The 56,012-nt window shown below is 42.0% G+C and overlaps 6 protein-coding genes across 6 annotated transcripts; 3 read left to right on the top strand and 3 right to left on the bottom strand.

Annotated features, from left to right (window-relative positions):
* Positions 1-4,155: 4,155 nt before the first annotated feature.
* Positions 4,156-5,109, top strand: LOC101680882 (olfactory receptor 51Q1-like). The gene has a single exon (XM_004779017.2). It carries the CDS (start codon positions 4,156-4,158, stop codon positions 5,107-5,109), a length of 954 nt encoding a protein of 317 aa, XP_004779074.2.
* A 9,401-nt stretch (positions 5,110-14,510) lies between these two features.
* On the bottom strand, positions 14,511-15,461 carry LOC101670027 (olfactory receptor 51I2-like). Its single transcript, XM_004779059.2, has one exon. The coding sequence runs from the start codon at positions 15,459-15,461 to the stop codon at positions 14,511-14,513; it is 951 nt and encodes a 316-aa protein (XP_004779116.1).
* Positions 15,462-22,406: 6,945 nt separating this feature from the next.
* Positions 22,407-23,351, bottom strand: LOC101680582 (olfactory receptor 51I1). The gene has a single exon (XM_004779016.2). It carries the CDS (start codon positions 23,349-23,351, stop codon positions 22,407-22,409), a length of 945 nt encoding a protein of 314 aa, XP_004779073.2.
* A 10,778-nt stretch (positions 23,352-34,129) lies between these two features.
* Positions 34,130-35,068, top strand: LOC101680277 (olfactory receptor 51I2). Its single transcript, XM_004779015.2, has one exon. The coding sequence runs from the start codon at positions 34,130-34,132 to the stop codon at positions 35,066-35,068; it is 939 nt and encodes a 312-aa protein (XP_004779072.1).
* Positions 35,069-44,634: 9,566 nt separating this feature from the next.
* LOC101679967 (olfactory receptor 51I2-like) lies at positions 44,635-45,573 on the top strand. Its single transcript, XM_004779014.1, has one exon. It carries the CDS (start codon positions 44,635-44,637, stop codon positions 45,571-45,573), a length of 939 nt encoding a protein of 312 aa, XP_004779071.1.
* A 6,178-nt stretch (positions 45,574-51,751) lies between these two features.
* On the bottom strand, positions 51,752-52,696 carry LOC101679667 (olfactory receptor 51I1-like). Its single transcript, XM_004779013.2, has one exon. The coding sequence runs from the start codon at positions 52,694-52,696 to the stop codon at positions 51,752-51,754; it is 945 nt and encodes a 314-aa protein (XP_004779070.2).
* Between the last annotated feature and the right edge of the window lie 3,316 nt (positions 52,697-56,012).

Genomic DNA, 56,012 nt, shown 5'->3' with positions numbered 1-56,012 from the left:
TATTATAGAAAATAATTGAGGGGCGCCTGGGTGGCTCTGAAGGACCAGGAGGCTGGCTGAGGACAAAGCAAAGGCTGGCGCCTTGCACCCCCCCCTTCACCCGACTCCCCTCCATATGTGTGGCATTCCTCAGGCACCCCTGACTGCCATGAAATGATAAATAGTTAACTTGCTGAGATCACAATCCTGCAAGACAGGAGTCTCCCTTGGTTTGCAAATGTTCTTGAGATTTACAAACAAAGAAGTTACCTTATCAATAGCCCAATTTCCAGGGACACAGAACTCAGTTCCTCAAGCCCTAATGTCACCCTCCCCTCCATGAAAAATGGAAGGAGGCAGAGGTAGAAGGAAAAGTGAATAAAGTTAAATTTCTTTTAAACCTAAATCTCATTAACAGGGATGCTTGATAGCAGGAATGTAACATTCCACCAGGAGACTCCCAATTGTCTTTACTTGATAGTAACCAGGCCTTCAATATCCTGATAGTGCTTTTTTCGCATGCGTGGGCTAACCGGCCAGTTCTGCTTCTATAAGTTTGCTTTGTCTGCTTTCGCGCGGGGTCCCCTGACCCAATTCACTGATGCCAAGTATGCCTGTTCAAACTATCAATCAATCAGCTCAGCCCCACCCGAAACTTGTTTGTATCTGTCTATAAAAATCCTGCACCAACCCAGCTCTGGACCTCTCGGCGTTATGGGCAACGAGCGCCGCAGAGGTCCAGGTTCAAACCTGCAATAAACGACCCTTGCTGATTGGCTTTGACTCACGTCTCTGGTGGTCTTTTAAAGTGGGGGTAATACTCTATTGGCATTTCAGCTCAGTGGGTTGAGCTGCTGCCTTCGGCTCAGGTCATGATCTCAGGGTCCTGGGATCGAGTCCCGCATCGGGCTCTCTGCTCAGCAGGGAGCCTGCTTCCTCCTCTCTCTCTCTGCCCGCCTCTCTGCCAACTTGTGATCTCTGTCTGTCAAATAAATAAATAAAATATTTTTAAAAAATTTTTTAAAAAAAGAAAATAATTGAAATCAGGGGCACCTGGTGGCTCAGTGGGTTAAGCCTCTAGCCACTTAGGCAGAGGTCTAACCCACTGAGCCACAAAAGTGCCCCCCCAACACTATATGTTAACTACACTGGAATTAAAATAAAATACAAAAAATAAAAAATAATTTTAAATGGTGTTCTTGCATTGCATTGCAAAGGTACCAAAAAAACAAACAAATATATTTTTGTAAAAGTTAATTCTGTTACTTTAACTCCAGGTTTCCAGACTCGCATGTTTCTGTAGATTCTGATCTAGGGATCTTAAGCTGCCTCTAGCTATGCCCTAGATCCATAGCCCACTGATAGGTGACTGCATTCTGCTGTCAGCTGTGACTTAGAATTATCAAATGAAACCAAACAGGCAAAGCATAGGAAGGGCCATCCCATACATGATCAGAGAAATGAGAGTGGCAGTTCCTTGGGAGAAAGGAGAAGAGGTAATTTTAGAGTGTCTGGAGAAAGGCATCCTATAGCTGGAGAAGTACAGGAAGGAATGATAAGAACAGATTGTCAGGAAGCTTGACATAAAATGAGAATTTTAGGTCTCACTTTCATTCTCTTTCTGAAATTTCTGATGAACCCTTAGGCTCAGGCCTTAGGTCAATTATCTCTAGATGACACTCATCATAGCCCCTTCTTGCCTGAGAAGAGAGTCAGACTCCCTGGGGAAGAAGGAAAGTACGATGTTGAGGCTAGCATCTGTAAGACACAGAAAGAAGAAATTCCATTTTGCCTTTCTGACTTTGAATCTATCAAGAGATAAAGGATACCTTCCCCCAAATCTTCAAGCTGTATCAAATCTGAGTTTGACCATATTCAAGGTGACAATAACAAAGGGTAATCCTGCCAACAAGTAGTCCCTCTTAAAACCACATAGTTATGGCAGTAAGCAGAAGGGAACTAATAATCATTGAGGAAAAAATCTGCCAGGATATGGAGTGTGTCTTTCACATGTCACCTAACAACATCTTCACATTTCTGTAAGTCGGCTAGCTCAGTTGTTGGCACGTGCTGAGCACTAAGTAAATGTTAGAAACTATTATATTCATCATTACTGTTATTTTTCCTGGTTCTGTCCCTTAGGGCCTCAGGTCTCAGGGCACAATATTCACTTTCATGTAAGATCTCTCCAGGGGTTTCCCTACCCTCCTCCTGCAGTCCAGCCTGGATCTTCATGAGCATATAACCACACTCAGCCACAGGGCAGAGAACAGATGCCCCAGAGAGCCCTGAAGAAACAGGAAGCACAAAGGTGAGGCTGGAATGCTCCATGGGTAGTCAGTGGTAAGATCACCTCTCATTGGCTTCTGCAATTTCTTTACAGTTTAGCTCTCTCATTACATTTCATTTCTAAATATTTTCCTATGTTTCTTATTCTTGGTCAGACTTGCCAAAAGGTTTCCAATTATATTGATCCTTTCAAAAAAACAATTTTTGAATGTTCTATATCCTTTTTAATTTTTATAATTCAAAAAATCCCATATCTATATCCATTTTCTTTTTTCCCATTTTCCCTAATTTTTTTTCTTGCATTATTTTCTAAAGTCTTAGGTTTAATGTTTTTCTGGGGATTCTTCATTTGGCATTTATAGACACTTTAGGAGGAATATAGTTAGACACCATGAATACTAGGAACCCAGTAACTTATGTGTGTATTTCCTCAAAAGAAAGTTCACAGCTTTCCATCTCAAAGCACTTCAAAAATTAGTAAGTATTCATTTACTCTCATTATATAAATTATTTTATTTAAAAAAATACAAGTCGTATTCACCCCCTAGGGAGCAGTATAGCTCCCCATTTGGAACACATGGTCCTCAGAAACTGTCAAATTTTTCTGTTCGCTCCTCAGGCCACTTTAATTCAGTTGTTTCTCCCATCATTCTATTGAAATGTCTTTTCAAAAGCTTACTATTGACATTTACATCCTTAAACAAAATAGGTGTTTTCCAGCACTGCTTTTACTGAGTGGCTGAGCAGCACTGAACTGCAGTGACCACACCCTTTACCCTCTCTGCCTCTGTGACTCCCATTTCCTCTGTTTTCCACCCACTTCTCCAAGCAGTACTTCATTGTTTCCTTTGCCTTTTCTTCCCCGTCTACGCAATTGCTAAGTTTTACACTTCCTTAAAGGGATGGGTCCTCCACCTTCTTCCTTTCTCACCCTAATTCTTGCCTAGATTATCACATTAACTTCCAGATTAACAGTTTCCCTGAATGTGCTAGAGACTCCACTACCCCTAGTAGATTTCTCCTCTGTCCCGCTGGGCCTCATATCTGTCTGTCCAATCATCGTTTCTCTTGGATAGCTCCTACAAACATCAAACTCAACACGCACAAACCAAACTGTAGTCCTTCCTCTCCAGGTGCCTGATTCTCTACTGCCCAGAATAAAATTGTCACTATCATCCATACTGTTGCTCAAAGACGACCCCTGGACATCACCATACTTCTGTCTGAATAAAAGGAGGTGGTCTCCAGAATCTTATTTGCCTGCGTGTCAAATTTAAGGTGAACTTAAAAAAAAAGAAAAAAGAAAAGTCTCTTGATTTCGTTACTAGAAGGTTTTTTTGAAATATTGATGACCAATGATTCAGTTAGTAAACGAGCATCTGTAAGTTTATGTGTACAAGAGCTGGTAGGAAGTGTATTATGAGGCTTGCAGAAAGCTAAGATTTAGTACATAGTGTTAGAAAGTTGGAAAAATAAGATAATTTAAAATACAAATTAATTTCAATAGAATACATAATTATGTGCTACCAATTTGGTTAGCATATTGCTCAATGGTTTTATGAAAAACAATTCCAGGGGTACCTGGATGGCTCAGTCAGTTGAATGTCTGACTCTTGATTTTGGCTCAGGTCATGATCTCGAAGTTGTGGGATAGAGCCCCATTAGGGGAATATGCTCGGATTCTCCCTCTCCCTTTTCCCCATCCCCCCCCACAAATAAATAAATATATAAACCTTAAAAGAAAAAGAAAAACTAAAAAAAAAAATCAATTCCAGACACCTATTTCAGTCCTAGATTAAAGACTAGATAATGATCCTGTGGCAGTAGCATACTGATGAAATCTCTTATTGTGAAACACACAGATTTTGGTTTTGCATTCAACAAGGCATGGCCAAAGTAACTAATACCACCCAAGCCTCCTTCTACTTCATCCTCACGGGCATCCCTGGATTTGAGGTCTCTCACATCTGGATCTCCATTCCCTTCTGCTGCCTCTATACCATCTCCATTGTGGGTAACACCACCATTCTCGCTGTCATCCGCACAGAGCCATCCCTCCACCAGCCCATGTACCTATTTCTCTCCATGCTGGCCCTGACTGACCTGGGCCTCACCCTCACCACCCTGCCCACAGTCATGCAGCTCCTCTGGCTCAATATTCGTAAGATCAGCTTTGAAGCTTGCTTTACACAGTTCTTCTTCCTCCATGGATTCTCCTTCATGGAATCTTCAGTACTGTTGGCCATGTCCTTTGATCGCTATGTGGCCATCTGCCGCCCCCTCCATTATGCCACCATCCTCACCAGTAAAGTCATTGGCAGGATTGCTTTAGCCATCATTTGCCGCTGCATTCTGGCTGTTCTCCCCTCCCTTTTTCTACTCAAGCGCCTGCCCTTCTGCCACTCCCACCTTCTCACTCACTCCTACTGCCTCCACCAGGATATGATCCGCCTGGTCTGTGCTGATATCCGGGTCAACAGCTGGTATGGATTTGCTCTGGTTTTGCTCATTATAGTGATGGACCCTCTGCTCATTGTGCTCTCCTACACATTCATCCTGAAGAGTATCTTGGGCACAGCCTCCTGGACTGAGCGGTTCCGGGCCCTCAATAACTGTCTATCCCACATTTTAGCTGTTCTGGTCCTTTATGTCCCCATGGTTGGAGTATCTATGACTCATCGATTTGCCAGACATGCCTCTCCACTGGTCCATGTCATCATGGCCAATATCTACCTGCTGGCACCTCCTGTGATGAACCCCATCATTTACAGTGTAAAGACGAAGCAGATCCGCCAGGGAATCAACAACCTCCTTTTCAAAAGAAATATGTGTTTGAGATGAAAGAAGGAATTTATTTAGATTACTCAGGAGATGAGAGTCACAGGCTTATGGGGACAGTATAGCCACAATGAAAAATGGTGACTGTACAGTAATATACCATCATATTTTTAAGGCAGTATGACGTCATCCTGGCTTTTCTCAAAGTTTTATCTGGGAGGACCTACCACCAAATGTTCTGTCCAAAAGAGATGTGGGCCTGAGTTGATTAAATTCTAGCACATTTACCAATAGTGGGATGAGCTTCATTAATTGAATAAAGATTTAAGTTTCGTCTTCCTTTCTGGAAGGAAGGAAGGGCTTTTCTCCTACGGGCTTGGTTAAATAAGTTTGAAGAAATCCCTTACTTGTTGCCCCAACCACCCATTCTCATAGGCAGCTTCACTCAGACATCCAGGTAAACTCGAGGTCCACTGTACTGGCTCACCTTCCTGCAAAGATATACTTCTATTTTCTCTTGCAAAAAAAAAAAAAAAAAAAAGTGGCAAATCTTCCAGGAAGGATGGATACAGTTCAAGTTTCTTGGCTATTCCAGTTTACCTAAAGAATATGATTTCAGCAGACCAAATGAACACATGTAATCTGAAGATTGGGGTGGAATGGTTAGTTAGATCCCCCACCATTAGAATTAAGGCTCTTGTCATGCTAGAGTTCCTTTAGTGTTTAGAATTAAAGCTTTAAGTGAGTTTACATATAATATTTGTGGGAATAAGAACTCAATTTTCTGACCAGAGCAGACTCTTTTGCTTTGTTTTTAAACCTTAATATCTTTGATGTGGCTCAAATTCTTAGGGGCAATTTCCCTTTGTCATCATGAATTCTTATACCAGAAAAGGTTCAGATAGAAGGAATATGGCCTTCCTGATCATTATTTTGTAGGAATGAGATTGGATCTCAGACATATCAGTTTGAAAGGCAGCTATATATATAGTTATGGTCACAACTTCTGATTCCTGAACCCATAATGCAGGTGGCCAGTAGGAAGACTGACTTAGATTTGAATCAAAATAGGCAGGACTTCAGTGAGAGTGTAGTGGGGCAGGGGATGCTTAGGAGGCAAAAGGCAGAGAACAAGGGGGGAAAGGATGTCTTTCTCCACTGATACTCTTTTCTCCCTTATTTTCTCCCTTCTTAACCAGAGCCTAGAAGTTACCAGGTTTCTCCAGAGAACCATGGGCCAGGTGGTATAAGGAAACAAATTGCAGAATGGGAAGCATGTGCAATCTCAGAAGAGGGGAAATCAGGACCAGGAAACCCAATTTTTTTTTAAGTCAATAAATGTGTTAGGAATATGTCAAATGAGCACTGGGTGTTATGTGTAAGTGATGAGTCACCGAATTCTACTCCAGAAACCAATATTGCATTAAATGTTAACTAACTAAAATTTAAAGAAGAAGAAAAAGGAGAAGGAAGAGAAGAAGACTTTTTTCTTTCCCCCCAGTGGATAGTACAGGCTTGAGAATCTCCTAAAACATCATGAGGGGAAAGTAAGTCTTAGGATTATGACAGATTTTCAAGTGGAGCACCTGACACCATTAATAATCACTCTTTTTTTTCCCCGTTACTAATTGTATGAATTTTTGACCAGCTAATAAAACTTTGAGTTTACTTTTTGGATTTCTAAAACTGAGATAATAATACCCATCTCATAAGGCTGAGTTTTCAATGAATCACAGTATGCAGAAGACACAGGTGTGCAAACCGAGGTACTCAGTTTATGTGAATTCTTTTCTTCAACTCCCTTCCAAAAAATTACACTGTGGATTATGGATGGGAACATCTATGGAAACATCTATGGTTCCATCATCACGAGAATAGGAACTGGGGTAGCTAGATGGTACCTGTCCACACACACAGATACTTCCACTACCCTCTAAAGACTTCTCCGATGGGAGGATGGGTTTCTGAGGTGGAGATGACAGAATAAAATTCAACTTAGGACAATGAGAACTACCAGTGTCATGGGGACTGAATTGTGTCCCCTGCAAATTCATATGTAGAAATTTTAATTCCCCGTATCTTTGCATATTTAGAGATAGGGTTTTTAAAGAGGTAATTAAGTTAAAATGAGTTCACTAGGATGGGCTCTACTCCAATATGACTGGTTTCCCATGGAGAATGGGTGTTTAGACACAGATGAACACAACCACAGCTGGAAGACTATGTGGTGACATAGGGAGAAGACAGCCAATTGTAAGCCAAGGGAGGAAGGCCTCAAAGAAAACCAGCATGGTGAGAAATTGTGCAAGGCCTTCAAAGTTGTGAGAAAATAAGTTGTTTCAGCCACCCAGTCTGTGGTACCTTTTTTTGGCAGCACTGGCAGACTATTCGAATCCATGGCCTAAGTTTCTGTAACTGTAAAACTAAAGTCAGCTATAGAAGAGAGTAGAAAGGGAATGGTCCAATTTCATTTTTCTGCATGTGGCTGTCCAATTTTCCCAGCACCATTTATTGAAAAGGCTGTCTTTTTTCCATTGGACATTCTTTCCTGCTTTGTCGAAGATTAGTTGACCATAGATTTGAGGGTCTATTTCTGGGCTCTCTATTCTGTTCCATTGATCTATGTGTCTGTTTTTGTGCCAGTACCATGCTGTCTTGATGATGACAGCTTTGTAATAGAGCCTGAAGTCCAGAATTGTGATGCCACCAACGTTGGCTTTCTTTTTCAATATCCCTTTGGCTATTCGAGGTCTTTTCTGGTTCCATATAAATTTTAGCATTATTTGTTCCATTTCTTTGAAAAAGATGGATGGTACTTTGATAGGAATTGCATTAAATGTGTAGATTGCTTTAGGTAGCATGCAGAAAAATGAAATTGGACCATTCCCTTACACCACACACAAAAATAGACTCAAAATGGTTGAAGGACCTCAATGTACGAAAGGAATCCATCAAAATCCTTGAGGAGAACACGGGCAGCAACCTCTTCGACCTCTGCCGCAGCAACATCTTCCTAGGAACAACGCAAAAGGCAAGGGAAGCAAGGGAAAAAATGAACTACTGGGATTTCATCAAGATCAAAAGCTTTTGCACAGCAAAGGAAACAGTTAACAAAATCAAAAGACAACTGACAGAATGGGAGAAGATATTTGCAAACGACATATCAGATAAAGGACTAGTGTCCAGAATCTATAAAGAACTTAGCAAACTCAACACCCAAAGAACAAATAATCCAATCAAGAAATGGGCAGAGGACATGAACAGACATTTCTGCAAAGAAGACATCCAGATGGCCAACAGACACATGAAAAAGTGCTCCATATCACTCGGAATCAGGGAAATACAAATCAAAACCACAATGAAATATCACCTCACACCAGTCAGAATGGCTAAAATCAACAAGTCAGCAAATGACAGATGCTGGCGAGGATGCGGAGAAAGGGGAACCCTCCTACACTGTTGGTGGGAATGCAAGCTGGTGCAGCCACTCTGGAAAACAGCATGGAGGTTCCTCAAAATGTTGAAAATAGAACTGCCCTATGACCCAGCAATTGCACTATTGGGTATTTACCCTAAAGATACAAATGTAGTGAACCAAAGGGGCACATGCACCCAAATGTTTATAGCAGCAATGTCCACAATAGCCAAACTATGGAAAGAACCTAGATGCCCATCAACAGATGAATGGATCAAGAAGATGTGGTATATATACATAATGGAATACTATGCATCCATCAAAAGAAATGAAATCTTGCCATTTGCAACAACATGGATGGAACTAGAGCGTATCATGCTTAGCGAAATAAGTCAAGCAGAGAAAGACAACTATCATATGATCTCCCTGATATGAGGAAGTGGTGATACAACATGGAGGCTTAAGTGGGTAGAAGAAGAATAAATGAAACAAGATGGGATTGGGAGGGAGACAAACCATAAGTGACTCTTAATCTCACAAAACAAACTGAGGGTTGCCGGGGGGAGGGGGTTTGGGAGAAGGGGGTGGGATTATGCACATTGGGGAGGGTATGTGATTTGGTGAGTGCTGTGAAGTGTGTAAACCTGGTGATTCACAGACCTGTACCCCTGGGGATAAAAATATATGTTTATAAAAAATAAAAAATTAAAAAAAAAAAAAGAAGAGAGTAGAAATATTTTGGTTACACTAAAAAGGCTAGAGTTTGGAAACACAAAGAGGAATTATTGGGCAAAGTAGGTTGTTCAATGACTGGTGAATGGTCTGGCTGACTGTCCGTATATAAAATATAGTCTAAGTAATGGAAGACAAGGCACCCATAGACTCTAAGCCCATAGGCTTGCATGGGTCATGTCTCGGTGTGCTGCCTTTCCAGCAGCTATTAAGAATGAAATAATCTCTTAGTGAGAGCTTTCTATCAACTGAATGTTATAGTCACCAAACTCCCAGACATCTGCCAATATTTAAGTGGAAACTAAATGAAGATTAAATGAAGAAGTCTGCCCTAATTCTTTGTTCCGTCTTTCCGTTTCCTTTTCCTGGACAAAACTCTTCTTTCCTCTGTGTACTTGTGCATGTGTGTATGTGTGTAGCCTTCACAAAGTAAGAAATGACATGATATGTTTAGATTTCAAAATAGATTTGCATTTTGGAATTTTTTTTTAACTATTGTGAAATGTTTCTACATAAGTTACTCAGTGCCCAGAAAGTAAATGACTCTATTAGTCCCATGTCAATATGGAAATGTGCTCGTATCTCATAAAATTTAGAAGGTGGTCTTCTTAACCCTTTTAAAATTATTTTAAATGAGGTATATAAGAGGAAGTAGGATTGAATATTGATTTTTTAAAAATGTGAAGTGGATTGTATTATTTCAAGCAGAAGAGAGCTCAGGTTGCTGCTACAGAAAAAGGGATCTAATTCTAACTGGGCACCTAAGAATTTTCTTGCAAATAATTAGCAAAAAAGCAAAGACAGAGAAAAAAATTGAAGCAACGAATTTGCCCTTCATCAGGTAAAAAGATTAAAAAATGTGGTATATCCAGATGATGGGATATTATTCAGAAATTTAAAAAAGGAATGGAATACCAAGATACATAAAGGCATAGATGAACCCTAAATGTGTACTAAATGAGAGAAGCTAGTTTTAAAAACCTACATGTTTGCTTTCATTTATATGAAATTCTGAAAAAGGCAATACTAGAAAAAGAATAAACTAATCAGTCATCACCAAGGATTTGGGAGAGTAGGGTGCTGAATTGGTGAAGCACAGAGGACTTTCTAGAGGGATAAAATCATTCTATAATACTGGAATGGTACATACATGACACCATGCATTTGCCACATCCCTTAGCACTTTATAGCAGTACAGAAAGAACTATAATGTACGTTAATTTTTTATAAATACTTATGATATCAGGGATTCCCAGGATGGAATGCAGAATATGGCAAAAAAAAGAATTCTATTACAAAATATGAAACAACTACATTGAAGGAGATGGGTATTGCATTGAAGGATGTGTGTGCTGGATGGGTGTGGGGTGGAGTTGCTGCACTGAGCTTGCAAACTGGCTGGAGTCTGTAAGAGTAGAGACAGGAAGAACAATAAATGCCGTACTCTACTTGATGAAGTAATTTCTCATGGCAGTGTAATCAGCATTTCTACCAACACTCTACATGTGTGCTGGAATCGAACACCTAAGTGAATGGATGGCAGATGGAGGCAGCCAGGTTCTCACTATCCAAGTGGGAGGTTACAGAAAAACAAGAGGAGATGGCTTGAGTGATCCATGCAACAGAGCTGGAGACGTCAATATGAAGTCATGGTTTAGCTCAATGTGGTTGCCTATGGTTAAATGCAGACATTGTTGTACAGACCCAGGTGAGTACATGGACACAGATTTCCTGGCTCTGCCAGCTAAGAGGGCCTAGAAACAATGATAAACTAGTAGCCACAATCACACTCATTAACAGAAACAAATATTTTTAGAAGAAATTTTAATTTATCTGACAAATCAGTATAAGAAATATGGAAGCTAAAAATTATTAGATTTTCAATGAGAAAATTAATTCAATTAATATATTAAAATTTTATTCCAACTTTATATTCCATACTGGAAAAATAACAGGGAAAAATATTTAAACATTTTTTAATAAAAATGCTAAACTCATCTAATTTGTCCAACAATCCACTCTTACCAGGACTAAATATGAATGTACATGCTTGTACAATCCTTCTGCATTTGTTCGCAAAGGATAAAACATTTGACATGTTGTTTATGTCCTAATATGAGCATTTTTATTGGTGGATTTTTATGATTATGGATTTCTAGCCTGGTATCTATTTGTATTTCTTTGCCTCTCACCTTGGGATCAAGAGTCTAGTCATAGCTTGAATGTAAATATATGCACATACGTGTGTGTGTGTGTGTGTGTGTGTGTGTGTGTGTTGTTACTGAAGGTGGTGTCTGCATGGTCTATTGAACAGCAGGTAATACATGCAAAACACAGGACTCCAGCAATAACGTTTAACCTGTGAATTAGCAGGAAAAAAGTAGTGGCATTATATGTATTAAAAATTGGCTAATATTACATTACTATAGATATCACATTCATTATGCTATCACATTCATTCGTACTGCACATGTTTTTCTTAAAAGTTATCTATCTGCATATCACTATTTGGTTTTTTGGGGGAGAGGGTGGATTTTTTTTTTTTTTTAGATATATTTATCTGAGAGAGAGAGAGAGAGACACATGTAAGGAAGGGCAGAGGGAGAGAGGAGAGAAGCAGACTCCATTAAGCACGGACCCCCACAAGGGTCTCCATCTCATGACCTTGAGATCATAGACCTCAGCAGAAATCAGAAGTCAAATGCTTAACAACTGAGCCACCCAGGCACCCAGCTGTGCCTATCAACTTGTTACTAACACATTGTCACATGAGAAATGTTGCTGGGGAAATAGATCAGTCCTTTTTCTTTTTTTAGTGAGCATACAGAAACTCTAATAGCAGGTTGTAGAGTATTTTTGTATGTGTTGAATCTAAGACACAATATAATCTTGTGTTTTGTCTTTTAAAAATCAACCTTAACATTAATTTACATAAAATTAAATGCACACATTATCAGGGTACAGTTTAATGATGTAGACAAATACTTATACCCACCACCCAATCAAAATATGAAATTTTTCCATCACCCCCAAAACTTCCCTCTTAACCACTTCCAGTCGATCCCCTCCCCTGCACCCAGCCCGAGGCAACCACCGATCTACCTTCTGTCATGATAGATCAGTTTTTGCCTTTTCTAGAATTTCATATAAATGAAATTATCATGTGTAGTCTTTGTGTCTTTCTTGTTTTGCAAACCATGTTTCTGAGGTTCGTTCATGTCTTTGTGTGTATGATAGTTTGTTCCTTTTTATTGCTCAGCGATATTCCACTATATGGATATTCACATTTCGCTTATCCATTCACCTACCAGTGGTTACTTCAGTTGTTTCCATATTGTGGCTATTATTAAAAAGCACCCCTGCATTAAGCTTTTTTGTGAATACATGTTTTCATTTCTCTTGTGCCTGCCATGCATTTTTCCAAAGCACTCATACTATTTTTACATTTCCACCAGCAATGTGTAACATTTTCGTTACGTCTTTTCAATGTTAGTCATGTTAACTTGTTAAGTCCTAGCTCACTGTGGTTTTAATTGCATTGTATTTTATCATATTATAAAAGATCTTTATATACTCTGTATGCAAGTCTTTTGTAAGATGCATGTACTGTAAATAATTTCCCTGTCTTTAACTTGTTTTTTCATTTCCTTAATAACGTGTTATGAAGAGCAGACATTCTAAAATTCTGAGGAATTGTATGCCTGTTAAATCTAATAAAATTTGGGTTTGTATTTCTCATGTCCTTTTAAAAAAATTAAACTTTTAAAAAAAGATTTTCTTTAATTATTTTGGGGGGTGCGGAGAGAGTCTTTAAACAGACATGGGGTCCAACTCAAGCCTTTATCTCATGACCCTGAGATCATAACCTGAGCCAAAAACAAGAGTCTGAGGCTTAACAAACTAGGTCACCCAGGAGCCCCTAAAAAGTAAATCTTACGAAAAAAAAAAAAGTAAATCTTTTGTTTGGGGATAATTGCAGGTGCACATGCAGTTTTAAGAAATAATCAGTCACCCTGACTTTATAGAAACTGTTATTAGTGGGCATGTAATCTAGTACTTAGTGACAAAAAAGTAATAATCACCTAATGAGCTGTACAAAGTCAGGAAGAACTGTATATAGTGAGGAAAACATTTGCATTGTCATTGGAGGCCCTGAAGTAAGAAAGGCTGAAAACCTGAGACCAGTTACTGGTCAACCAGCCCAGTCCTATCAATGCACTTTACACAAAGCCCTGTCTGTGTTCCTTAAGAGGTATAAGAATGGCCTTTCCCATAGGACTAAAGGTTTCCAGGAAACCCTAGAAAGGCATAGGTAGATACAAACAACCCCATGCTGACAGGGCTGAAGGCAGGGTAAGGTCAAGAAAAATATAAAAATATACCCATCATACCATAAGCTGAGGTTACTGTAGGCTGAAGGGAGGGGAGGAAAGAAAAACAGGAATATTCAGGCACAGTGACACCAGACCTACTTGGCCCTGCAAATAGGGTCTGAGAGTGTACTGGAGCAGAATTTGGGGCTTTTGGTAGAATTCTTAGGATCTGAAACCTGGACAATCTGAGATTGTCTGTATTTTATTTTGTGCCTAAACTGAGGTAATTTAATCAGCTGTTCCTCAACCTCAGAGTCTCCAAGTACGTAAATTCTAAGTGTAGAGATCATTGAATGTGGATTGTACAGAGTCTGGTTCCTTACATACCAGGAAGGAGGCTGCTTCGTAAGTAGGTTCCCATACAAGTTATCGTTTAAACAAGGACATTCTGGGGAGGGAAAGAGAGTGCTGTATAAATAATGATGCTGAGGAAAATAAGTGTAAACCATGATTATCTTGGGCAAGCCAAAAAGTATGCTCACCTTACTCAGAGGCACATTCCTAGGACAATCTCTTTCTTGGGGGATATTCTTAATCCCTGCCTAACCTCTCTAAAACAGCAATTTGTTTTGTTTCAATTCAAACATCAAGACCCCAGCCTTAATGTTAACTTACTAACTTTACTGCTAACTTATTATTTATTGGGCTTTTTTGTTTAGGACGTTTGGGGGTAAATAAAAAAGTGAAATTCACGATCTCTGCCCTCAAGACGATCACATCTGGTGAGAGAAGACATTCACATACATACATACAGAGACACACGGATGTTGACAGGATGTGAAATAAAAGGGGCCAGAGTCATGATCCAGAGTCAAGCCTTTGACAATGCTTAGAATTCCTCATTCTTATTCCTCCACAAAATGCCTGGTGTCCAGCTTTGCTCACAGCAGTAACACCATCAGAGTTTATGGAGTGGCTTGAAGTCTTTGCCCTGTTAGAAGGATTCAGAGCCATTTCCTCTTGCAGGAGAACAAGTTGAAAATTCCCTGTCGGATTGGCTTGGTCTTGACACTGTAGATGATGGGGTTGAGGACAGGAGGCACAAAGAGGTAGATGCTAGACATGAGTGTGTGGACCAGGGGTGAGGCATGCTTGGCAGCTCGATGCATCACAGACACACCAATCATGGGCACATAGTACAAAAGCACTGCACAGATATGAGACACACATGTGTTGAGGGCCTTCCGCCGTCCCTCTCCAGAGGCAATGCCTAGCACTGTGTAAAGAATCAGCACATAAGAGACCACGATGAGCAGTGAGTCCAGCCCAAAAGTGGCCAGGACAATGGACAAACCCAGGATGCTATTGAGCTTAGTATCAGCACAAGGCAGCTGGATCAGGTCTGAGTGGAGACAGTAGGAATGGGAGAGGACATTAACATGGCAATAGGGCAGTTGCTTCAAAAGGATTGGAAGTGGGGCCATGAACATCACACTCTTCAGTGTGATTCCCAGACCCATGCAGATGATACGGGACAGGGTTAGGATGGCTGTATATCGCAGTGGATTGTAGATGGCTACAAAGCGGTCATAACTCATGGCCAAAAGGACCCCTGACTCCATGCCTGAGAAGGCGTGGATGAAGAACATCTGAGCCAGGCAGCCATCAAAGTCAATCTGGCGAGCATCAAACCAAAGAATACCCATAACAGTGGGCAATGTAGACACAGATACACCCACCTCAGTCACAGCCAGCATGGAGAGAAACAGGTACATGGGCTCATGTAGAGCAGTGTCCACATGCACTGCTGCCATGATTAGGCTGTTACCCACAATGGCCACAACATACATGGTGAAGAAGGGGATAGAAAGCCAGCCATGTTGAGCCTCCAATCCTGGGATGCCAGTTAGGAAGACAGACAGGACATCAAGACTTTCATTGCTTTCAGCTCGCATGTCACCAAAAGCAGAGATGTCTTCACCTGACATCTGGAACAAAAAAATGAAATTAGCTTCCTCCTGAAGGTCTTCTGCCTTAGCAGCTCACCTCAAAGGCTGAAGGAGGCAGATGGAAGGAAGTGAGGGAAGTTGCAGCCATCTACATCATTTTGGATAAAAATATAACAGACACTTTCTTCTCACCTCCTCTTTCTCTGACCTCTAAAACCCTAAAACTTTACATGTAAAGGAAATATTTGAAACTGCCCAATCTTAGGAGAGACCGCATAGCTTAAAAATTGAGGGCACCTGGGTGGCTCAGTGGGTTAAGCCGCTGCCTTCGGCTCAGGTCATGATCTCAGGGTCCTGGGATCGAGTCCCATGTCGGGCTCTCTGCTGAGCGGGGAGCCTGCTTCCCTCTCTCTCTCTCTCTCTCTCTGCCTGCCTCTCCATCTGCTTGTGATATCTCTCTGTCAAATAAATAAATAAAATCTTAAAAAAAAAAATTGAAAGCAGAAACAGAATAAATCAGACCTGTCAAAATCCACACTCAGCCGATTACTAGATGTGATGTGGGCAACTTACTTATACTCTAATACAAAGGGGGTTTTGTTTGTTTGTTTTCAGTTTTTTACTTGTAATGTGGAATAAGAATAGTATTTTAAAAAAAGCCACCTAAGGAAGAAGAATGAGGTGATGCTGGAGAAGTTGGTCTTCATTTTCACAGGCGGTGAAAAGGACAGAGTATCAGATGCACATTTTTTTTTCCTGCCTTCTCTGCAGACGATGGGGAGGGGGGAGGCAGGTGGAAGAGGTCTAGAAAACTTCTAAAGTGGCCCCTCTCAGATGTCCATTGATTCAGTTGCCAACAGTCTCTCTAGGACCTGAAACCAGATTCCAGTTTTGCACCTATTGATAGATTCCCCTCCACTGCATCCTTATTGAACTGTCACCCACACTCAGCTGGACCACTCCCGATGATGGGGAGCTCACTGCACCTAACGCCACTATCCTGGTTAGATGCACTGACTTCTGAAGTGCTTTCTTACCTGGGGCTTAAAGATGCTTCCTCCATATTGGTGTAATTGCTGCAGACACAGAGAAACAATCTCTTTCAGGTTTCACCTGAATATTATTCTTCCTGGTATCTGCTTGCAAAATATGTCTGAACTCACAAACATGTATTTACTTGTGTAGTTATTTATTTAAGAGTCAAAGCTGCACAGAAGGGTGATAATCTTCTGGTCAGCAGAGGTGTTCAAGCAAAGACTGAATAGTCTTTGCTGGGAATATTGGCAGGACAATCCCAGTACCTGCTGCATTGGGACTAAAGGCCCTTTCTGCCTTTTCAACTGTTTTTCTGCCCTCAGGCCTGATGTCCAGCCTGCCAAGATCTCTCTCTCATCCTGTGACACTGAGAATATCAGGGCTGTGGATCTGTGTGGGGCCCAAGAGAGGCCGGTTCTCAATGCGTGTCATGGGTTCATGCGTCTTTCCTTAAACCACTTTCTAGCACCCTATCTGAAAGTGTGGGAGGACCAGGAACATTTGAATAAATATTACTCTATTCGTAGGAAACCTACATGAAAATAAGATCTGGGGATTTTTTTTTTTAAACCTCTCCATCACAGACCAAACAAATCACAGCAAATACACAGCCCATATGTTCCCTAATGGAGACTCACTCAAAGATACAAAGATGTGAGAGACTGGGAGAACCTCAGAGGCCCAAATGGAATTAGAGACCAAAATATACTCTTGCACACATGCCTTGGAGAGGCAAACAGTCTCAGACTCACCTGAGAGAGCTTTGTGAAATGGCAGTGAGATTGAAAGAGCATAGGCCAGAGCTCATGAAGGCATGGAAAAAAGCCTTAGACAGGCAGGAGTAAGAGGGGAGGAGCACTCTGTATGTCTCTGAGTGAGAGTCTCCAGGGGCCAGGACCCTGGGGCCCTGGTGTGCCTGAGGGTGATGCTGAGCTGGTGATAGGAAAAGGAGGGGGATTATATCTCCCCTTGGGAAGAGAATGGAAAGAAAAATACATCCCCTAAATATACTTCCCTCTCTCCACACAGAAAATAAAAATCTCAGCAGCTTCCCTGTGATGCAGAGGATGAAGACAAATCCCCCAGTCTCCATGGCAACATCTTCTTGGCCCCCAATAATCCAGTCTCGAAACTGGAACTCGCAGCCCAGAACCAGGAATCTACATCCTCAAATTCTGGACTTAAAGCCTGTATCGCAGGCAGAACCTAAAATTTAGACCCCAGTGGGCAAACTCCGGGACTCAGAGCTCAGAAGAAGAGAGCTTGGAGCCCAGGATTTAACCAATAAGGGATATGAGTGAGCTTCCTTCACCCACTCATCGTAGTTGTTCCCTACTCAATACTCACTCCCATCCCTTACATTCAACCCCTCACCACATTCAGAGGTCTAGTTCAGGAGAGACATCCTAGAATGCTGAAAGACTGTAGGGTTCACAATCACACAGAGGTAGGTTTGAGTCCTAGTTTTACCATCTACCAGCTTCATGATTTCAAGAGATTAGCATTTCTTGAACTTGGAACTCAATTCATAAGGGGTTAGTAACTATCTATAGGGGTAGATGTTCAAATGAAAAGAAGAAAGTAACAGTTTTTAATGTGCTTGTACCTCACATGATAATTATCCTTATCATAGATTCTGCTGGAGTCCCCGATTTCAAATACCCCTAATAAATCCTTTCCTAAATATTTAATCTTCCCACTAAGTGTTTCAGTTGGCCTCATCCTTGTTTCAGTTTCAAATAGGATAAAGATATATTTGAAGAAGGCATAACAGGAAAACAAAATAAGTCAATCTGAGAAAGAATTATCATATGATCTCTCTGATATGAGGAATTTGAGAGGTAGGCAGGGGATTGTTGGGGGTAGGGAAGGAAAAAAATGAAACAAGATGGGATCAGGAGGGAGACAAACCATAAGAGACTCTTAATCTCACAAAACAAGCTGAGGGTTGTTGGGGGGTGGTGGGTAGGGATAGGGTGGCTGCGTTATGGACATTGGGGAGGGTATGGGTTATGGTGAGTGCTTTGAAGTGTGTAAGCCTGATGATTCACAGACCTGTATCCCTGGGGCAAATAATACATTATATGTTAATTTAAAAAAATAAAATAAAATAAAAAAGAAGGCATAGCAGGAGAGCTCTCTCTCCTTTATAGACTGAAGAGTGGGATACTTAGGGAAAGCAAACAGAAGATAAATATAGAGAAAATTTCCCCTTCCCTATGAGGAACTTCGAAATATCTCCAAGAGAAATATCTCCAAAGAGCATTTTTTGCTTTCCATTATTGTAGAATTTCTCGTATCAGATGAATGAGTTGGGACCCCAGAGATGGAATTCAAGAGAATGCAGATGACAACCTTGTGAATGAAGTCAGAGAATCAGAGGAGAAAAAAACAGAGACCAAAACAATGCAGACTAGGCATAAGCCCCTGGTGAGAAGGGGCAAGACTTTGAGAAGTAATAGAGTTAAGTGACTCTAGGTATGTCTTTAGGGACAACATGATGGGAAACAGGCATCAGATCAGATCCAATTCATTCATTTATTTAATTAGTCATTTGGTTGTTCATTGAATTAACATGTACTGGGCGTACCAAACACTGCTAGGCGCAGAATTTTAGGTTTAACTGTCATTATCTCTTTTGGGGTTTTTTTTGCTGTTGTTTTTGTTTGTTTGTTTTTTGCTTTTGTTTTTGTTTTTTTTACTTTTAAAAAGTCCTTTTTAAAGATTCAGTTTCTGAAGATTCTGTTTCCATTAATTGACAGGAAAAGTCAACAGAAACCCTAAGTACTGGTTTCAAGTGACAATAGTAAACCTAGCATCTGTACAAATCCCAAAAAAGGGGACTTTTATAAGTGTTAAAGGTTATGTATGGGAAATTATGCAACACTTTCCCCCATAAAGCTTAAGTAGAGAGATAAATGTGCCCTGTGGAGTATTAAGTGGAATTTTCCACAATAGAGCAAAGCAAAGCAGGTACATGTTTGGTGTAGAAGAATATAACCAGAGTAGGCATATCATTTCTAAAAAAGAAATACACTGTTTAGAAAGAAGTTCATAGACTTTGTAGAAAGGAGAGAGAAGCCTCAGAAGAGGTGTTGGTCAGGGAACTTGTATACATTGAAATCCTACTGACAACTGGCAAGGTCCCACATCTCACTGTGACAAACAACTGATTCCCCCCCACACCCCTAGGTTCTAATTGCCTAGAGGGCAGCCTTAAAATTAGAGCTTGACTGAATTTTGGATTCCAGGTACGTTGTGATGGCATGGGGTGAGAACTGGGGTGTAAAGAAGGGAATCACAGGGGCAGCTGGACAGGGGCCTCAGAGTGACTGTGGGATGGCTGGGGGGATTGTTCATCAACTCCTTCTGTGAAGCTGTTTCAGTGTTCCACCTGCACCACCTCGTGGAGATAAAAGGCTGTAATCTGCATTTCCCTTCACCACAGCACCGTATGCCCCTGCCCTTCACTCAGTCTCCTCACAGCTTTCAAAACCATCCATAGGGACTCAGTTGATTAAGCCTAAGTGTCTGACTCGATTTTGGCTCAGGTACTGATCTCAGCATAGAGTCTGCTTCTCCCTCTTCATCCTCCCCTGCCTCTCCTCCCGCTCTCTCGCTCTCTTCTTGCTCTTTCGCTCTCCAAAATAAATAAATAAAATCTTGTTTGTGAGTACTACATCCTTGGAATAACCTTCTGGGCAAGGGTGTCAGGGGAAAGGGGGGTAAGTTGGCACTCCTTGGAAGCCAGGAGCCCTGTGACTGGATCTCGGTCAAGCAGAACAATTAGAGCAGGCCCTTGCTGGGATTATTTGGGGACTTTTAATTGCGAGACACCATGAGAAAATATGTATATGCCAAAGTGTCCTCAGACATTGTGTGCTCACCTACAGTGCCATAACTTCTCTGCTATCTCTGATCTTGTGTTAATTCAAGGGTGTGCACATGGGGAGAATTTTCATAAGACAGAGCAGACCCACATGAGCAAATGCTGGAAACAATTCTAGTCCTCAAAACCCAGGAAACAGTGATTCTTACTTGAACAGGTGGAACATTTGGGTTCTTTCTTCATTGAATGCTTTTGTGGCATCACAATATACAGAATCTTCAACTAAGTTTTCTGGTCTACGAATATAGGTGACTGTCAGAACTCCATTCTCCCAGATCACCACCAACATCTGTAGTTGATTTTATCCTCCATGGACTCACCCATACCAAATTTCATGGAATAAGCTTCTCAGGGACGTTTTGTTCTTTACTACGAAAACTCCATGTATATTCAGTTTTATTCATGACATAAGCTTGACTCTATTCAAGAGACTCTTTATCAGTTGGGTGTTCAGTGTGCAGAATGAGTTAACATAGCAGTTCCAAGACAGCATATTCTTAGAATGGTCATGTTGCAAAGAGTCCCTCGGTTGGCATCTGGGAACGTGGATCTCCAGAGGGTTCCCCACAACCCAAATTGTTAAAAGTGACTCACTAGGCCTAAACTGTTTATGCAAACAATGTGATTTATGCTGAGCACTTGATTTCCTCTTGGAGGTCTGCAATTTTGATATTACCAATAGAAGTTGTCTGCCTGACTCGCCCCCAACAAAAACCTTGTTAAGTCTTTAAAGATAAATAAATAATAAGTAAATATTAAAATTAAAATCTTAAAAAAACACACACACAATCTTCTCAAGATTGTACTTCCCAAATTTCTCAATATGAAACTTCCCCTTTGTCTAAACAAATCTGTTTGCAATTGTTCTAAATATTCTAGACTAATATTCTAGGTTAAAGCTTCTCAACCTTTGAGAATTATATCAGAATTACCTGGAGAATTTATTAAAACACAGCTTGTTAGACCTCACCTCCCAGATTTTCTGGTTCAGGAAATCTGAGGAAGGGCCAGAGAATCTTCATGCTTAACAAATTCCCATTCTTTGCTGGTAATGCTGGTCTGGAAATTACACTTTGAGAACCACTTTTCCAGACTCTTGTAACTCATGAGTCTTGTTATTTTTGCTACACATTCCATGAACATTACCTGAGAGGTGTTTGAAAGGTAGCACTGTGCTTCTCAAGCTTTAATCACCCATGGGTCTTACTAAATACAACTTGAATTCAGTAGGTCTGGTGTGAGGTCTAAGATTCTGTTTCTCTAAAAAACTACCAGATATACCAATGCTGCTCTTCACTGGGCCATACTTGGAACATAAGGTTCTAAACTTCCTTTGTCTAAAGATTTCTTCTCAGGCAGTTATTTATGCTAAGACCATAACCTTCTCTTTTTCCTATCACCCTCTACCAAGTACCCTAACCCCTCTCATCCTTCACAAATTACTTTATATAAACAAACAACACACATGCGCACACACACATACATACACACACACACACACACACAGTCTGATCTTGATCTCTGAACATCAAGTGGGTCTTCTCTTGAACATGAAGCACCAAGCCTCCACAGAATTTGCTGTCTAGTGTCTATCATTTCCCTCACTCTGAGTGGTAGTAGCATTATTTGTGCTCAGCCTGTTTGCTTGGTAAAATTTCCACATATACTGTTTATAAACATATAAAATTTCCATATATATTGTTTCCATATATACCACACATTGTCCAGGGCATCTGTTACTCATTTTTATGTTTTTTCCCTTGATATATCTCTTACTTAACAATATGCCTTATTCAGCATTATAACATTCTTAGCGACTAGCACAAAATTTTACATGGTAAATGTTCAGTATATATTTATGACATTTTATTGAGTCAGATGTTCCCTTAGTAGTTCCATATTCTAGCTCTCAAGATCTTGGTTCCCCTCCCCGTGTTTTAGCATTCTTAAAGCTGGCAGACCAGCCCCCTAAAGCTGGCAAACCAACCCCAGTCCTTTCTCCAAAGGACTTCTCTTAGTAGCCTTCCTCAGCTCTGGGATTTATGAAGGATTTTGAAGATCCCTCTGCGTATTTCCTTTGTCTTCACGCTGTAGATAATGGGGTTGAGCATGGGAGGTATGAACAAGTAGACATTGGACATCATGACATGAACAACAGGTGGGGCACTTTTCCAGAAGCGATGGATCATGGAGACAGCAATTATGGGCACATAAAAAGCCATCACTGCACAGATGTGTGACATGCAGGTGTTGAGTGCCTTGAGCCGCTGCTCCCGGGATGCGATGGCCAACACAGCTCTCAGGATCAATGCATAGGAAAGCAGGATGAATGCCGAGTCAATACCATAGGTGAAAATGACAACAAAGAGCCCATAGATGTTGTTAACATGGATGTCTCCACACGCCACTTTCATGAGATCTGGATGGAGGCAGTATGAATGATGCAAAATTCTGCCCTTGCAGAAGGGCAGTCGTTTTACCAGAAAGGGGAAAGGGAAGAGTGTGATGAAACTCTTGGCAAGGATGCCCAGGCCCATAGCCAAGATGCGGCTGTTGGTGAGCACAGTGGCATAGCGTAGTGGTTCACAAATAGCCACAAAACGATCAAAGCTCATGGCCAGCAGTATGCCTGATTCCATGAAAGAGAACATGTGGATGAAGAACATCTGAACCAAGCAGGCATCGAAACCAATGTGGTGGTAGTTGAAGCAGAAGGTAGCAAGCACAGTGGGAAGTGTAGAGAAGGACACTCCCAGATCATTGAGAGAGAGCATAGAGAGGAAGTAGTACATGGGCTGGTGCAGAGCAGGCTCCCGAACCACCACTGTGAGGATGCTGAGGTTGCCTATGATGGAAATCAGGTAGAGGATGCAGAAAATCAGGGCAACCCAGGCATGGCCTCTCTGCATCCCTGGAATGCCTGTCAGCTGGAGTGTGGTTGGCTGGAAGGGGGTTTCATTGAGGCTCAGCATGGCAGGCAGGTGGGAGAATACAGACAGGGGGTGACCCCTGGTGGGTGTTTTGGGGGAGTTCTTCACTTTCTTTCAGACCTCCTGTCTCCAACACAAAAGGTTAGAGATTGAAAGTGTTTGTCTATGTTCCTGCTTCTCTCATTAGACTATGAGCTCTCTGAGGGTAGTAACTGGGTACTACTCATTTCTCTATCACTGGTGCTCAGTACCCTGTCTAGGCCATGGTAGAAACTCCATGAAGATGTGACGATCAGGTGAGTGCCATGGCATGGCAAGGCAATAAGTAGGAGACAGCATGAATGATGCCCTTAATCTTTACCTTAAAGTGCATCATTCCTTCGCTTCCCCCATCTCATCCTAGAAGCCATCTTTTGGAAATCTGGGACATATAGAAATTAAGATAAATAGGGAAAAAAAAAAAAACACCCACCCATTCCTTTCGGAATCCTTTGATTGATGGTGCAGATGAAACTTCTACCCTGTGAACTTATAGCTTCAATAACCTTTACTCAGGTCTCCTCAGATTCCCAGTCCCACAACTATCCCTGGACCTGCCATCACCAAAAAATATTCTACCTCTGCAATCTTAAATTCCTTTATTTTTTACTTTATTACAATAGCCTTCTACCTTCCACCTCTCCTACCTTCTCAAACCCATACAGTGTTCTCAGTGTCTCAATAACTGGCCTATTTGTCTGTGAGTTCCTCCTTACTTTTTCTTTGACCCACTCTCCCACTGGGACTGGTACCCTTATCTTCTCTGTGTTTCTCTTTCATGTTCATACAGGAAACACCAACCTTTGATAACTTCTATAACCAAACTTCTGAGTGTACAGCAGGATAAAACCAAAGAAACAAGTGTTTTATTGGAAAACAGAGAGACAGACTGACAGAGTCATTTTAACACTACTTAAATTTTAAACTCACATCTTTATCTGTTCTCACCCACTGGTTTCTGAGAAAGGTGTGTCTCCCCTTGTCCAAGGCCAAGACCTCCACCTCCAGAATTCTATTTCTTGCTATCTCTCCCACTAGTCTACTGTACTTCAAGTTCAGTCTCTCCTTTCCTGTCTATTGCCCTTCAGGCAATAAGCATGTATAAGACCAGACAGACCACCATAAAAATGCAACTGTCCTTCTTTTAATTCTTCCTTAATTCTTAGTCAAACTCCCTGAAACACTGTCTCCCTATTGTGGAAAGGGAGCCTGTTTATATGTCTGCTTTCCTAGTTCCATTCTGAGATCCTGAAAGTCAAGGTTTCAAACTTATTTTTTTAATTAATTTTATTAACATATAATGTATTATTGGCCCCAGGGGTAAAGGTCTGTGAATCATCAGGTTAATACATTTTACATCAAGGTTTCAAACTTATTGGCCTTACCTTCTATCACTGTTCAATTTATTATACTGTGGTTGCCACACTTCCCCCTGATCACTCTGTGCTCACCTCTATGCTCACCAGTCACCTCTTTGTTGCTCAACTGGATGAAAACATTCTCTCTCTTCATCCAGGTGAGCTCTCCATCCAAGTAAATATTATTGGCAGCTTAGTTTCCTCCTACTTCACATCTCTTTTTATAGCTTCTTTACTGACTCTTTCTTTGTCTTTCTCCTTAAGCAGTGGCAGTCTAACTCCAGGAAAAGTAAACAGTAGTCAGAATGGTGCAGATTGAGAAAACCATACCATGAAAGACTTCTTCTCAGCCTTAGGGCACCTGAGTAGTACAGTAGGTTAACTGTTCATCTCACACAGTATACCCCAAACTGACACATGTTATATGTCAATAATATCACAATAAAACTGGAAAAATCTATATTTGAAATTAAAAAAATAAAATAAGTTCCCCTTTGGAATTTAGGCATAATGACTCCCCTATTTTCTTATAACAACTCCTTATTCCTTTGACTTTCTAAAATCTCCATCTTTTTCCCTGTCTTCTTAATAAATACAGTGAAATTAGATGGTGCCCAGAGGCTGGAGAACCCCCAGATGTTAGGAATAATCCTGAAAGTACGTGGACCATGAGAAGGAAATTTGTATATTCCTTCGTTTTTGCTCATCCAAATGAGAATCCAAAGGAATCCTTTAAAGAGTAGAGTTTCTTTTCCCTATTCCCCCTCTAAGTGTCTCTCTTTCTCCTGACCCAGGTTCAAAGACAATCTCTCCAAAAAGTCTTCTCAAATCCAGCCTACCCAGATTGGTTTTTTATCATCTTCACTCCAAGATTATTTTCACATACTGAAGAAGTGGAAAGACTCTTAAGAGTGCCATGCCAACAGATACTATGGTCTCTCTCACAATATATATTAAATACTTAGTTAAATACTGGTGTGCAAATTTAGGTAAACCAGACGGTCATATTTCAGGCAGACACTCCAGACTTTCCTCGGTCTAGAAAGCAGCTCTGAAAACTTCTACTCCAAATAAAACATGTTCTGCCACCACCTAACAAACATTTTTCATTGTTTGGACCATAAGGGTGTCAGTTAAGTCTTCCTAAATGTGACTCATTTAGGAAGAAAAGTCAAGACAATGGAGACAGACACAAAAATGTGGGTCTTTTACACAGGATGTGGATGAACATAAACATGGTCACACAAAAGTGTCACTAAATATACATCTTTATACTCCTACACTTAAACATTCAGGTCTATCCATGGGGACTATCTCACATTGCACACACAGAAACCATCATGCACTCCTTTGGTCACACTCAACACCATCACAACCACAGAATTTAAGGAGACTCATAGCTACTCACTGACATTATACAATGTTTCAGATATCCTCTCATATGTACACTCTCTACAACACAGACTTATAAACACACACACACACACACTCACAAGCACACACACATACACACACAGTGCCACAAATAATACATCAGTATTAACAGTAATATCCCACAGTAATATCCTCACCTCAATTACATTCCCAAGACATATTCAATCCTAAAAATCTAGCTAAGATTGAATACCATGAGGTTGAATGACTTCAATTCATTTGGTTCTGTGATCTTGTCTCCACCTGCATATCCAATGGTTAGGTATATGAGACAATAATTCAAATTGCAGGCAAACAAAAACATGGAATACACAGAAGATAAAATCTAGATCTGATGCTATTTAAGTCTCCTTAACTTTAAGGGTATATGGTTTGGTATTAGGGTTTTTGTTAAGATGAGACCTGGCATCAGTATCTGTGAGCCTTGACTTTGTCAGCAAAAAGATTTGGCTGATGTTTGGAGGGAAAATATGAGGGGCAGAGTCTGTCTGAAGTTGCAGTAAGAGTATTAAAGTTTGGGACACCTTCTAGATAAGGAGTCCACATGGGCAATCCAAAGGATGGACACTCACTGGGTGGCAGACGGTTCTTTTCCCTGTAGCTGGATGTACTGGTCTGTGAGTCCAGCTGGGAGAGTAACATCAGCTCATTTTCCTAGGACTCACACATTTATGACCATCTTAGAATCCCAGGGTTTGTTTGTGGTGGGAGGAGGGAAAGTGTAAATAATAGAGAAGGTGGTATCAATGAGCAGTGAGCTAGGCCATATGAGACTTGCTCCCAGGAGAATCCCATTCTTGGCCTCATCATCCCTGATGTCATCATCCATATCCATTACTATGTGAATCTGTTCTTGATCAAGGGATGCAAACACATGTATGCACACAAACATGCATAGTCTTGGACATTCTAAGACTCCCACAAATATGGCGCTAGTCATATTTAGCCATTTATTTATTAATATTTGCAGTGCCTCTTTTCAATCCATACACATACAAACAGATAAACACAAATATGTTTAATGGCCCAAATCTCTAATCAGTCACCCATCTTGACACACCAAACACACCAGACTCTCTATTCTTTCATTAATTATAGAGACTCATGTAGATTATGGACATAATCTTATAAATCATTGGAGACTCCACTGCATCCTTGAAGAAATAATATATTTCAAATATATCCCTATGATCACATATCCAAAAGTATACATTTCAAACCTATCCATATTCTCATTAAGAGATCAACAAGACATTCAATGACTGTCCACCACATCTATTCATGGATTCATATATGGAGTTTAAATGCATTGCATATTTTTGTACAAATGTATGTCAGCATCCACAAGCTTGCTTCTTATTTAAGCATTCCCTTGACTCCAACACTTTATAGAGCCTAAAAATTACAAACTTACTTCCATTCAAATAAAACCAAGGAAAAAAAATTTTTTTAAACTCCACATTTATTTTTTTATTTTTTATTTTTTCAATTTATTTATTTTCAGAAAAACAGTATTCATTATTTTTTCACCACACCCAGTGCTCCATGCAATCTGTGCCCTCTATAATACCCACCACCTGGTACCCCAACCTCCCACACCCCCACCACTTCAAACCCCTCAGCTTGTAAACCCCACATTTTTGAACATTATTCTCCTCCAGACGTTATTCTCAAAACTGATGTTATACAGAGCAGCATTGCCTGTTCTTGCAAAGAAGCTAAATACTGAAAAAATGATCCATTCAACAGTGCAAAAATTCCTCAGAGACTTCCTAGAAATAGGTCATAAACATATTTCACAAGAAAATCAATGCATTTATCAAAACTTATCAAATGTAAATTATGTGCATTATATGTCTGAAAGAAATCAAAGGACTATACAAAATGTTAAATTTCAGTTAATAATAAGCATGCTAAACTATTTAAGGTGAAGTGCATTGATGCTGCAACTTATTTTGAAATGAATAGTAAGATAAATGGACTGAAGGATGATAGAGAAATGGTTACCTAAGTAGATACATGATAAAGCAAGTATAATAAAATATCAAGGATCTGTGGTAAGTAGAATGATGTTCTCCATAAAATTATTTCAATTTTGTGTGTTTGAAATTAAACCTGATAAAATGTTCAGGATTTTTTTAACTACTTGGGGGAACAGCCTACTCCAACCTGAGGTCTGCAGTATGCTGATCCTCGTCAGAACTCATACAGAGGGGATACGGGGGAATCCCGCCTATGTCAGCACCAGGTCCAACACTCCTGTCCAATTCCTGACTCGCTGGGAGGGACTTGGACATTCAGTCAGAACAAGGTCAACCTAGTTCAGCTCTGGCCCCCAGCCCACTCTCTACCACTCAGCAGGGACAAGGGACAAGCAATCAGAAGCCAGGTGTCTCGCCATGGAGAAGGAAGTTGCCCCAAGCCAAGGGCCCCATAAAACAAGACATCTCCAAGGGATGGCTCAACATGGCTCTCCATCCCTAATCCTACCCAGTAGCTTTGACTCTGGCCCTGCTCCCTGGATGGATATAAGATACGGTAGTAGGGGTAGAGAAACTGAGGCAAAGGGTGTTTACTTCATGGTGCCAAATAATACAAATAATAAAATAAAAATAAAATGAAGCAAGACATAGACCATTCTCTTGAAAGAACATGCCACTTTAAAAACCACGGTGAAAATTCAACCATCTCAAGTCCCCATTGAAACCAACTCTGATCATCCCTTGTATAAAATCAGTACTTAAATGTATTATGGGATACATTTATATACTTAGGTAATGGATATCTTTTTATCTGGTTAAAGAATCCAGCTTATAGGGGGAGCTTATTTTGTCCCAAGGTCAGCTGCTTATTAACAAGTAAACACTCATGCTATCCCTGTGTCCCATCCTAGAAGCATCTGGCTCCTTCTCCAGATTGCTCTCCACAGTGGAGACTACAGATCCCTGTAGAGCCAACTGTAACAGTGCTGTTACTGCTTTCATGGCAGAAATAAACAACGCTATAATGAAATAGTCATGAAAGTTACTTGAGTTGGTAAAGCTTTAAGAATTTCAGTTTTGTGAGATTAAGAGTCACTTATGGTTTGTCTCCCTCCCAATCCCATCATGTTTCATTGATTCTTCTACCCACTTAAGCCCCCATGTTGCATCACCACTTCCTCATATCAGGGAAATCATATGATAGTTGTCTTTCTCTGCTTGACTTATTTCACTAAGCATGATACGCTCTAGTTCCATCCATGTTGTCGCAAATGCTAAGATTTCATTTCAAACTGAGGGTTGCTGGGGGGAGGGGGGTTGGGAGAAGGGGGGTGGGGTTATGGACATTGGGGAGGGTATGTGCTTTGGTGAGTGCTGTGAAGTGTGTAAACCTGGCGATTCACAGACCTGTACCCCTGGGGATAAAAATATATGTTTATAAAAAATAAAAAATTAAAAAAAAAAAAGAAAAAAGAATTTCAGTTTTGATTGTGTGCCAGTCTTGAAGTAGTTACCTGAGAAATCTGGTTATCTGGCTTTGAGAGAAAAGATAATCAGAATCTCTACCCTTCAGAACACTAGAAATTCAACAACTTTCCTTCTCAACGTGTTACAGTGAGTCCACCCCTTGCACGGTGCTGCCTATGAGGCTGAAAGTCCCTGAGAGATCACGGAGCTTATAGTGTTACTGATACCATCACCTTGCAGTGAATGAATGAATGATGCTTCGCTTCAGTACCAAGGATGGGCCTCTTTACCCTCAGATCCACTACGCACCCTTCTGCAGCTCTTCCTCTATCATTACATGAATATCCCAGACTCTACCTGGGTTCAGGTGTCAACAGCATGAGCAGACAGGGGGAATGTCACTCATTCCACTCTCCTGCCCGAAGCTAAGTAACCAGTAGGGGTCTGCCTCTGTGCCATGGCTCCAGCTTCTGCTGGGCAAGATCACCTTGGCCTGGAACTCTCCCACCTAGGGGTAGCAGTCAGTGGCTTCCTTTGCTGCAAATCTCTAGGTGTTATTCCCTTTTGCTGGTCAGTTTCTCTCCTCTTTTGAAACCTGTGTAAACAATTCCCAGGATGAAGCTCATTATTTTATCTTGCCTGTTATTACGTTACGTTTTCTCTGACTCAATCCCACTCTTTATATTATTCTTTGTGATTCGGGGGCTAGAACTCTGTAATTGACACTTCTCCTTTGCCAGCCAGTTCCCAAGATCGACTAATGGGGATAAGGCAGCCTCAGTGAGTAGGAATTCCAGAGCATTATTGGTTCCATTTTACACCTTTCCACATTTCCAGAACGTGTCTTACCATGACCTATGAAACACCTCAGAACAAGCTAGGGAAGTCCCCACCCACCTTTGCTGCCCCATCCAGGGGCTGGTGTCCCAGGCACACAAGTCTCATGTCTGAACTCTTGAGACCCCAGCACCACCTGAACAGCACCCACCCTTCAAAGTCTCAGTTTCAGCTTCACATTAAGAATCACAGATCTGATAAAGCTTAGAACGAACTTAGAGCTGTGGGATTCATCAGGAAAAGCTTAGGCGGCAGAATTCCATGCAGAGGAAATGATGGGAGCACAGTGATGGAAGCACAAAACCTGAACTAGAGCACCATTTGAGAACCTGCACAAGGTACAGTGATAACTCTTCATGAACTGTGTTGTTAAATTTTCAGCTTATATCTTATTTGTTCCGCTTGGTCAACAGAGAACATAACCCTGAACTCTTCTCTTATACCCATGTCCAGCCATCACTAATGGTGTCTTGCGGTGGGTAAAGAATTGGATGGCCTGATTAGTTGCTGGGTTCTTTTTCAGAAACAGAAACACATGCTTAATTCTCAAGGGTCCTTAAGAACCTCTAGAGGCTAAAACCCTCCTGAAGCATTTTCAGACACAAAGTAGCATCACCCTGCTCTCTCCAAAGGCTTAGAATTAGATACAAAAGGGGCAGGTATGAATTCACTGGAGCAGATAGAGAAATGGGCATGTTGCTCCTCCAGAGTCTCTCCTCTGTCTGGCTTCTGGTAAGTTCTGAGATCCATTAGGGTGCAGCTAGCTGACTCCTTGAACACTGCTCTAAGAAAGAGTTCAACTGGGAAGGCAGTGGAGGGAGAAGAGGGAGAGAGTGCCTGGAGGTTAGTAGAGCCAGCAGTGCAGGGGCAAGGCCCTGGGCACTGCCACTAACAATGGAACTCTGGCTAATACACTCTGTTTCTGCACATAGCTCAGCTTGCAGGTTCAATGTCCTTTGAATCCATGTTGCTAGGACTCATTAACATTGTAGCAGTTCAGGGAGGAAAGTCAGCTCAGGACAAGGGCAAATTTCTGAAATCCTGGAGCAAAGTGTTCACAGTCTACAAAATGGATTGACTAACATTAACAAACTTTGCATTTGATTATGAATTCTTCACTTTTTTTTTTTAATTTTAATATGTGATGTTAGTCACCATATAGGACATCATTAGTTTTTGATATAGTGTTCCATGATACATTGTTTACCTATAACACCCAGTGCTTTATTCAGTACATGCCCTCCTTCATACCCATCACCCAGTTATCCTGTCCCTCTACTCCTCTGAAACCCTCAGTTTGTTTCCTTTAGTCCATACTCTCTCATGGTTTGTTTCCCCCTCTGATTTCCCACTCTTCATTTTTCCCTTCCTTCTAAGGTCCCCAGTGCTATTCCTTATGTTCCACATATAAGTGAAACCATATGGTAATTGTCTTCCTCTGTATGACTTATTTCACGTAGCATAATCCCTTCCAGTTTGCTCTATATCTATGCAAATGATGACTATGAATTCTGAGATAAGGTATGTAAAGTTACCCAGGAGATAAAAGAGTAAACAAATCAGCTAGTCCCAAACTCCGCAGGAGCTGGCTTTGCCAACCATCTCTAATCATCTATTCCTGCCTTTGATTTCAAGGCTGTTTCATCAGAAGACCATTGTGTTCATCCTCCAGCTGTTCATCCTCTATGTGAGCCTTCTTGCACAGCAAACATTCATAAGCTTGTCTTTGACTAGAAATTAAAAAGTGAAAGAACATCAGAGCCCTAAAGGATCATAAAAGACATCACAAAAAAGAGTGATAAGGGGAAAGAGGTTCTCTGTAGAAAGAGAACTAGCTTCTCCCAAGTTCACACGGCCAGGGCAAGCTTACATGGCCAGGGCAAGCCAGAGCAGGTTAGTGAGTCCAGGGCTCCTCACCCCCTCCAGCACCCTGTCCCCTAAACCACCTGGTCCACATGTGGTGGCAGAGAAAGGAAGGGTTCTGAGTTCTGGGGGCCCAGGACCTAAAGTCCAGCTTTGGAGACAGGGGCTTCCACATCTTCTTTGCCCCATGAATCTCCCTGTGACCATCTCCTTGGTCCAACAGCACCTTTGAAGTCTCCATCCAGAAATGTGGACTCTGTTTTCTCTTTCGACTTCTTTTCTGCCCCTCAATGGTGCCTCCAAGACTGAAGAAGATACTAGAGTCTTATACCTCTTTACTCAAACTGAGGCCTTGCACCTACTGACCATGCTCTGAGAGGCCTGCTTAAGCCAGGAGCCTCCACCTCATGGTCAAGGATGAACTGAGGAAACAGATAGAAAGTTCCTACAGATTATCTGACACGCAATGTGCTCAGTGCATGTAGCTTTCCTGTCACTGGTTTTCTTTCTTCCCATGCTTCCAGGGAACCCAGGAGGTGAGTCACTGCTGGGAATGATCAGGAATGTGATCCTGGGACTGTCAAGTTTTTTCCACAAATACTAAAACGTAGATGTCTACACACAGATTGGCTTTGGCCTGCCCTGCAGAGAATCCTGCTCATTGAAGACTGGTTTCTTCTCCCTTTTCTTTCAGTTCACTTCACTTTTGCTCACTAATCTTCCTATATTTCTCCCCTAAATTCCTTCACTGAGGGTTGTATGAAGAATAGGACTTGTCGTCAGGGAGGAGGGACAAAGTGAGGAATGGGGATGTTCAGCGGAGCAACCACACGTGTGGAGGGAGACAGATCTGTGTAGACTGAGCTCTATGACTAGAAGGGATGCAATCCATCATGCAGAGAAGTGGCCACTGACTTCTTATCAACCACAGAGCAAACCGGGTCCTATAGTACCCCAGATAAGCCAGGTATGTTCCCCATGTGATGAGGCTGCATTAGTCCTCAAGGGAGCATTTCTGGGGCCTATGGATACCTGGACATCCCATGTCCCCTTCTACTCCATCTGATCAGCAAGGACTTTGAGATCATACTCCAGCCTTGCTTTGTTAGGGTTGGGAAAGGAAAGGGAAATGGAAAATATTTCAGGAGTTCCTCTCCCAAAGGAGGGTGCCTTAGCCTGAAACAGTTCTGCCCGACAGAAAGCCTTCCAGCCTTGTCTATCTTCATCCATCATGAGGCAATGAAGGTGAAAGAGTTAACAGAACATCAGAATAACAGGACAATACAAACTGTAATCTCACTCACAGAGAAATCATTGTGATTAAGGTCTGGGAATGCAGTCAGTAGCATGTGTCACTGTCCGAAGAGCTGAGTAAGGCAGTGCCGGAGGCTGTGCCTGCCTGGTAAGGGCTTCCTAACATGAGTTTCTGATGACTCAAACTGTCACCGTTCTTTCTACTAACTACCTATGAATTGGACTTATTTCTGTTCAGTGCTCCTTCAAGGACACCTTAAAGTTGTGGATATCATAGCTTAACATAATAGGACGTGAAGATTTTCTTGTACCTAATGGAGATTTGTGAAACATTGATCATTGTCTCCTTTCATGTGTAAAGCAGAGGGTTATTAGCCCAGCTTCTAGCCTGATGATGGGGAAACATGAAGAAAAGAAGTTTGCCAATGTTTTCCCCTGACCAGTGATTTCAGAAAGGCAACAGTTTCTACTGTAGACTTCATGCCCTGTGCATGCTACTCCCTGGCTTCGTGTCCTCCAGTAAGGGCAACTCTCAGAAGTCCTCCAGGTCCGATCCTGTTAAGTGTGTGGCTGACTTGCCCCTGCCATGGGACTGTTCAATGTCACCCATCCTGCTTCCTTTGTCCTGACTGGCATCCCTGGTCTGGAGAGCACTCACTCCTGGCTAGCAGGGCCCCTCTGCGTGATGTATGCCGTGGCCCTTGGAGCCAACGTTCTGATCCTACAGGCCGTGCGAGTGGAGCCCAGCCTCCATGAGCCCATGTACTACTTCCTGTCCATGCTGTCCTTCAGTGACGTGGCCATGTCCATGGCCACATTGCCCACGGTGCTCAGAACCTTCTGCCTCAATGCCCGCAATATTGCTTTTGATGCCTGCCTCATCCAGATGTTTCTCATTCATTCCTTCTCCATGATGGAGTCAGGAATTCTGCTGGCCATGAGCTTTGACCGCTATGTGGCCATCTGTGATCCCTTACACTATGCCACAGTGCTCACCAATGAAGTTATTGCTGGAATAGGTGTAGCTGTGATGGCTCGGAGTTTTATAATCCTCTTTCCCCTTCCCTTCCTCTTCAAGAGGCTGCCTATCTGCAGATCCAATGTTCTTTCCCATTCCTACTGCCTGCACCCAGACATGATCAAGCTGGCCTGTGCTGATATCACTATCAACAGCATCTATGGATTCTTTGTTCTTTTATCCACGTTTGGATTGGACATGATATTTATCTTTCTCTCATATGTGCTCATTCTGCATTCAGTCATGGCCATCGCTTCCCGCAAGGAACGTCTGAAAGCTCTCAACACTTGTGTTTCACATATCTTGGTTGTGCTTGCATTTTATGTGCCGATGATTGGAGTCTCAGTAGTGCACCGCTTTGGGAAGCATGCCCCACGCTTTGTACATGTCCTCATGTCCAATGTGTACCTCTTTGTCCCTCCTGTGCTCAACCCTCTCATTTATAGCGCCAAGACAAAGGAGATCCGCCGAGCCATTATCCGCATGTTTCGCCCCGTCAAAATGTGACTGTCATGTTTGATTTTAATATCTGATGCTGACTGTAGTCATAAGTTATCATCCATGGTGTCATTTTCATCATCATCAACATCATTGTCATCAGCAGTATCATTGTCATATCCCAAATGATGAGACAGGCTTGTGTGGTGGAGGAAAAGTAAGCACTCAGGAAATGGAGCTACTGAACTTGTAATACAAAACCAGTGACAGTACGTTGAGCAGAACTCCGGGGCATTCAGAAAAGGTAAATATCAGAGGTAACTGAGTGATTTGACACTCCAAAGGAAGATTAATCTAAGCTATTCATTTTACTTAAAATAAATATTGTGGCTATAACAATAATTAATATATTGTTCTTGAAAGTGTCTGTTTGAAATTTCTGATGCGCACTAATTCATGTTACTTTCTTAACAATATCAGGAGGTGTAGAGAATTAAGTCAGGTTTTCAGAGTAACAGAGATAGTACATGACCCAGATGAGACTCAATACTTGTCTGTCTCCACTGTGTGCACCTGGCACCAAGGACCCCTCCCACCTGGTGCATTGTTGGCCTCACTACTAAGCACACTCCCAGTCTCCTTGCCTTCACCTCCCCTGCTTCAAGTTCACGAAGTGAAATGTGATGGACTGTCAGAACTTGCCGTAAGTGTGTGAATAATTATGACTCAGGAGAAATGATAAAACCTGACATCTAGAAGAAACTCCAGATACTTCTCTACTTCTCTTATCTGCTCACCAATCCATCCTCCCACAGGGAAAACAGTACTCAATAGCTGAACCATAAACCCTTGCAGTTTTTGACATTGTACTAAGTACAGGATTCTCTTGATTTTCTTTTTTGGGATTTTAAATTTTTCCACACAATGACAAAGACATTATATAATTATGCCTTTCTAGAATTTCCAGCTACAAATCATGGAAAAAGCAGAACAGAGAATATATGATTGAACACTACAAACAAAGTATTTTGAAATTTCTATTGGGTTGGTATTTCTGCATGCTCTTTCCTTGAGAGCAATGTAATTTCCTGGCAGAATTAGAGTGCTCTCAAGATGAGGTTTGGGCTCATACAGACCAAATTAAAGCAGATCCTCTGGAGGCTGAAATACCATCAGGGAGGCTGAGCCAGAGACCTCAAGCAACTGAACATAAAGTCATCTAGAGTTTTCCTTTTCATGTAGTTCTCTTGACACAACATGAAGAAATAGTATCAGGGGCCAGAGGGAGGGAAATGATGTAAGTATTTGCAGTCCAGGTTTCCAAACATGCCCATTAGTGAAACAGGAGACTCCTATAAGTGGCCTTGTCCACTAAATAAAGTAATTTACAAGCATGACTGAGTACCATCACTGACCATGATTTCAAATGGAAAATAAGGAGTCAGACCACAGCCTTTAGTCAGTTTAAATAGTGACCTTTTATTTTATTTTTTTTATTTTATTTTATTTATTTGACAGAGATCACAAGTAGGCAGAGAGGCAGGCAGAGAGAGAGAGAGGGAAGTAGGCTCCCAGCTGAGCAGAGAGCCCAATGCGGGACTCGATCCCAGGACCCTGAGATCATGACCTGAGCCGAAGGCAGCGGCTTAACCCACTGAGCCACCCAGGTGCCCCAAATAGTGACCTTTTTGATTCTTACAAAAAGCTCTATATTGTCAAATCGAACAAACATAACATGGAGAACATTAGGAGAAGGAAAGGAAAAATGAGAGGGGATACGAACCATGAGAGACTGTGGACTCTGAGAAACAAATGGAGGGTTTTAGAGGGGAGGGGCATGGGGGACGGGTGAGCCTAGAGGTGGGTATTAAGGAGGGTATATATTACATGGATCACTGGTTGTGGTGCATAAACAATGAATCTTGGAACACTGCATCAAAAACTAATGATGTATTTATGGTGACTAACATAACACAATAGAAAATAAAAAATATATAAAAATTAAAAAATTAAAGAAAATAGTATTAATGTGTATGTCATGAAAGTGTTGTTGAATGAATATAGAAATGCAAAACAAGAGGGGGAAACTGTAGTATGTGAAAGTGTGGAAAACACTCACTGATTCCCACTCGGGGGGGAGAGAGGAAAACCATCCTATGACTACAGGCCTCACGTTGACAGTTAGGGTAGAAAGGAAAAAAGACAAGGAAAACTGGGATAGGAGCATCCTATCAGCACTTCTAGCTCCTCTTGATATTATTTCCACCCTTCTTCCACCATCATCTGTTAGAAATGGGGCTTGTTTGAAGGGATAGAGAAATGATGCTTTTAAGGTTCTCTTCCTCTTGTGAGGCAGGTGCTGTAACTTACAGGCAGTCCTGCCTCCTTCAACCTGAGAAGGCCAATAAGAACACCACGTTTCTGGTTTACATACAGACTCTCTTTGCCTCTTTGTATATAAGAAGTTTTCTTTGAACTCACCACTTTTCCCTATCAAAATGGGAAAAAAAAACCCAGATTTTGGGCAACCAAAAAGGAGAAAAGAAAAATTGCATACTTCTTTTGTTATAGACCCTTTAGGTCTACCTCATAAATTAGGTCACATTAGAAATTAGCTAATGACCACGGCTCAGCTAAGCTTGCAAGGAAACTACAATGAGGTTTATGGGGGGGAAAAAGCTCTGAGAAATAAAAGTCATGTTTTTGCATGGTCTTGTCAGGAGTGTCAATCTCATCCCCCAGGGTCTGTGTTAGGCAGGTCTTTGAAGGGACAGACAAGAAAGTAGAACAAGAATTATGGCAGTGTTGGATTTCTGACACCCATGCCTCATAGGAAAACCCATACAAGTAGAATGTAATGCAGAATTGAGAAAACACACATCCATTGTCAGGGGCCCTTCTATGGGATTAATATCTGTGTGAGCCCAGGAACCAGGAGAACTTGCAGAAACAGGAACGTGGTAGCAGAGGGTCATGGACAGGCCCCTGGGCATGGCTGACCATCAGCCCCACTTGCTCAGTACCCCGGAGATACAGCCCCACCTCCAGGAAGCCATCCTCAGACCTGGTCAGTTCTGCTAGGAGGAGTCAGCTTCATGCCTCAGCTGTGATTCAGCACGAAAGAGAAGAGCTCCTTCCTAGATACTGTCGTGCAAAAGGAGACCTAGGAGCAGGGGCACAGATTGTTTCTTCTGATTTAGGGTTCTCCACAGCAAGGGCATTGCCTCACTGGGAGGATAGCCTCCTCTCTCTCTGTGTCACTGTCTCGCTCAGGACTCAGAGCTGAGGGCTCAGAACACTGCACTGTGCTATTTCATTTCAGAGAGGAGGGGATCCATGTGCTGGGGACTCTGCATTGAGCACAGGCAACCAGAGGGTCTCCACACAGCTGAGTGGGGTATGTGCCCTGAAGAGGGCTCAGGTTTCATAGACACAGCAAAGGGCTCATGAAGTCAGCCATCCCTTTGTGAACTACCATCCTCCTGTCTCAAACAAGTAATTGAGTCCTGCGGAGGCATCACACCATGCAGGGGAAGAGAAAGACCATTATCAGGCAATGCCTGGATGTGAATGTTTACTGGGAAGGTCAGGGAGAGGATATGACTGCTAGTTGACCCACGAGCTCGGCCTCAGCACTCAAGGCTCCTCACCCCTGACCCTGTCGTTGGAATGTACCTAGCATTTGTCTTGCCCCTCCTAAAAGGTGCCGCAAGGGTATGACCTTGAGATAATCCTGTGTTGCTGAGACCATGTGGATAGCATAGAGGCTGAGCTCAGGTAAGGCCTCTGCATAAACTCTTCTGGTACCCAGTGCAGGGGTCTACCCTTCAAACAAACCTCCCATTTGAGTTCCCTTGCTCAGGAGCTCTGCCACCTAGTGATCAGAGGCCTGCCTTACTTTGGTCTTTCCCTCCCCTCCAGTTGTAGGGGTGGGTTTCTGATGACACCTGGGAAGTTTTGAAAGACCTTGAGATCCAACAGTTCAAGTATCTGGAACATTGGGAGACAGGAGTATTGTCACTCACTCACTCCACTCGGCCACCTGAAGCTGAGTAGCCGGCAGGGGTCTGCGTCTTTGCCAGGCCTCTAGCTTCTTCTGGGCAAAGTCACCTTGGCTGCAGCTCCAGCAACACCCCTGTGACTCCCCCCTCTACGGGTAGCAGTCAGTGGCTTCCTTTGCTGCAAATCTCTAGGTGTTACTCCCTTCTGCTGGTCAGTTTCTCTCCTCTTTTGAAACCTGTGTAAACCATTCCCAGGATGAGGCTCATTATTATTTTTTTTTATGTTTATTGGCTAATTTATTTTTTATTATTTTTTTTTAATTTTTTATTTTTTATAAACATATATTTTTATCCCCAGGGGTACAGGTCTGTGAATCACCAGGTTTACACTTATCCTACCCGTTATTACGTTACTTTTTCTCTGACTCAATCCCACTCTTTATGTTATTATTTGTGATTCTGGGGCTGGAACTCTGCAATTGACACTTCTTTGCCAGCCAGTTCCCAAGATCGGCTAATAGGAGTAAGGTAGCCCCAGTGAGAAGGAATTTCAGAGCATTATTGGTTCCATTTTGCACCTTCCCACATTTCCAGAACATGTCTTACCATGACCTATGATTGTAACCCCAGCACCGCCTAAATAGCACCCACCTTTCAAAGTCTCAGCTCCAGCTTCACAAGAAGAATCACAGATCAGATAAAGCTTAGAATGAACTTAGAGCTGTGGGATTCAGCAGGAAGGGCTTAGGCAGCTGAATTCCATGCAGAGGAAATGATGGGAGCACAATGATGGAAACACAAAACCTGAAACAGAGCACTGTTTGGGAACCTACACAAGGTACGGTAATAACTCTTCCTGAATTGTGTTGTTGCATTAGGGAGTACACCAAGATGATGGGAAAGAGGAGCAAGGAAGGCATTGTCTGCACTCAATCTGCAATTCTGGCAGAGGGAGGGGTTTGATAAAGAAATTAGGCAGAAAAAAAAAAAAAAAAAGAAAGAAAAGAAAAGAAATTCGGCAAATCACAAATTGCACAACTGCAGCTCCGAAAATGGCCATTGGAGAGAACATGTTCCAATCTGCCAATAGTTTGAGATGAACACTTACATGGACCAGAATATTTAAATGATTTCTTCATACCTCAAAATGGCTAATACATGAAGACAGTGAGTACTATATTCTCAATGAACAACTAAGGGGAAGTTTGGAATTAGTTTTCAGAGAACTAGTTATATAAACTTTAAACTTCCTCTCAGAATTCAGTGGCTCTCCACCGGGGTGCTTTGTCCCTCGGGGTACATTTGGCAATGTCTGAGGGCATTTCTGGATGTCATGACTGGGGTGGAGCCCCTGCCGCATGAAGTGTTCCACCACACAAAGGACATCATATCACAACAAAGAATTATCCAGCCCCGAAGATTATTTGTGCTGTGATTGAAACATTCTACCCTAATTAAAGTTGTAAGAGTTGTGAATTAGAGGATTTGGATAGGGATGGGGGATACATCCCCATTAACTTTGGGTCAAGAGAGAGGCACCTCAATGATTCTACAAGGTACGATATGTTCCCTCAGAAGTTGGGGAAAGAGAGATATGGTAGTCTCGGTCTTACTCATGCCTGTAAATTTAAGTGGAGAGATGACAGTTCCCACGCTGTTGCAATGAGAGACTAGTGCTGGTTTCAGGTGGGTATTTGTTGCAATAGTGGAAGGGTGAGCATCGCCAGGATGAGCTCTATGCTAGAGATGAATGTCATGGTGTGGTCTTAGATCTGGTCCAATAGAGCATAGGTTTCCACAAGGGTGATCTCTGTTTTGACAAAGTTCTGAGCTGCCATACAGAATAAAGAGACATTCATTTAAATCAAATAAAGAAGAAGTCAATTAGGAAAAGAAGTTTCCTGGATAATCTATGAGATGCAATATGACAGAATCAGGTCTATACATTCAATACACATAGTAAACCTGTTAGCAGCCAACTGAAGCACTCAAGGATTGTCAATCATCCACTGTTCATTCTCTCTCTTCCCAAAGGAGACTTCAAAGACATGGTTAGCAAGTGAAGGATGGGAGAAGAGAAATGCTGCGCATAGGAATGCTGGACAGCCTGATCATTACATTAGTAATTGTGAACACCTGCCAGTCTCACCAGAGGATGTACTGTCATCTGAATGTGACCAGAAATCTTAGGAAACTCAGTTTTCATCCAGGGTAGAAGAAAGAACCAGCCTGAGTCAATCCATTTGAACAGTGAGTAAAGCCAAATTTTCTACTTCTTTCTTATTTGTTGGGCTTGGTCAACAGACAGCATAATCCTGAACTCTTAACACCTGTGCCCGGCCATCACTAATGGAGTCTTGCAGTGGGTAGAGAATTGGACGGGCTGATTAATTGCTGGGTTCTTTTTCAGAAACAGGAACACATGCTTTATTCTTAAGGGTCCTTAAGGACCTCTAGAGGCTAAAACCCTCCTGATGCATTTTCAGACACAAAGCAGCATCACCCTGCTCTCTCCAGAGGCTTAGAATTAGATACAAAAGGGACAGGTATGAATTCACTGGAGCAGATAGAGAGATGGGCATGTTGCTCCTCCAGAGTCTCTCCTCTGTCTGGCTTCTGGTAAGTTCTGAGATCCATTAGGGTGCAGCTAGCTGACTCCTTGAACACTGCTCTAAGAAAGAGTTCAACTGGGAAGGCAGTGGAGGGAGAAGAGGGAGAGAGTGCCTGGAGGTTAGGAGGAAGGAGCTTACAGTAGAACCAGCAGCATGGGTGCAAAGGCCATGGACTGGGGGTTCCTTCCTGGGCACTGCCACTAACTGTGGAACTCTGGCTAATACACTCTGTTTCGACACATAGCTCAGCTTGCAGGTTCAATGTCCTTTGAATCCATGTTGCTAGGACTCATTAACATTGTAGCAGTTCAGGGAGGAAAGTCAGCTCAGGACAAGGGCAAATTTCTGAAATCCTGGAGCAAAGTGTTCACAGTCTACAAAATGGATTGACTAACATTAACAAACTTTGCATTTGATTATGAATTCTTTTTTTTTTTTTTTTTTTTTTTTCAAAAAAATTGTAATATGTTATGTTAGTCACCTACAGGACATCATTAGTTTTTGATGTAGTGTTCCACAATTCATTGTTTGCCTATAACACCCAGTGCTCTATTCAGTACGTGTCCCCCTTAATACCCATGTCCCAGTTACCCCATCTCCCCACACCTACCCTCTGAAACCCTCAGTTTGTTTCCATAAGGTCTTATGGCCTTATGGCTTGTCTTCCGCTTTGATTTCCAGACCTTCACTTTTCCCTTCCTTCTCCTAAGGTCCCCAGTGCTATTCCTTCTGTTCCAAATATAAGTGAAACCATATGGTAATTGTCTTCCTCTGTTTGACTTATTTCACTTAGCATAATCCCCTCCATTTCACTCTATATCTATGCAAATAGTGACCATAAATTCTGAGATAAAGTGTAAAGTTACCCAGGAGATAAAAGAATAAAGAAATCAGTTAGTCCTAAATTCCACAGGAGCTGGGTTTAAGCAACCATATCTCTAATCTTCTATTCCCGCCTTTGATTTCAAGCCTGTTTCATCAGAAGACCACTGTGTTCATCCTCCACTGTTCATCATCTGTCTATCTGAGCCTTCTTGCACAGCAAAGTTTCATATTCATTCTCTCTTTGACTAGAAATAAATGTAAGAGACCATCAGAGCCCTAAAGGATCATAGAATATATCCCAAAATAGACTGATAAGGGGAAAGAGGCTCCATGTAGAAAAAGAAATAGGGTCTCCCAAGTTCACACAGCTAGGGAAAGCTCACACGGCCAGGGCAAACCAGGGCTCCTCACCCCCTCCAGCACCCTGTCCCCTAAACTACCTGGTCCACATGTGGTGGCAGAGAAAGGAAGGGTTCTGAGTTCTGGGGGCCCAGGAACTAAAGTCCAGCTTTGGAGACAGGGGCTTCCACATCTTCTTTGCCCCATGAATCTCCCTGTGACCATCTCCTTGGTCCAACAGCACCTTTGAAGTCTCCATCCAGAAATGTGGACTCTGTTTTCCCTTTCGACTTCTTTTCTGCCCCTCAATGGTGCCTCCAAGACTGAAGAAGATACTAGAGTCTTATACCTCTTTACTCAAACTGAGGCCTTGCACCTACTGACCATGCTCTGAGAGGCCTGCTTAAGCCAGGAGCCTCCACCTCATGGTCAAGGATGAACTGAGGAAACAGATAGAAAGTTCCTACAGATTATCTGACACGCAATGTGCTCAGTGCATGTAGCTTTCCTGTCACTGGTTTTCTTTCTTCCCATGCTTCCAGGGAACCCAGGAGGTGAGTCACTGCTGGGAATGATCAGGAATGTGATCCTGGGACTGTCAAGTTTTTTCCACAAATACTAAAACGTAGATGTCTACACACAGATTGGCTTTGGCCTGCCCTGCAGAGAATCCTGCTCATTGAAGACTGGTTTCTTCTCCCTTTTCTTTCAGTTCACTTCACTTTTGCTCACTAATCTTCCTATATTTCTCCCCTAAATTCCTTCACTGAGGGTTGTATGAAGAATAGGACTTGTCGTCAGGGAGGAGGGACAAAGTGAGGAATGGGGATGTTCAGCGGAGCAACCACACGTGTGGAGGGAGACAGATCTGTGTAGACTGAGCTCTATGACTAGAAGGGATGCAATCCATCATGCAGAGAAGTGGCCACTGACTTCTTATCAACCACAGAGCAAACCGGGTCCTATAGTACCCCAGATAAGCCAGGAATGTTCCCCATGTGATGAGGCTGCATTAGTCCTCAAGGGAGCATTTCTGGGGCCTATGGGTACCTGGACATCCCATGTCCCCTTCTGCTCCATCTGATCAGCAAGGACTTTGAGATCATACTCCAGCCTTGCTTTGTTAGGGTTGGGAGAGGAAGGGGAAATGGAAAATATTTCAGGAGTTCCTCTCCCAAAGGAGGGTGCCTTAGCCTGAAACAGTTCTGCCCGACAGAAAGCCTTCCAGCCTTGTCTATCTTCATCCATCATGAGGCAATGAAGGTGAAAGAGTTAACAGAACATCAGAATAACAGGACAATACAAACTGTAATCTCACTCACAGAGAAATCATTGTGATTAAGGTCTGGGAATGCAGTCAGCAGCATGTGTCACTGTCCGAAGAGCTGAGTAAGGCAGTGCCGGAGGCTGTGCCTGCCTGGTAAGGGCTTCCTAACATGAGTTTCTGATGACTCAAACTGTCACTGTTCTTTCTACTAACTACCCATGAATTGGACTTATTTCTGTTCAGTGCTCCTTCAAGGACACCTTAAAGTTGTGGATATCATAGCTTAACATAATAGGACGTGAAGATTTTCTTGTACCTAATGGAGATTTGTGAAACATTGATCATTGTCTCCTTTCATGTGTAAAGCAGAGGGTTATTAGCCCAGCTTCTAGCCTGATGATGGGGAAACATGAAGAAAAGAAGTTTGCCAATGTTTTCCCCTGACCAGTGATTTCAGAAAGGCAACAGTTTCTACTGTAGACTTCATGCCCTGTGCATGCTACTCCCTGGCTTCGTGTCCTCCAGTAAGGGCAACTCTCAGAAGTCCTCCAGGTCCGATCCTGTTAAGTGTGTGGCTGACTTGCCCCTGCCATGGGACTGTTCAATGTCACCCATCCTGCTTCCTTCGTCCTGACTGGCATCCCTGGTCTGGAGAGCACTCACTCCTGGCTAGCAGGGCCCCTCTGCGTGATGTATGCCATGGCCCTTGGAGCCAACGTTCTGATCCTACAGGCCGTGCGAGTGGAGCCCAGCCTCCACGAACCCATGTACTACTTCCTGTCCATGCTGTCCTTCAGTGACGTGGCCATGTCCATGGCCACATTGCCCACGGTGCTCAGAACCTTCTGCCTCAATGCCCGCAATATTGCTTTTGATGCCTGCCTCATCCAGATGTTTCTCATTCATTCCTTCTCCATGATGGAGTCAGGAATTCTGCTGGCCATGAGCTTTGACCGCTATGTGGCCATCTGTGATCCCTTACACTATGCCACTGTGCTCACCAATGGAGTTATTGCTGGAATAGGTGTAGCTGTGACGGCTCGGAGTTTCATCACCCTCTTTCCCCTTCCCTTCCTCTTCATGAGGCTGCCTATCTGCAGATCCAATGTTCTTTCCCATTCCTACTGCCTGCACCCAGACATGATCAAGCTGGCCTGTGCTGATATCACTATCAACAGCATCTATGGCCTCTTTGTTCTTGTATCCACCTTCGGCATGGACATGTTATTTATCTTTCTCTCATATGTGCTCATTCTGCATTCAGTCATGGCCATCGCTTCCCACAAGGAACGCCTGAAAGCTCTCAACACTTGCGTGTCACATATCTTGGCTGTGCTTGCATTTTATGTGCCAATGATTGGGGTCTCAGTAGTGCACCGCTTTGGGAAGCATGCCCCACGCTTTGTACATGTCCTCATGTCCAATGTGTACCTCTTTGTCCCTCCTGTGCTCAACCCTCTCATTTATAGCGCCAAGACAAAGGAGATCCGCCGAGCCATTATCCGCATGTTTCGCCCCGTCAAAATGTGACTGCCATGTTTGCTTTTAATATCTGCTGTTAACTGTAGTCATAAGTTGTCATCCATGGTATCATTTTCATCATCATCATTGTCATCATCATCATATCATCATTATCTTTATATCATATAGAAGAGAATAAATATGAAGGATAAAAGTAAAATATCAAAAAATTGTCCTATGAAATGATAACGAAATATAACTAGTACATTCAACAAACTTCTATGGCTTTCATTGAGAGGTAAATATTGGAGTCCTTAAGTGATTAGACAACATTTTACAGAGGAAGATTGGTGTAATCTAGGAATCATTTTCTATAACAATAACTATTGCCGATATTATAATAACTAACTCATTGAGTCATTAAAATGTCAGGTTCTATTAGGAATTATGATGTGATTTAATGCATGAACCATCATAACAATCTCATAAGGTATAGAGAATTATATCAGTTTTTCAGAGTAACATTGTTTATAAGTGATCTAAATGAGACTCAGTGCTTTTCTGTCTCCTGGGTCCTGGGTGCCTCCGTTGGTTAAGCTAATGAATCATTTCGGGTTAGGTCATTATCTCATGGGTCATGGAGATATAGCCGCATGTCTGGCTCTGCACTCAGAGGGGAGTTTACTTGAAGTTTTTATTCCTCTGCCCTTCCCCAGACTCCTGTGGGTGTGCTCTCGCTCTATCTCTCTAAAATAAATACATCTTTAAATTAATACGTGTCTGTCTCCATCATGTGTATCTAATGCCTACAAACACTATCTCTCTGATGAGTTGGCCTCACTACTAACATTCCAACTTTTAGGAGGGATGCCTTCACTGTCATCTCATTCATGAGTGTTTCAGCTTCACAATGTGACATTTAATGTACTGTCAGGATCTGCTATAAGATGTATGACCCTGGGAAAACCGAAAAAGACTGACATCTAGAAGAAACTCCAGGTTGTTCTTTGCTTCCTTCATCTTCTCACCAATCCATCCTCCCACAGGGAAAACAATATTCAACATCTGAACAGTAAACCTTTGTTCATTTTGACGTTGTACTAAGGGTATGTTTTCTTTGTCTCTTCCTTTCTTGGGATTTTAATTTTTCTATATAATGATGTGATGACTAATGTCAACTACTTTGTCTTTCTAGAATTTCTAGCTAAAAAGCCCGGGGTTAGGCAATAGAGAATTTATGATTTAGACACCACAAAATAATTTTTTTGGCCTTCTATTAAATTGTTTGGTTTTCTTGCTTGGTCTTTCCTTGATACCTAGGAGGTACAAAACAATAAAAATTCCTTGGCAGAATTGCAATATTCTCAGATGAGGTTTGGGCTTAAATCTAGACTAAATTAAGGGAGATGCCCTGTGGAGACTGACCTACTCACCAGAAATACTGGGCAGGAGACCTCAAGTAGCTGAATGTAAAGTTACTTAGAGTTTTCTCTCTGTGAAGTTTTCTTGAGAGAATATGAAGAAGAAGTATCAGGTGCCAGAAGGAGGGAATTATTTCTGAATGGAAACAAAGTATTTGGGATCCAGGTTTCCATATATGCCCATAGGTGAATAAGAGACTTATAATGTAAGTGCCCTTGTCCAAGAAATTAATTAATTTAGGGGCATGATTGGGTAACATAACTCAGCATGATTTCCAATGGAAAATAATGAGTCAGACTATGGACTTCAAAGTCAGTTCCAGTAATGACTGTTTTGATTAATACAAGAAGCTCTATACTGTCACCTCAATTAATAATAATAGTAGTAGTAGTAGTCAAAATAGTAGTAATAGTAATAATTTATCATGCCTTGAAAGTAGGGAGAAATGATTATGTAGATGCAAAGACAAAGCTTGAGAAATTTTCTGCATATGAAAGTGTGGAAAACACTCAGTGATTCCCACCCTGGGGAAAGAGAGGAAGACAATCCTATGACCACGGGCCCCACATTGACAGTGAAAAGTGGAAAGGAGAAAAGACAAGGAGCACGGGGGTAGGAGCTTCCTATCAGGACCTCTGTCTCCTCTCCACATTATTTCCTCGTTTATTAACAAGCTTTACTTTGAACTCACAATTTTCCCCTAATGAAATAGGAAAATATCTGGATTTGGGCCAGTTAAGAAGAAGCAAAGATTATATACTTCTTTTACTTTAGGTCCCTTACTTCCTCCTTAGAAAATTAGATACTGAGCTTGGCTTAACTAAGTTTGGATGAGGTCTATATTGACGTCTGTGGGAAAAAAGTCTGAGTAATAAAAGTCACAATTTTGCATGGTCTTGTCAGGGGTGTCAGTCTCAACTGCCAGGGCCTGTGCTGGCTGGGTCTATGAAGGGACAGACAGAAGAAACTAGAACAAGAATTATGGCAGTGTTGGATTCCTGACACCTATGCCTCATAGTAAAACTCATAGGAAAACCCATACAAGTAGAATGTAATGCAGAATTGAGAAAACACACATCCATTGTCAGGGGCCCTTCTATGGGATTAATATCTGTGTGAGCCCAGGAATCAGGAAAACTTGCAGAATCAGGAACGTGGTAGCAGAGGGTCATGGACAGGCCCCTGGGCATGGCTGACCATCAGCCCCACTTGCTCAGTACCCCGGAGATACAGCCCCACCTCCAGGAAGCCATCCTCAGACCTGGTCAGTTCTGCTAGGAGGAGTCATGCTTCATGCCTCATGCCTGCTGTGTTTCAGCAGGATGAAAAGAGCTCCTTCCTAGATACTGTTGTGCAAAAGGAGACCTAGGAGCAGGGGCACAGACTGTTTCTTCTGACTTAGGGTTCTCCACAGCAAGGGCATTGCCTCACTGGGAGAATAACCTCCTCTCTCACTGTGCCACTCTCTCCCTCAGGACTCAGAGCTGAGGGCTCAGGACACTGCACTGTGCTATTTCATTTCAGAGAGGAGGGGATCCATGTGCTGGGGACTCTGCATTGAGCACAGGCAACCAGAGGCCCTCCACATAGCTGAGTGGGGTGTGTGCCCTGAAGAGGGCTCAGGTTTCATAGACACAACACAGGGCTCATGAAGTCAGCCATCCCTTTGTGAACTACCATCCTCCTGTCTCAAACAAGTAATTGAGTCCTGCGGAGGCATCACACCATGCAGGGGAAGAGAAAGACCATTATCAGGCAATGCCTGGATGTGAATGTTTACTGGGAAGGTCAGGGAGAGGATATGACTGCTAGTTGACCCACGAGCTCGGCCTCAGCACTCAAGGCTCCTCACCCCTGACCCTGTCGTTGGAATGTGCCTAGCATTTGTCTTGCCCCTTCTAAAAGCTGTCACATGGACATGACCTTGAGATAGTCCTGTGTTGCTGAGACCATGTGGATAGCATAGAGGCTGAGCCCAGATAAGGCTTCTATATAAACTTTCAAGATTCTGACAGCAGGTGTAAAGATGTACTGGCTTTCAGCCACATAAGATAAACCTAGTATGTAAGCTCCTTTGGTTGTTAAGTCTGCTGCCTACCAATCTGGAGTGGCCTGCCTCTTTTCTTGGGCTCTTCCTGTCCTCAAATACAGAGACCAGTTTCAAATGACACTCGGGACTCTTCTGAGGATCTTTCAAACCAACATCAGTAGCCAACATTTTGTTTCATGGTGGATGTGGTTTGTGTTTATATATATATATTTTTAAAGATTTTATTTATTTATTTGACAGATAGAGATCACAAGTAGGCTGAGAGGCAGGCAGAGAGAGAGAGGAGGAAGCAGGCTCCCCGCTGAGCAGACAGGGGAGCTCGATCCCAGGACCCCGGGACCATGACCGGAGCCTAAGGCAGAGGCTTTAACCCACTGAGCCATCCCGGTGTTTATATTTATATTATGAAGTGTTTTTATTCTTTTTATTTCTTCTTTTATCCATGAAAACTTGTTTGTCGAATATATATAAGAAAATAAAGGAAGATACATTGTTAAATGGTTTATTTACTTTGTTTTGTACCTGTGTCACTCAGGAGTCAGCTAACACCACCTAAATATTGGAAATTTTACTGAAATTTTCATAAGCCCCCCCAACAATCTTCAAATAGAACATGTAATCCCAGCCAAGCCTACACATTTCCACAGGTGTGCATCACTCTCTGAAAGCATGGATGTGTGGCAAGCTTTACTAAAAATTTAGATTATAAACAGATCTCAACTAACAGAAATACAACAGAGCTGGTGATTGGACAATCTTGATCTTTCTTTTATTGGCAATCATGGTGCTCAGAAAAATTTCTTTCTCAAGTGTTTCTCAATCTCCTTTTCCCCATCAAAGATATTAGACACTCTCCTTTATTCAATCCCAAGTGAAAAAGGAAAAAAAAAGTACTGCTTTTTAGGTGATTGGATATAATTCTGGCAACATGTTATTTTCCTTATAAACTTTACTGTTTGTTTGCTTAAAGAAAACACAGAAGCTCACTCCTTTATTTGTTCCTTCAACAGTATTTATTGTGACCTACAATGTGGGAGCAACTGTGTTTGGTTTGAGGGCTCCGTGATTACAGAATTTAGTTGTTAGGGTTTGTGAGCAATACTTATCTGAAGAGAGCTGGAAGGAATATGCCAAAGTCTCCCAAGATGTATTTACTAACTATTCCTTTTAAATACCCCCTTGCACAGCCACACCACATTTTGAATGGCTGCAGTGTGACAAAGAATGTGACTGATGGGGATCTGGTCCATGTTCATGCAAACTGTGGCAGGGCAGAATGAAGGCTGGGAATCTCCAGCTGTTTTTTAAGCAAGCATCCCATATTAAAAGCCAGGAGAAACAAACTTCTTAGGTCGCCATCTGTGTCGGTTGGTTAATTTGATATCTAAGTGTTCACAGGAGATGCAGATCTATATTGCTGCTGTTTAGGGCAATATCATGTCACTCAGTCCTTACGGCTTTATTTTAGAAAAGCTATTTCATTATCTTTTGAGGGGTAAAAACATGGAAAAGGATATTTCTTTAAAATTGATATGTTTCTGCCTCAGTGTCTGCTTTTCCCAATCATCCAACAGAGTCAAATTATGTGATAGCCTGTGTACAATCCAATGAAAGCCGCCATGTTTGTGTGTACCTCTGCCAACTGATCATATGGCCTGTGTGCGCTGTGCTATGTATGTTTTGCATGACTTTGCCGAGTATTCCTCTCACCTCTTGGCTGTTACTCTAAAGGGATTGTGCTCTCTGAATGTCCTGATATTCCTCAGCCACTGTTCTCTACCAAGTGCTAAAGTCTCTGGGCTTACGTGCTTACTACAGGCCATGAAAATCCATATTCCAGTAAACTGTGGACCAAACTGGCTTTGCCACTGAAGCAGACTCACCCCACCATCTGTCACTGGTGTCTGTTAGCCTTCCAGTTAGAGGGCTTACTGATTCCCTAGAAGACAGTCATCCCCTAAGTCTACCCAAGGGATGACAGTGTATGATTTTTTCCACAAAACCTTTCTCCTTGTTTGAACTTGTAAGTTTCAAGTATTAACAACACTTATATTGCTTAGTCAGAATGGAAAGCATATACATTCCTTTTTAGAAGACTCGAGAATATTCGTATTTATTTTAATAGTGAAAAGTTGGTCACAGTTACTGTGTATTTTAATTTTTCAAGTTTAAAGATACTCAAAAGAACTACTCCTTTAAAATATATTCAGTTAGGGGTGCCTGGATGGCTCAGTGGGTTAAGCCTCTGCCTTCAGCTCAGGTCATGATCCCAGGGTCCTGGGATCGAGCCCCACATTGGACTCTCTGCTAGGTGGGGAGCCTTCTTCCTCCTCTCTCTTTGCCTGTCTCTCTGCCTACTTGTGATCTATCTGTCAAATAAATAAATAAAATCTTTAAAAAAATTTAAAAAATAAAAAAAATATATTCAGTTATACCTTTGATCTCAAGTAACATAATCTCCATTTATAGTGTGGTTTACATAATTTTTTTTTTTGTTTTGAGAATTACTGGAAAGCATAGGTGTAATTGGTTATTGGGACAAATAAAAGAGTCTAACTGAAGACCTTCTTCCTTGTTAGCTCGGACAGAAGTCACCTATGACAACCTGTGACACAGTTAATTACAACAGGCTGTACCACACAACTAATGGCAGGTACCTAATCATAGGTCCATTTACAGAAGGGGATTAAAAACCTCTGGGGCCAAGTATACCCAAGAATCAGCAATAACAACAGATTCCTAGGGCACTTGGCTTTCCAGAAGTTCTCTCCCTGATCAGAGCTTAGTCTTCAAAAACATTTTGTGTAGCCTCTTACGAATTTCTTTAGTCTTAATGGAATAGATAATTGGGTTGAGCATTGGAGGCACAAAAAGATATACCAGGGACATGAACTTGTGCACATACTCAGGGGCATGCTTCCGAAACCGATGAACCATGGACACACTAACCATGGGTACATAGAAGATGAGCACAGCACAGATGTGGGACACACATGTGTTGAGTGTCTTCAGCCTCTCCTCCTGGGAGGCAATGGCCAATACAGAGCGCAGTATAAGCACATAGGAGATGAGGATGAGCACTGAGTCTACACCAAAGGCAGAGATAACAATGAACAGTCCATATATACTGTTGATGGTGGTATCTCGACAGGGCAGGCGGATCAGGTCTGGGTGCAAACAGTAGGAATGGGTTAACACATTGGCTTTACAGAAAGGTAGCCTCTTCAGAAGGAAGGGCAATGGGAAGACCATGCAGAAGCTGCGGATGATGATGGATATGCCCATGTGAGCCACACGGATATCAGTGAGCACTGAAGAATAACGCAAGGGTTTACAAATGGCCACATAGCGATCGAAACTCATGGCCAGAAGGATCCCAGATTCTGTCCAGGAGAAAAAGTGAATGAAGAACATCTGGGTCAGGCAGGCATCAAAGGCAGTCTCTGGGATATGAAAGCACAAGGCAGCCAGGACAGTGGGCAACGTAGAAAAGGATACACCCAGGTCATTGACAGACAACAGAGACAGGAAGTAGTACATTGGCTGGTGCAAGCTTTGCTCCTCCTTTATAATGAAGAGAATTAGGATGTTGCCCAGGATGGAGATAGCATAAAGCAGCAAGAGGAGGGCAGCTAACCAGTGTTGCAGGGTTTCTATCTCTGGGAAGCCTGTTAGTGTGAAGCTGATAGCGCTAGAGCCATTAGTCCCAAAACTTCCCATGAGGGTCCTTGAGTAGCTTTTGAGGAAATAGAGCCAGAGTAAAGTGAAGTCAAAGAGTGGAAGACCAGGAATGGTGACTGCCCTCAGGATAGAAAGGGCAAGATACTTAGCTTCTATGATTGTTAGATCATGAAAGGGTCAGGAAGGAACAGGTTAAGACTGTTTGTTACATCTCAAACTTTCTGCAGTTTGACCATATCGACAGATGTGTCTTGGGGTCCAAATCCTTCCCCACAGATATCCTTTGACTCATTTTTGGGGGGAGAAAAGGAAATTATCCCCTGTGTTCTTCACAGAAAGATTCAAACATTTCTCCATTTGTGGAAGGTGACTATGCCCTTTCTCCCTACCAGTTCTTAGCTATCACCTTCTTCAAGAAGTGAAGTACGGTATGTCCTTCCTTCCTCTCTGCTTACTGATGGATTCTTTCCTGTGCAGATGATGACATCTCCATCTAGACGCTGAGCTGTCTCCTCTTTTGCCTGCATTCAACCATCACTCCACATCCTCATCCTCTCTTCATTGCTCAGACCCCTCACTTATTCACCAAAGGTCCAGAATCTCATGCTCCTCTACATCTGATTGCTTTAGGTTTTCCTCTCCTGCATGTTCACACTTTTTTGTCCTCTGTTTAGATTAAGGATTTGGAAACTCTGAGATTCATTTGAAGAGGCTTAGAAAATTCCTTTGTCTAGGCCTCACTCATATCAATTAAATCAGACTCTGTCAGTGGAACTCAAGAATCAGTATTTCTTTTTTTAAATTTCCCAGGTGATTCTGATAGGCAGCCAAGTTTGAGAATCAGGGGTTTCGATCACTCCCATAAGCTTCAGATATGTCCACCTCACACCAATTTCTTCTTTATTGAGGAAATATTTCATGATCCTTCATAGGAAATAAACAAGCAAAAAAAAAAAAAAACCCTCTGTATTGTCCCCCCACAATCTCCTAGTAACCACTCATTTCTCTGTTCTCTTTCATAAATAATATTTTCAAAATTATTTTCACTCATAATGTTCTTCTTTATCACTTTTCTGTACATCAGTCATCCCAAATTTATTTCTCTAGCTCAGATTTTTTCTAGTTATAGACACAAGCATTTAATTCTCTACTGGAGAATTGTAAAATCAATTGTAATAGCTCAGCTGTATCCCAAACATAACATGCAAGTTGAACTTCTTGTTAATCACCATATTTGATCCTTCAATATTTATCATCTCATGGAAACCCATTGCTATCTATTCATGCACTTAAGCCAGAACAACCTAGGAAACACCTCTCACCCTCTCCCATTCTGAGATCTAATTAATCTATTACCGTCTTTCCAAAATATACTTAACGTTGCTTCTCCTCTCCAACTCACTTCCAACTGTCATTCACCCATCAGCATCTTCAACAAGGATGTCTGCAGAACCTTCCTTGATGATTACCCAGCTGGGTGTCATGCTGCTTTCTGTTCTCCACAAAGCAGTCAAATTACTTGTTTATAATATAAATAAATAAAATGGTGCTACATTCTCACTGAAAATCTTCCAGTGGCCTCCCTTACTTTTTGAAATAAGAATTCATACGTCCTGGGATGCCTGGGTGGCTCAGTCGGTTAAGCATCTGCCTTCGGATCAAGACATGATCTCAGGGTCCTGGGATAGAGCCCTGCATTGGACTCCTTGCTCAGTGGGGAGCCTGTTTCTCCCTCTCCCTCTGTGGCTCTCCCCACTGCTTGCTCTCTCACTCTCTCTGTCAAATAATTAAATAAAATCTTTTAAAAAAAGAATTCATACATCCTTACTGTGAAGCAGCATCAGCATCACCAGGAAGTTGTCATCTTTCAATTATTTGAATCATTCATTACTTTTCTGCTCATGGTTGTGTGTCACTGTTACACTATCTCATACATAGTTTTCTTCATGACTCATCACACTTCAGAATCATAGTGAATTATTGTGCATCTGTTTGGGTATTTGATTAGTATCTTTCTCTTCCCATATATTATAAGTTCACATAATTGTCTCTTTTACTTTTCTTCTTATTCTCAATGCTTAGCCAAGTCACTGAGCATAGAGCCCTGGATTAGGACTCAAAGATGACCAGTTCTAGTTCTAATCAGTATTAATTAAGTAGATAAATAAGCTATCTGAAGAAGAAGGTATTATAGCTATACATTCTCTTTTTTTTTTTTTTTAAGATTTTATTTATTTATTTGACGGACAGAGATCACAAGCAGGCAGAGAGAGGGAGGAAAGCAGGCTCCCTGCTGAGCAGAGAGCCCAATGTGGTGCTCGATCCCAGGACCCTGGGATCATGACCTGAGCCGAAGGCAGAGGATAAGCTATACATCCTTAAGTGTAAAATTAATTTGATAAGTTAAGTAACTCAGCTAACATCAATAACAGTTTTTATCTCAGCTTTGCCATGTACCAGCTGTGCATTTAGTTTATGTCTTTGTGCCTTATTTTGACATCTACAGTATAGGGGGAAAAAAAACACCAGAATAAAACACTTAAAATTCATATTCAGGGCCCTGGTGAAAATTAGGTACTAAATAAATGGCAACCAAGAGAGTGGTGATGAGAAGGGTTATTAAGGGGATAACATCCTCTGGTCCTCTTTCCACATTGTTTTTCCATTTTGGGGTTCCCAGACGAAGGCTCTCGCCTTTTGTCTCAGCCTTTATCCACCACTTAAATAGAATATTGGAGTATGAATTAATTACACTGAAGCATTTGCATTGAAAAAGAGTTTTAGAAGCTGCCTGGTAGGTCTATACATGCTAGGAACCATTGAGTAACTCCGTAAGAAGGAGGCTAAGATAGTGGGATTTCAAACATCAAGGGTTACAGATGGGAAGTATGGGTTTGAGAAAGAGGAATGCGGGTAAAATCTCTAAATGTAGATCTTAGCCTCTCTTTCTTCAAATATCTGTATCCTAAATGACTTAGGATTTTAAAGCTTGTAATGAGTGAGGTTCTTACAGACCTCTGTGTGGGAAAAGCTGAAGTCTCAACTTACCTCCCCAGGGCAGCTCTGCTGGAAGGGAGGAGAGAGGTGGGTGAAGTATTTACCAGGGAAAAAACACCAAGGACTCTGCACACTCTGCACACAACCTCCCAGACTTGCACTCTATAAAGCTGCCTCTTAAGCTTCCCCTGGGCCCAGTAAGTCCTGGGGCTCGGTGTGGGCAGCAGACAATGCAAAAACTCTTGAGAGGGTGGCCCCTCTGTGCCCTAGAATCTCTCTAGAGAGATTCTGTGCCTCTAGAATCTCTCTCCTTAGAGGTTTCAAAGAAATTAAGAGTTAGAACTGTGTTGCTCTTTAT

Source organism: Mustela putorius, unplaced genomic scaffold (genome assembly GCF_011764305.1).
Source record: "Mustela putorius furo isolate JIRA1106 unplaced genomic scaffold, ASM1176430v1.1 tig00003987_pilon_pilon_pilon, whole genome shotgun sequence".
Classification (NCBI taxonomy): Eukaryota; Metazoa; Chordata; class Mammalia; order Carnivora; family Mustelidae; genus Mustela; species Mustela putorius.
This window is presented reverse-complemented; position numbering and strand designations above follow the sequence as displayed.

What these genes read in the sequence shown, in the direction of transcription:
- LOC101679667 (XM_004779013.2), bottom strand. Translation starts at nt 52,696, where the DNA reads ATGGGAAGTTTTGGGACTAATGGCTCTAGCGCTATCAGCTTCACACTA.
- LOC101670027 (XM_004779059.2), bottom strand. Translation starts at nt 15,461, where the DNA reads ATGCGAGCTGAAAGCAATGAAAGTCTTGATGTCCTGTCTGTCTTCCTA.
- LOC101680277 (XM_004779015.2), top strand. Translation starts at nt 34,130, where the DNA reads ATGGGACTGTTCAATGTCACCCATCCTGCTTCCTTTGTCCTGACTGGC.
- LOC101680582 (XM_004779016.2), bottom strand. Translation starts at nt 23,351, where the DNA reads ATGCTGAGCCTCAATGAAACCCCCTTCCAGCCAACCACACTCCAGCTG.
- LOC101679967 (XM_004779014.1), top strand. Translation starts at nt 44,635, where the DNA reads ATGGGACTGTTCAATGTCACCCATCCTGCTTCCTTCGTCCTGACTGGC.
- LOC101680882 (XM_004779017.2), top strand. Translation starts at nt 4,156, where the DNA reads ATGGCCAAAGTAACTAATACCACCCAAGCCTCCTTCTACTTCATCCTC.